The sequence below is a fragment of the Dendropsophus ebraccatus genome, chromosome 11 (genome assembly GCF_027789765.1).
Source record: "Dendropsophus ebraccatus isolate aDenEbr1 chromosome 11, aDenEbr1.pat, whole genome shotgun sequence".
In the NCBI taxonomy this organism is placed as follows: Eukaryota; Metazoa; Chordata; class Amphibia; order Anura; family Hylidae; genus Dendropsophus; species Dendropsophus ebraccatus.
This window is the reverse complement of record NC_091464.1, coordinates 42,059,511-42,131,599: the sequence shown is the minus strand read 5'-3', so window position 1 is coordinate 42,131,599 and position 72,089 is coordinate 42,059,511. Positions and strand designations below refer to the sequence as shown.

The 72,089-nt window shown below is 44.8% G+C and overlaps 2 protein-coding genes across 2 annotated transcripts; both read right to left on the bottom strand.

Moving 5' to 3' along the window:
- Window positions 1-4,366: 4,366 nt before the first annotated feature.
- Window positions 4,367-4,903, bottom strand: LOC138767385 (octapeptide-repeat protein T2-like). The gene has a single exon (XM_069944886.1). It carries the CDS (start codon window positions 4,901-4,903, stop codon window positions 4,367-4,369), a length of 537 nt encoding a protein of 178 aa, XP_069800987.1.
- Window positions 4,904-38,716: 33,813 nt separating this feature from the next.
- LOC138767542 (myeloperoxidase-like) lies at window positions 38,717-66,702 on the bottom strand. The gene is made up of 13 exons (XM_069945109.1): window positions 66,617-66,702; window positions 63,085-63,178; window positions 55,858-56,033; window positions 55,077-55,197; window positions 53,470-53,599; window positions 52,555-52,761; window positions 50,673-50,988; window positions 48,182-48,342; window positions 45,837-46,089; window positions 45,563-45,733; window positions 45,228-45,465; window positions 44,034-44,227; window positions 38,717-39,254 (listed from the first exon to the last, which is right to left on the bottom strand). The coding sequence occupies exons 1-13, from the start codon at window positions 66,690-66,692 to the stop codon at window positions 39,250-39,252; spliced, it is 2,142 nt and encodes a 713-aa protein (XP_069801210.1). The 5' UTR covers window positions 66,693-66,702; the 3' UTR covers window positions 38,717-39,249.
- Window positions 66,703-72,089: the final 5,387 nt, after the last annotated feature.

Here is a 72,089-nt window from a genome sequence, read left to right as displayed (position 1 = left end):
TGAAGTTCATAAGGGACTCGTCCACTGCCAGCTGCTTGTCAGGGGTGTATACACTGAGGAAGGTTTGTTGGAGGAGGGATAATAGGGGTCTTAATTTGTAGAGACGGTCAAAATTTGGGTCATTTCTTGGGGGGCACTGTGCGTTGTCATTAAAGTGCATGAAACGCATCAGGGTCTCGTAGCGGGTGCGGGACATGATTGCTGCGAATACAGGGGTGCTTTGGACAGCCCGGCCACTCCAGTAGCTGCGTATGGAGGGCTTTTTCACTATACCCATTAGAAGTGTCAGGGCCAGAAAATGTTTAATTTCAATGACACTTGTGGGCCTCCAGGATGTTGCATAGGTGCAGGTGGGCTTTTGGGTGATGTATTGCCGAGCGTATAAATTTGTCTGCTCGACAATAAGTCCTAGGACCTCATCACCCACAAATAAATAAGAAAAATCAACAGGGTTGTAATTGCCGACATCCCTGTTGATCCCAGGAGTGGCAGTGAATGGGGGGATTTGGGGAGAGAAGGAAGTGGCAGGATCCCAAAAACTCACAGGGACGCCACTTGCTCTAGGGACACCCCTTTCCCTAGGGACACGACTGAGGCCAGGCTGCGACACCTCCACTGCAGCTGCGCCCGCCATACGGGGTCTAGCAGGGACAGATTCCTCTGAACTGCTACCACTGGCGTCAGAATCTGGAAAAAAGTCTGGATCTGACGCAGTGTCAGTCTCACTCCCAGAGCATAGCATGGCGTACGCCTGCTCTGCACTGTATGATCTGGAGCTGGACATTTTACTTTTACCAGCAACAGAAAAAAAAAAACTATTAAATAAAATATATATGTGAAGTGGGGGTTCTTCACACACAGGGAGGGATCTGACAGTGACGGCGGACAGGAGTGACTGACAGGGGCTATTAGACACTAACAACGGACGGTGACGGACAGGAGTGACTGACAGGGGCGATCAGACACTGACAACGGACAGGAATGACTGACAGGAGATATCAGACACTAACAACGGACGGTGATGGACAGGAGTGACTGACAGGGGCTATCAGACACTGACAACAGACGGCGACGGACAGGAGTGACTGACAGGGGCTATCAGACACCGACAACAGACTGCAACGGACAGGAGTGACTGACAGGGGCTATCAGACACCGACAACGGACGGCGACGGACAGGAGTGACTGACAGGGGCTATCAGACACTGACAACAGACAGAGGTGACTAACACGGGTGATCAGACTGGAACAACGGACAGGGGTCACGGACACGGGCGATCAGACAGGAAAAACGGACAGGGGTCACGGACACGGGCTATCTGACAGGGGCGGCGGACAGGGGCGACGTAGAATGTGTTCTGTGCTTGTGTGAGACTTTTACACAGCACAGGTCTTGTAGTATCTCTCTCTTCTCTCCTAGATCAACTACAGGGAGAGAAGGGAGAGACACAGCACAAGACCTGTGCTGTGTTTACTAAACACAGTGCAAATGATGACTGTGATAGGTATATGCAAAGGTAATGCAAAGTTCAGTTCGGCACGCCGGATGTATGCCGGTGGTGCCCGTAGATAGGAACAAGTCCCACAAAATGAAAATCAATATTCTCGGCACTCACCAATATGCTGAATAAGTCGTGTTTGATAAAGTTGACAGTTGATAAAGGCATTACGCCGAAACGCGTCCTGTACCGAATTTGTGTAATGAAGATACAATAAACACGACTTATTCAGCATATTGGTGAGTGCCGCGAATATTGATTAACATTTGCTGAGGGACCAATCAGATTGGTCCCTCCCCTGTTGCTAAGTGACAGGAGCTGACAGGCAGCTCTGTCACATAGCAAACAGCGCATGCGTGCGCCATTTTGTCTTTCTTTGCACCCCGAGGAGGGGAGGGGGGCCTCCCCCCTGGAGATCGCCGGCGGCCTTTGCTTCAGGACAGGTGAGGGGACCTGTCCCACAGCATTTTTATCGCCACTGACCAAAAATAGCCGGTCAGTGGCGATAAAAATGCTGTATGGCACAGCCGCCATTCATTTCAATGCGATCGCCGTTATTCTGTGAATAACGGCGATCGCATTGCCGGGGACCTCTCACCGCGGCCCCCCCATGCCTTCTCCCAGCTCTCAGCTACCTCCGGCAGCTGAGAGCAGGGAGATTTTAACCCCCGCAGTGCCGTAGCTTTATTCAGATGCGCCACCTTTAAAAGGCGTACGCATCGGAATAAAGCCCATAAGTGACCGCCATGAATATGCATGCAGAGGTCACTAAGGGGTTAAACCCTTAGCCACCCATGACGTACCTGGTACGTCATGGTGCCGTGGGAAGTGTTAAGAGAGGGGTCCCGCCAGGACCCCGTTCTGAACTGCGCCGCTCCTGGCTGATATCTGCAGCATTGATATTTGCACGTTCCTGGTGTCTAGTGGGTCGGATCTCCCCCCACGATGCGATCGCGGGGGGGAGATCCGTCCTTCTGCCCGTGCCGGGACTCAGCGTCGCAATGATACTGATCCCGGCTCGGCAATACATTGCACTGGCCTGCAGCAGGCCAGTGCAACGTATCACCGATCTGATGGATCTTTGCTGTGTATATACACAGCATTGATCTCTATGAGAGATCAGTGCTGTGTATATACAAGTCCCCTAGGGGGACTTCTAGTTAATGTAAAAAAAAAAGGTAAAATTGTTTTTTTATTATTAAAAAATCCCCTTCCCTAATAAAAAGTCAAATCACCCCCCTTTTCCCATTTTATAAATATAAATAAATAAACGAATAAATAAACATGTTTGTTATCACGTGCGTAATCGCCCAAACTATTAATCACATTCCTAATCTCGCACGGTAAACGGCGTCAGCGCAAAAAAAAAATCCAAAGTGCAAAATTGCGGTTTTTTGGTTGCATCAAATCCAGAAAAAATTTAATAAAAAGCAATCAAAAAGTCACATATGCGCAATCAAGGTACCGATAGAAAGAACACATCATGGCGCAAATAATGACACCTTAATCAGCCCCATAGACCAAAGGATAAAAGCGTTATAAGCCTGGGAATAGAGCGATTTTAATGAACATATATTTGTTAACAATGGTTTGAATTTTTTACAGGCCATCACATAAAAGAAAGGTTATACATGTTATATATCGTTGTAATCGTAACGACTTGAGGAACATATATAACAAACAACTCAGTTTTACCCCAGGGTGAATGACGTAAACACAACTCCCTGAAATGAAAACAAATTCCTTTTTTTTTTCAATTTGACAGCGCAAATAATTTTTTTGCAAAGTACAATTGGTGTCGCAAAAATTAAGGGCTCATGTGGGTCTCTAGGTGAAAAAATGCAAGTGCTATGGCCTTTTAAACATAAAGTGGAAAAAGCAAAAGCGCAAAAACGAAAATTGGCTTTGACCTTAAGGGGTTAAACCTCATAAACCAACCCCTACTCGCCACAAACTCCTCACTTTCTTCTCCATTTCTCTTTTCAGCGCCTCAAACAATCGCTGAGCCTTCTCCTGAATGATCATAAGGCTCACAGGGATACGACGTTGGTTTTGGTCTTCCAACCACAGCACCAGCAATCTATCCATCTCAATGATAAGCCCACTGCCCTGCTTTCTTATCACTGTGGCTTTCATAGGAGCAGATCCTTTCACATGTTCAAGGATATGATCTTTATTCTTGATAATCGTAGCGACAGTCGAACGACTAAGTCCTAAGACCAACCAATGTCTGTCGCTGTTTTCCTCTTATCATATCTCTTTATGATATCTAATTTCACCTCCATGGTGATGGCCTTCCTTTTCTTTGATGCACTGGCATCAGAAGAGTCTGGCTTAGGTTTGGGAGCCATAATGAAGGGCGTTATGGCGTGCAGGAGACTCCTCAGTCTAGAGACTCAGTGTGGAACCGTGTCACTCAGAGTACAGTACTGTACTGTATTCTTCCGCCACTGCACGTATTCGAGTTACGTAACCGCGTCGTAACCGCAAAACAGCGTAACTCGAGACCGTCGTAACCCGAGGACCATATATATAATGTATTTTGCTTTCAGTTGGCCAACCAATACACTCGTGTGGCAAGAAAGTACCTCTCCATATCTGGCACTCCCTATCCTCCTTTCTTCATTGGGACACAGTTTTTACAGTTTGATATGGACCCTTTTTTGTCCCCATATTAAAGTAATCAATGCTGCTCTTATTCTTTTAAAGTACCTTCTATCCACCCAAACTGGTAGAGCATTAAATAAATAAAGCAACTTCGGCAAGAGAAATGTCTTAAAGTTTTCTCGTCTGGGTCTCTGAGGATTTGAGGACTTCCTGAAAGTGGGGTTGTGGTGAATTGCTACCGCTTTTAAGTTGTGCCATCTTCAGCCGGAACTGTTTCTCTGTTTGCCATTCTGCAGCCTCTCTCTCTCTCTCTGCTTGCCACTCTGCAGCCTCTCTCTCTCTCTGCTTGGCATTCTGCGGCCTCTTTCTCTACCTGGCATTCTGCAGCCTCTCTCTCTCTGCTTGGCATTCTGCAGCCTCCTTCTCTGCCTGGCATTCTGCAGCCTCTCGCCCTCTCTCTGCCTGGCATTCTGCAGCCTCTTTCTCTGCCTGGCATTCTGCAGCCTCTCTCTCTCTGCTTGGCATTCTGCAGCCTCCTTCTCTGCCTGGCATTCTGCAGCCTCTCGCCCTCTCTCTGCCTGGCATTCTGCAGCCTCTTTCTCTGCCTGGCATTCTGCAGCCTCTCGCCCTCTCTCTGCCTGGCATTCTGCAGCCTCTCGCCCTCTCTCTGCTTGGCATTCTGCAGCCTCTCGCCCTCTCTCTGCCTGGCATTCTGCAGCCTCTAAATACCACAGGATCAGTTGCAGGCACATGTTAGGGTCACAGGCATCCAACTGCTGTAAAGCCATTTCATCCATGCTCCCATTGGAACTGCTGCTGTGACTTTCTTCAGGGGAGACTATCACAGGGCCATGTTCTCTTGTCCTGCTCCATAAGGTCAAAGATCAGCTCTTCCTTTTTTTTATCAGCAGGATCGATCCCTTTTTGCTCACAGAGGTTGATGAAAGCCTCCTTGTTCTGTTTCTGTTGCCATATCACAAAGTACCATTTGCCAAATAAAAGATAGGAAAGAAAAACAGGGAAAGGGAAGACTGATTGCAGCAGTTAGTCCTTGCGGAACTGGTGTACTCCTTGCAAGGATACTGCCAGCCCTTTAGTGCAGAGAGTAATTTCTTAAACCAAGCACTTATGCTCTAATAAAAGTAAAAATATCCCACCGCTGCCACCAAATTGTCACGTGTACACCTACCAGCACGTGACCGGCTTACCACTGCAAGGGGTTAATCTATTTCCACTCACTCAATCTTGCACTCACTCAGGTGGCAAATTGAGCATAAATCACACTCCAACACAATCCATGCACTAATACTTTCAGTAGTTGTTTGCCTTCCCATTGGGTGAAAGAAAATCATGGGTCACAGCTCCGTCAGCCTGACCCACTTTACAAGGTTTTTCTGTTGCAGCCAAATTTTATAGAGTAAAAACTCAGTTCAGAATTTAGAGTTTCTGTTAGGACTCGAGCCGTGCGTTCGGGTCCTGGCATCGCCGATGTGTGCAGCCAAAGGGTTCATAACAACCGCTCAGTCCGGTTCCTGGGGGGGGCGCGGTGACGGCTCCTAATGTTTTTTACCTACTCTGCTCTGCTATTCCATGTTGTAGCAGAGGCCAGGGTTTCACTCCCCTGACTGATCAACATAGGTGTTGTGTGCGCTCACTGATTGTTGACTGACAGCTGACTCACCAGTAAGGCTAGGTTCACACTGCGTTTTCAGCATCCGTTTAACGCATTCGTTTTTTGCAAAACAACGCATGAAAAACGGATTGCAAAAAACGGATTCATTTGTGTGCATCCGTTTTTCCATTGACTTCCATTATAAAAAAAAACGGATCCGTTTTTTTGGCGCACCAAAACGGACCAAAAAACGTTGCTGACCCTATTTTTCTGGACGTTAAAAAAAAACGGATGCTGAAAACGCAGTGTGAACCGAGCCTAAGCTGTCAGTATCTGTATAGGACCTGTCAGGACCAATCAAGCCTGAGGCTGCGACTACAGGCTCCATAAGTACCAGCATTTGTATCATGTTCTTGCCTGCGATAGTATCTAGCTACTAGTTTACTTGACCTAGCGTTTTCCTGCATTTATTCTCTGGTTACCTGACTGCAGCTATTAACCCTTTGACTTCCCCTCTGGACACGATTTTGTACTTTGCTGCTTATTAGGGTAATTAGTTGCTTATTAGGGTAATTAGGGTAATTAGTTGTCCCTGACTGGCTGATTAGGTGATAATGGGGGTGTTGTGGTTGGATGGACAGACTCTCATCAACGTGTAGTGGGTAGAATACACATAACAGTCTACAATTATTGACATATACAAAACACACTTTCATAACAGTTACCATAAAGGCAGACCATGCATCTGCTATGGGGCCTGTGCATTTTTCAAATTATACATTTTAAGAAATGCTTATACATTAAATATTTAAAGTATAACTGTCATTTCAAATGTTTTTGCAGAAATCAATAGTACAAATGATTTTTAGAAACTCTGTAATAGGTTTTATTGGGAAAAAAGCCTCTTTCTGTACTCAAAAAGCTATTTCCCAGCCTGCCCCCCTCACTTCTTATCTGTTCATTATCAGGCAAAGCTTTCTTCATTATAGAGGAGCAACGTGAAGAAGGGTTTTCTGAGTCCATTATAACCTATAAAGGGGGGTAAGTAAGGGGGATGGGTGAGCAGGAAGAACAGGCAAGCAACTGTGTAGTTTGGAGACTGTCTAGGCACATAAAACAATGGATTCACAGGTCTGACTGCTCAGTGATGTTCTGGGAAGTTGGTGAGATAAGATAACAGGATGATGTGCTGTGTAGGGCTGCCTTTTCTCCACTTCGTGCTCACTCATCCCCCTCTGCCCCTACCCCCTCCATAGACTACAATGGACAAAGTAAAGCTGCTTCTTCTAAAGTGAGGGGTGGAGGCGGCAAAACAACTTTTTGAGTACAGAAGAAAACTTTTCTGCTTAAAGAAAGATGTTGCAGAGTTTCTTAAAATCACTTGTACTATTGATACTTGATAATTGATTTCTGAAAAAATACAATTAAATGACAGTTACACATGTATTTACTTTATGTACTTTAACTGTATTTCAGTGACACCACCCCTTCAAGGTCAGTATGATTACAACAATACCAAAACGGCCCTCTTCTGAGTCCTGTAATTTTTTTCTATTTTTCTGCCTAGAGAGCTTTACGGGGGATAATTGTTTGTGCCATCATCTGCCATTTAATTTTTTTTAATTTTTTTTTAGTATTGTATGAACAACTCTGCACGTGGCAATGCTATGTGTATATACATATATAATATTTTTTATTTTTTGTTTACATTTTTTTTATTTGAAAAATTGGAATAGGAGGGTGATAAGAATTTTCATTTTTTTGGTTTAGTCTTCAGTAATTTTTATCTATAGGTAAAATCAATGTGTAACTGCTTGATTGCTGGTATGAATCATTGTAAGGCTATGTTCACACTACGTAAAAGTACGGCCGTTGTTGCCATCGGCAACAATGGACGTACTTTGTGAGGTGTTAACATAGCCTTGTCTTCTGTGGGATCCCGTTTGGAGCGCATACACATCGTATATGCTCCGGCCGGGATCCTCTACGGGGCCGCAAATAACTGCCATGTCAGTTTTCTGCGGCCGCAATTCAGTGAGTTGCGACTGTAGGAAACCCTGTCGGTTCACACAATGAAGCCAGCGGCTCCGGCAGAACCTTGCTGCAAAAAGATCATCCGGCCGGTTCTGAAGTACCGGCCGGGATGATCCGTGCAAAGAGAAGTTGTGTCATAGATGTGCGGCCAATTTTTTTCTTTTTTCTGTTGAATGTGGGGGGTGTGGCTACCTCCTGTTGGCTTGCACTCCACCCATGTCCCAAGGGTGCTATAAAAAGAGATCATTTGGCTCCTATCTGCCCAGTTGTAGGCTTATTCAGCCCAGGAGAGGCCATTGCTAGTGTGAAAATGCTAGAGTAGGGACCATGCCTCTGAGGACGCCTTAACCTGGCGACATGGTACACTCTGTTTGATCAAATAGTTTGCTAAGATCCTCACTTTTTAATATCTACAGAGCAGGTGTATACCATGTGTACGCTGGGAGGAGTATATACGGTAAGCCCCTGCACCTGTCGGTTGCTGTTGCACTTTCTGTTTTTTTGTTATTAATGCTAATGTGTCAAACACCGCAGGTCACCCTTAGAGTTCTTGTGGCGTCTAGATTTAGGCAAGTGGTTTTAATGGTATGACTTTACTGGTACTTACAAGGAAGCCACAACTGGCTTTTTGAAAGTGAATACATTTGCATAAATGGTTTCCTGGCTTCAAGAAAATAACAAAAGGCTGTTATAATAACACAATGCTGAATCAACTAATTGTGTCCTGCAGCTACATACTTCCCCCAAACAGTGCTTGTTATTTCACATATTGCACATGGTTCATGGTCAGTTGCCAGCTGGTAAGGTTATGTCAGTATTCCATGCCATACTTACAGGGCTCTACAGGTATCAGTTATACTAAGGAGCAAGTATGTTCTTAATAAACTATAAAACATCTACACACAGTTTTTTTTATAATAAGGACATGGATTCATATCCAACTGGGGCAAAACTAAATATATTTGTAGACTTTTGTAGTACATTGATCAGTATGAGCGATCGACTGATTTCCCATATAAGTCCTCTAGGGAAACTAAAAGAATAGTAAAAAAAAAAATATATATATATATATATATATATATATATATATATTAAAAATATTAAAAATCAAATCTCCAATATTAAAAATCAAATCACGCTCCTTCCTTTTTTTAAATAATAGATCCAGATGAGTAAACAAAACTTTCTGAACTGAAATTCATTATGAACTTTGCAAAGAAAAAAAAAAATTCATACAAATCTGGTCCTAAATGGCGGACGCATATTGTACATTACATGGCATCAAATACCTGGGTGAAAGGGGCTACGGATAACACCTTGGAGCCGGGCAATCGGCCGCAAGGCAACCCCTTCCCCACGATATCAAGCTTCTTTTTCACTATATATATATTGGAGTAAGTCAGCTCCTGTACCATAAACTGAACACATACATTTACACTAGCTAAACAGAAATAGGTACAGTCAGGGAAAGGTAGGGTTAGAAAGGGTTATATTATGTTTGGGTATCAGGAGCACATAGAGGATATTGTGAGGGTAGTGGTGTAAGCTGTGTAGCTGTCAAATCAGTCCTGTCATGTCACTTTGTGTGTCAGTACACACTGTCCACGCTCTCCTGGGTAAAGTTAACCCTGTGAAGTACCTGCCAGGTTACATCACGTGGTCTGTCCTAAAACGTGTCTGGCAACACAGTAAGTGTCATTGTCAATTACATTTATTCTGCTGCCAGACAGGGTTTTACAACAGGCCACATGAGTCAATTGACACAGCATCTGTATTAAAGTTTTCCTATAAACACCTGTGAACAAAAGAGTTCAGGCACTGCATGGCTATAGTCACACTATATGAGAAATAGAAAAAAAGGCTTTTGCTATTTAAAAACACGTCTGTTATTGCTGCATTTTAATTGACCCCAATGCAATGCAATGAAGTCAATGGAAAGATGGATGTCCAATGCACACAAAGATTAAAGGGGTGCTCCAGCGTGGGGGCACTTTTTTGGGGGGACCGGGGAGGAGGTGGCTGAAATAAAAGACGTCCACTTACCTCCCCGGTTCCAGCGGCAGGTCCCGAATCACGGCGCTCCGGTGCCCGGCCGCTTCCTGGTTTCTGACGCCGCCCAAGACGCTACGTCTCAGGGCCGCTCAGGCACTCAGTGAAGGAGGCGAAATCCGAGCAGACTTCAAACCGATCCCGCCTCCTTCACTGAGTGGCTGAGCGTCCCTGAGACGTAGCGTCTCAGGCGACATCAGACACCAGGAAGCGGCCGGGAACCGGGCACCGTGATGCGGGACCCACCGCAGGAACCGGGGAGGTAAGTGGACGTCTTTTATTTCAGCCACCTCCTCCCCGATCCCCCCAAAAAAGTGCCCCCACTCTGGATAACCCCTTTAAAGATTGACGTCTGCGGAATTTCAAAATAATAATCATGACAATTATTTCTGGACGTCTTTTGCAAACAGTTACGTTATTTTTTTTGTAGTTCACACACAGTTTTTCTTTTTTCACCACCCTTTAAAATTTGTACTATTAAGTTCAATGGACTTTTTGATAAAGACACACCTGAAGGGCAATCAATCCACCTAAACTAGAATAATACACAAACAGCCAGCAAAATTATGTACATCATTTTTTCCTTTTTTAAAAACATAGAGGAAAAAACCTTGTGGGAACATAGCCTAAATGTGTATAGTGTGCTTAGAATAAGAAGTCACTTTTTGTAGATCTCTAGTACATACCAAGTAGGCGTCCATTAGAGTATCTGCATAAAATAGTCACCAAATATGATCTTTATAAAAGACATCAGGAGAAATCACTGTAGTATTTTTTTTTAAATAAAACATAATAGGATGTTTTACAGGCACATACAATACACTTAGATTAGTTACTGTTAAAATATTTAAATGTTGCACCACAGCGGAACTCAGGCTTAACTTTTCTTGGTCCCAAAACCAGGCACATTTCTTTAATGTTACATGTGGCCAACATGGCACAGCTACAAAGCTTAAGCAAATTGGGCCTACAAAACATAAGAACATCTGAAAGGGTTTAAACAATTAAGGCTGTAGAAGTGTCCCTAGTTAGCAACATCAAAATATCAGGTCAAAGATATAAGCTCGACCTCTGGCACCTGTGATATCTGAGTGTCCTCTCACTCCTGATGGCACAGACAGTTGGGAGCCTGTAGTTGTAGAAGTGGCAGCCAATAAGGTATAAGATGGCCTTCTGGTCTCAGGGCAATGACTGCTACTACAGGAGAAAGTAAAATGGTGACTGATGATTTGGGGAATGCCACTACAGAAGGGGAGAAGATGTCCAATGACTAGGGGACTGGCCCTAAAGTAGAAGGTGAGATGGTGTGTCCCAACTTGGTGACTGGCACTACAGGTTAAGACGAGGTGGTGTCTGCCGACTTGTGTACTGCCTCTAAAGCAGAAGGTGAGATGGTGCCTGCCAACTTGGGGACTGCCACTTAAAGAGAGGGTGAAATGGTATCTGATGACTTAGGGATTTCCTTGAAAGTAGAAGGAACTGGCAAGGTGGATTCGGCCAATGTAGTGATGGCTCCTGCTCCTGACAACTGTCTCAGGCGCAGACCCTCAGGAGTGTCCTCCCACACTTCATGTTTCTCTACTGACAGATGAGGTTTTGTAGGTAAAATACTCAGCCAGGTGATTGCAGCAGTCCACAATCCACAAGGAAGAAGATTATGTAATCTGTCCAGGAGGTACTCTCTCTCTCAGAGTGCTGACCCCATTTTGGAGATTCTTTACAAAGCCTTATGCTTTGACTTTATTAAATACCTTGATGATGGCTTGTCTCTGTTCAGGACACTGTTCTCCTGGGTTCTGTCATTCCAGACATCTTTGCATTGCCAATTTCTGCTCTTTCTTTGCCCTAAACCAGCTACTATAGCTCTGAGGTGGACTTGAGGGAGTAGGTACTGCCACAGGAGGGGGTGTCAGATCTCTTGGACACTCTTTTGGCTCCAAGAAAGGCTCTCTTCCAAACTCTCAGCCCAGTACAGCAACTGGGCCTGTAAATGAACTTCAACCACTAAGCTTACTTGGAGGGGCCTCAGGAAAGCTTCACGGCCTCACTGGAACTACAAGACTCCAGTTGCCTCCCAGTATTATTGTGGTGGATCGTGTGGAACTGCCTCCTAATCCCAGCCAGATTTGACAGCATCCTTGTAACTGGGCGGTGGGGACAAATTAGTGACTTACCATGACTCTATATGTTCCTCCTTATTCCACCACTTAAAATGCTTCAAAGCACAAGTAGAAACACTCCATGTGACCTCCTCACCTATAAAAAACAAAACTACATTAAAAAGCACTTTTTTGCTGCAACAAAAATAAAAGTGTGTTTTATATGCGTTTTTCACTGCATAAAGGCCCCCAAAGTACCATTTATGTAGCTGCAATCGGTCAACTGTTTTAGTTGGTTCGTGTACAGTTTGCTTTAGACAAACTGAACTTAACGGCAAAGTTCAGCAAACCAGCTGAAAGAAATTTTTGAAAAGTTCACTCATCTCTAATAATAAAATACGGTTCAGGGAAGAAAAGAGTGCTGCATCTCACACCTATGGCTGATACTAGTACCTCTCGGCTGTATAAAAAACATCAGAATTCTGTATGTGAATTGATCAAGCCACACTTCCCCATGTACCGCGTGCAGGTATCTGATACAGATGGGTCCCTACACTAAGTCCACACTGTGCCAGTCAGCGACCACCACCCCTGCAGGCGTGCACAGTCAAGGAAGGGAGGCCAAGGAACGGCCCTGCAACCCCGATGCCACAGGGCCAGACCCAAAAATGCCACACCAAAACCCAGCCAGCACCACAGCTTCCTCCGCCGTTGTGCTGGCTGGGTTTTGGTGTGGCATTTTTGGGTCTGGTCCTGTGGCATGGGGGTTGCAGGGCCGTTCCATGGCCTCCCTTCCCTGACTGTGCACGCCTGTGGGGGTGGTGGTCGCTGACTGGCACAGTGTGGACTTAGTGTAGGGACCCATGTGTATCCGATACCTGCACGCGGTACATGGGGCAGTGTGGCTTGATTAATTCACATACAGAATTCTGATGTGCTAAAACCTGAGTGCTCATGGTTTTAATCCCTCCTGTCTGTCCCATTCTATCTTTGATAGCTATGGTGAGTGCAATACCTTATCCAGACTTGTGCTGTTTGGGGGCAGCTTCCTCCGCCGGTGGTGCTGGCTGGGTTTTGGTGTGGCATTTTTGGGTCTGGTCCTGTGGCATGGGGGTTGCAGGGCCGTTCCATGGCCTCCCTTCCCTGACTGTGCACGCCTGCGGGGGTGGTGGTCGCTGACTGGCACAGTGTGGACTTAGTGTAGGGACCCATGTGTATCCGATACCTGCACGCGGTACATGGGGCAGTGTGGCTTGATTAATTCACATACAGAATTCTGATGTTTTTTATGCAGCTGAGAGGTACTAGTATCAGCCATAGGGGTGAAGTGCAGCACTCTTTTTCTTCCCTGAACCGTCTAATAATAAAATATAAAAAATAATAATAAACAAACATATCTGATATTGCTGTGTAAATTTTTATTGAAAATGTTATTGATATAACCTCTTACCTCCGCACCCACTTTTGTTGTTAAGGACCAAATCTGACCGGTCTTGTTTTATGAGCTAATAACTTTGTAGCACTTAAATGTATCCTCGTGATTCTAAGTTGGTTTCCTTGTGACAAAACATAATTTATTTTGGTCAATACATTCACCCTTTTTTTGAGAAAAAATATAAAATGTCATAAAGAAATAAAAAATTTGGATTTCTCTAGCGTCAAAATTCTCTGCGGAAAACAAAGATAGTCATGCAACAGAAATTAGATAATAATTAACATTTGGCATTGTTTGGTAAAGGTCAATTATCATTTTAGGACATTATAGAGCTTAAAGTAACACTGTCAGATCCTTTTAGCATTATGACTTCTTTACACAGGCGTAAAGGGTAAATATTGCAGTTTTCATACCTTATTTTATATCATACGTCATGGTGCTTGTTCCAGTAAAATGTGATCTTTTATCATCTGTGGATTGTGGCACCTGGGCGGGGCTTCACGGGTGCCGTGCTACTTAGCCCCGCCCACATAGCCACCATAGCCCTGCCGCCTTTGTAACTTCATTGGCACATAGGCCCCGCCCCTCAGCGGTCATTGGACCGTTGGCCACTAGGTTGGCCCACACCAATGGCCGCTGAGGGATGGGGCCTATAAGCTGATGACATCACGGAGGGGTCGGGGCTACAGTGGTGATGTGGGCCAGGTACCACAATCCGCAGATGATAAAAGATCAATTTTTACTGGAACAAGCACCATGACCTATGATATAAAATAAGGTAAACTTAATAAAAACTGCTAAATTTACCCTTTACACCTGTGTAGAGAAGTCATTATGCTAAAAGGGGGTGACAGTGTCTCTTTAACGGCTTAGCAGCAAATTTTTCAAATTTCACGTACAGTAAAGCAACAATTGGGTATTTATTTATTTATTTATTTATTTGTCATAGTAACAATGAATTTACTTCCAATAGGCCAGGTTGACTTAGTCTTATATCTATTATGTATTATACACTTCTTTGGGTTGGATGTCTGTCTCATGCCCCATACTGCACTATTTTAGCCATTAATAGATATCGGCCGTGGGATTAAATATCTACTATTTGAGACCGTGTTAATTTGTTATTTATTTGGCCAATGTCAACCACCATCTTTTTTTTCCCTATGCTTTATCATTTTCTTATTTTTATCTGTACTGCTCCATATTAGAAATCCTTTGGGGAGCTTAATAGGATAGTCTTCAGGATGGGGTCGTCTTTATCAGAATGAGTTCTTCAAGAAATAAGAGGATTGGGTCTGGGAGGATTTTGATTTGGGGGCTTTTTCTTTGGGATAGGGCAACCATAGTCTACTTGCCTATATTAGTCACATTGGTGGTTATGTTTATATATTAACAAAAGTTATATTGTTCCTATTATTTAATCAAATTTTTTCTTTCAATAATTTTCCTTTTGTCTTCTCCATGAATGTCATAATCTCTCCTATTCATAGATAAAACAATTCACAAAAGGTGAACATTTCCTCATAAATAAACATCATGTTAACTTTGGGTCATCCTTAGTGTGGTGTTCACCCCCAGTGTGGAGGAGTGGCCGGTCACTTGCCAAATTGTTAGGTGTGACAGCAGTTCTATGGTGGTTGGCTGAGATATAGCCTAGCTCAATGGTATTGTGTTGTGATGCCAGTACCGCTTGTGCACACAGTTATGGTGGCACACCTGCTTTTATTTTAATGGGCTGGCTATACCTTGTTTCCTTGTGGACAGTGACCTGCCGGGTTATTGCGGGGTCCCTTGGGTACTTATCAAGGTGGTACAAAGTGGAGTAATGACCCAACTGGACTATTGGTACCCACAGAAAGGGGAGATGACCCAAGGAAGGTGTGTGTGTTTTGTCGGTGCTTGACAAAGAATCACAGAGTCTTTTTAACATAAATATGGGTTGCGTGAGAAAAAGTAGAAGGAAGGATCCGGAGAGTAGAGAGGAGGATGTCGAGAGAGTCCCAACCCAAGTAATACTGTGCTCTTCGGAGGTAGAAATAAAAGAATACTTGAGAGTAGAGAGAATACTTGTTCCTGTGTTTTGACTCTGTGGTCTTTGCACCACCTATTGCCCACCAATGTCGAGTGACCCATCCTAGAGGATGACACAAGCACCAGACCATGTTAACTGGGATGAGTGGAATGCTGAGGGTTCCCTGCTTACACCCAGGCTGCGAGATAGAGTTCATAGGCTTCTAGCAACTTTGCTCTATCCGGATCAGTTCCTTACTTATTTATGGATACTGTCCTGCACTGTATCTCTCCTTGTCCACGGCATGTGTTAAGATGATCCCTGACTTGTCCTCTCTATTGAGGTCTTAACACTGCATAGTGTTAAGTGAGGTTGCTTGAGAAGAAACTGGGTCTAGCTGCATGTGCGCTGGTCTAGGTCTAGACTGCATAACTTAGACTGGGGATCTGGCAGGAGCCAAGGCCCAAATGGACTGCTGTGGAGAGCTTTTTAGCTTTTGTCCTTCCTCCACTGAATCCAAAGGCAAAAGACCCCCAACTTCCTCTACCCATGTGACTTACTTCCTACAGCGCTGTGAGTGGGTGAGGAGTGCATGTGTAAGAAGTAAAGAGAGAAAGGATAGTTGAAGAGAAGAAAGAGCTGTCATTGGTGTGCAGATCCATGTGGTACACAAACAAATAATAACCTTTTGGGTACTACAGCCGTGCAATATCTAGGTATACATACTTATAGCAACAACATCTTGTTGCAAAACTCTAGTACTACTACATCACCACTTAATTTTAAAAGTACAGGCTTTTACGAAGGGTGTAACCAACAGCAACACCTGTGGTCAGACACCACATTAGATCTAAAAATATATATTAATTGTGCATATTAAATCCATTTGTCAATAATCCCTCATAGATTTATGGTCAGATAAATTCAAGAGGAGTTTTAGGGTATTTCAGGTACAAAATACAATATTGTTCTTGTCTATAGGGAAGAATGTTAGATGTGAGCAACATTTTAAAGAGGATGTACCACCAGGTACATCCTCTTGAATTTAACACACTGATAGAACGGCGGCGTCATGAAGAAGCCAGTGCCGCGGTCCGTTTTTCGAACCGCGGCCCGGTTCCCGTTTACGGCACCGTTCTATCCAGCGGTATCGGGCTGTACTGAAGCACTGGAGGTCTGCCGGCCCACCCTCATGTCAGATTCCATCATGGTTCCGGTCATCTTTGTAGGAAGAATAGCACTGCCTACAGGACTGTTTTTTTCTGTTGATGCATCCAGGAATGCGTACAAATAGATGCTCTGATCAGAGTGTGAACATACCTTCACAACAACCCTGTTTAGTACCAGAAATGTTGTCATTCAAAGACCTGGGTCTGTTTCTTTTTTTATTTTAAAGTTGGTCCAACGTGTGAAAAAAAATTGTCTTGATAATAAAACAATATTAAGAACCCCAAAATGTAACTTTTCTTTCAAACTCAACAAAAAAGGCACTGTATTGTCAAACCAAAAGAATTATCAGTAATTTCCATGTAGGAGAAATATACAGTGAACGCCTCTGCTCCCGGTAAGCGGTGGCTACGGGCAGTGAACTAAACCAGTACCAGTACACAATAGCTCAAGCAAGCAGTGACTGCCAGCCTACATTGGATGTTCTTGTTACCTTCTGCACATACTGTAGATGACCACTTTCACCTTACTCATGGGCTCCGATAGTTGCTTTATTGCTTTATACAGTACATTGGCATCCAAGGCCCATTGATGCATGTGGATAGTGAAAGATAGCACATCTTGTCTGATCCCACGTAAGAAATAGCATAGCAGAAATTGCTTAACAAAAATGCTGCATATTATAAAAAGTGTTGACTCCTGTTAACCTCTGAAAGCACCTAGAAAGAACATGTGAGGCTGTGACCTGGACTGTGGAGCAATGGAAGGAGGTGGCCAGGTTTCATGGATCATGTTTTCTTTTACATCATGCCAATGGTCAATGCAAGTGTATTACTTATCCAGAGAAGGGATCACACCAGAGAGCACGATAGGAAGAAGGCAAGCCAATGTAGACAGTGCAATACTTTGGGCTGAAAAATTAAGGCTATGTTCACAACAGCCGTGATGTTGTACAACAGCCGTGATTATTACAAGAATATTCCTTGCATTGCTGTCTATAGGATCCCTAGTGGCACTGCAAACAACTGACATGTTAGTTTTCTGCGGCCGCTATTCATTGAATAGCGGCCGCAGAAACCCATGTCAGTGCACACTCTGAAGCGAGTGGATCTGGCCACTCGATCCATAGCGTGCAGTGTAAAGTTCTGATGCGGGCGCTCACAGATGCACCCGCATGGGAACTCTGCGGCCCAAAAGATCATCCAGCCGCTACTGCAGTACCGGCCGGGATGATCTTTTCAGAGACTGGCCGTTCCACGACTCGGCCGGGTCACGGATTGTCTGGTCTCTTACGCTATGTGAACATAGCCTAAGGGTGCGTTCACACATACAGGATCTGCAGCAGATTTGAAGCTGCAGATTTTATTCTGTGTTCAGTCATTAAGTCACAATGATATCTGCTGCAGATCCCATACATACTGTAAGTCTTAGGTTCATGTGGACATTACTTTAAGACGGTAAGGTGGCCTTATATCGGGGCAGACCCTACACTGTACTATGGCTCTCCATGGCGTATAATAAGCCTATGCTCTGGGCATGCAAGATCAGTCTTATACCTGCAAAAATAATTGCACCACCTGGGTGGGATGGGTGGAGTACACGACCAAGTAGAGGCAGAAACTCCCCCCATCTGGAACACAGAAAAAAAGACAAGCTTGGTCAGCTCTCCTAGAACACCATTCACACTAGGCCGGAGCACGTTGCTATGGCTGAAATTGTAAACACAAAAACACAGAAAAATGCAACAGCTCACCGCAATGGCAAGACACAGACCCACTACAGACATGAAAATAGTCACCTGCCTAAACATTGTACAGACTATATACACTCCTTTACTTTGACTGTGATATCCAACGGCAGTGACCTCTTTCAGCAGGATGACATGCCCTGCCACATTGCGGAAATTCTTCAGGTATGGTTTGAGGAACATGACAAAGAGTTCAAGGTGTAACTTGGCTCTTAAATTCCCTAGACATCAATCCAGATACATCTCTGGGATGTGCTGAAGAAAACAAGTAGATCCATGGAGGCCGCACCTTACAATTTCCAGGACTTTAATGATCTGCTAATAATATCCTGGTGTTGGATACCACAGGTTACCAAAGCTGTTTGAGTGCCAGGAGCAGGGGCGTAACTACCACTATAGCAGCCATAGTGGCTGCTAGGGGGCCCGCCGCATCAGGGGGCCCCATGGCCTGCTCCTGCAATACACTGGGCCCCCTGAGCCGTCATCATTTGCAGCACCGGGTGGCCCTGCTGGTCTCCTGGGTTTTGCAAATGTCCCTTTAACTGCAAGCACTCCTGACCAGAGCTAGCAGTTATGTAGTTATGACTTCACTTGACCGTTTAGTGGTCAGTCGGGGGGGGGGGGGGGGGGGGAGGGCAATCAAAAGTTTGCTATGGGGCCCAGCCATTTCTAGTTACGCCCCTGGCCAGGAGAGTGACCTATACAAAATTAGGCAAGAGCTTTTTATGTTATGGTTCTTTATTGATACTTACCAGGAAGGCTAAACTGGATTTTCCAGAACTAACTAATTTGCATGACAGCTTCCTGCTACAACAACTTCCTCACACAGTGTTTGTCAATTCTGATATTGCACATGGTAGGTTGCCAGCTGGTAAGGTTACGTCATTTATATTGAGGAGTAACTATATTATATTGAGGAGTAAATATAATAAGTATATTTCTTACAAACAATGAAACATCTACACACATTTCTAAATCAATCTAAGTAGTGTTTTTGCTACCTCTACCTAAGGCAAGGATTCTTATCCGACCAGGGCAACACTCAAATCTCAAATCTGCAGCGGCTAACCACCCTTAAATATAAACAATTTGGCACAGATTTGTCTTGTGGATTCTTTGCAGATTTGGGCTATGTTCCCACACAGTATTTTTGCTCAGTATTGTGGGCAGTATTTGGCAACCAAAACAAGGAGTAGATTGAAAACACAGAAAGGCTATGTTCACACCCAAGCTAAAATACAGCTGTAATTTTAGCCCCTTAGTGACCGCCGATACGGCTTTTTACGGCGGTCACTAAGGGTCCTTATTCTGCTGCCATCAGCTTTTTACGTACCGACGATCGCCCTATTAACGTTATAGCGGCGGCCGTCGGTAAATGGGATTACCGGTGCCGCCTTTCATCTCCCCCCGCCGTGAATCTACGGCGGGGGGAGATGAAATAAGTGTCCCCCAGACCTCAGATCAGCCCCCCCTAGTAGGGCGATCACTAACCCCCCTCCCCCGGCGGCCATCATTTCCAAGATGGCCGCCGCCATCGCTGTGAACGGACTAATGTCTGTTCACAGCGATGGAAAAGTTTAAATGAATGAAAGTGATCGGGGACCCCCCTGTGGGGTCCCAGTACAAGCGATCAGCGGTATATACTATATACCGCTGATCGCTTATGCCACGTGCATCCCCGCACTTTTTGTCCCCTGTCACCATAAATGATTAGTGACAGGGGATAAAAACTGATGTGTCCTGTCCCCCAAGTTACCTGATCCTGGAGCTCCTTCCTCCTCGGCGTCCTGGCTGGTTATGAAGTGCGCATGCGCTCCACAACCAGCCAACTCTGAAAATTTAAAGTGACAGAGACCAATTTGGTCTCTGTCACTAAACTATGATTACTGTGAAAGAAAATATCACAGTAATCATAGTAATACAGTGAAAATGAATGTATAAAGTACAAAAAGTGACAAACATACAAAAAAATAAAACACACACTTTTAATTATAGTAATAATTGCAGTTTACTCCCAAATTACCCCTAACCCCCCCAGATTACCCGTAACCACTGCACATTGCCCATAACAACCGCATGTTGCCCGTAACCACCGCACATTGCCCGTAACCACCACACATTGCCCGTAACCACCGCACGTTTCCCGTAACCACCGCACATTGCCTGTAACCACCCCAAATTGCCAGTGACCCCCTCCAGATTGCCCGTAACCACCCCAAATTACATGTACCCACCCAAGATTACCTATAAGCACTTCAGTTTATCAGTAACAATCCCAGATTGTCTGTAACCCTTCCAGGTTGCACATAACCCCCCCCCAGGTTGCCCGTAATCACGCCAGATTACATGTAACCCCCCAGATTGCACGTAACCACTGCACGTTGCCTCTGACCACCACACGTCGCCACTGACCACCACACGACGCCTCTGACCACGCCACGTCGCCTCTGACCACCACACGTCGCCTCTGACCACGCCACGGCGCCTCTGACCACGCCACGGCACCTCTGACCACCCCAAATTGCCAATGACCCCCTCTGAATTGCGGTGCCCATGCCAGATTACAGGTAACCACCCCAGATTGCCAATAAGAACTTCAGTTTATCCGTAAAAACCCCGCGTTGCCCGTAACCACCCCAGATTGTCTGTAAGCACTGCAGGTTGCCCGTAACCACCCCACGTTGCCCGTATCCGCCCCAAATTGTCTGTAAGCACTGCAGGTTGCCCGTATCCACCCCAGATTGTCTGTAAGCACTGCAGGTTGCCCGTAACCAGCCCACGTTGCCCGTAACCACCCAACGTTGCCTGTAACCACCCCAGGTTGCCGTAACCACAGCAGGTTGCCCGTGACCACCGCACGTCGCCTCTGACCACGCCACCTCGCCTCTGACCACGCCACGTCGCCTCTGACCACGCCACGTCACCTCTGACCACCGCAGGTGGTTGCCGTAACCACAGCAGGTTGCCCGTGACCACTGCACGTCGCCTCTGACCACCACACGTCGCCTCTGACCACCGCACGTCGCCTCTGACCACCGCACGTCGCCTCTGACCACTGCAGGTTGCCTCTGACCACCGCAGGTTGCCTCTGACCACTGCACGTTGCCTCTGACCACCCCAAATTGCTAATGACCCCCTCCAGATTGCGGTAACCATGCCAGATTACAGGTACCCACCAGAGATTACCTATAAGCACTTCAGTTTATCCGTAACCACCCCACATTGCCCGTAACCACACCACGTTGCCCGTAACCACCCCAGATTGTCTGTAAGCACTGCAGGTTGCCCGTAACCACCACGCGTTGCCCGTAACCACCACACATTGCCCGTAACCACCCCACGTTGCCTGTAACCACCCCAGGTTGCCGTAACCACAGCAGGTTACCCGTGACCACCCCATGTTGTCCGTAACGACCCCAGATTACCCATAACAACCTCAGGTTGCCCATAACCACCCCAGACTGTCCGTAACCACCCCACATTACCTCTAATCTAATTTTTTTTATTTTATTTTAGTAACTGCGCTATTCTAATAACCATTACTAGCTGCGGTTTTGCTCCAGTAAATTGGCACTCCTTCCCTTCTGAGCCCTGCTGTGTGCCCACACAGTGGTTTATGCCCACATATGAGGTACCGTTTTACTAAGAAGAACCTGCGTTACAGATTTAGGGGTACGTTTTCTCTCCTGTTCCTCATCAAATTGAGAAATTTCAAACTAAACCAACATATTATTGGAAATATTCGAGTTTTTCATTTTTACTGGCCAATTTTGAATACTTTCCTCTAATACCTGTGGGGTAAAAAATGGTCACCACACCCCAAGATGAATTCTTTGAGGGGTGCACTTTCCAAAATGGGGTGACTTTTGGGGGGAATCTATTCTGCTGACACTACAGGGGCACTGCAAACGCACCTGTCGCTCAGAAACTTCTTCAGAAAAATCTGCACTGAAAATGCTAATTGGCACTCCTTTCCTTCTGAGCCCTGCTGTGTGCCCATACAGTGGTTTATGCCCATATATGGGGTACCGTTCTACTCAGGAGAACCTGCATTACATATATTGGGGTTACATTTCTCTCCTGTTCCTCGTAAAATTGAAAAATTTTTAACTAAAGGAACATATTTTTGGAAAAATTAGAGTTTTAAATTTTTACTGTCTACTTTTGAATACTTTCCTCTAATACCTGTGGGGTCAAAATGCTCACCACAACCCAAAATGAATTCTTTGAGGGGTGTACTTTCCTAAATGGAGTGACTTATTGGGAGATTTTACTCTGCTGGCACTACAGGGGCACTGCAAACGCACCTGGCGCTCGGAAACTTCTTCAGCAAAATCTGCATTGAAAAAGCTAATTGGCGCTCCTTCCCTTCTGAGCCCTCCTGTGTGCCCATACAGTGGTTTACGCCCACATATAAGGTACCATTGTACTCAGGAGAACCTGCGTTACGAATTTAGGGGTACTTTTTTCCTCTTTTTCCTCGTGAAATTGAGAAATTTCAAACTAAATGAACATATTGTTGGAAGAATTCGAGTTTTTCATTTTTACTGTCTTCTTTTGAATACTTTCCTGTAATACCTGTGGGGTCAAAATGGTCACCACACACCAAGATGAATTCTTTGAGGGGTGCACTTTCCAAAATGGAAATTGTGTACATGCCAAGCTATACTAGCCTAATGTACATTACCCCCTCCTCTTGCTTTTCCTCTTTTTCCTGCCTCTCACATACTGCCCTATGCTGCTACTTTCTGTGGAGCTATTAGCTGATTATGTGATACCATTGGAAATATCTAGATGCTTTTACAGATTTTATTTTTATTTCTCTACTATTTATCAATTTTTTTCTTTACCATATCATAACCCATACTAGAATAATAGCCGGTCAGCCAATACACTTAGATGTTTGATATACATGTATATGCGTATATGTGGAGCTACACATGCATAGCCACTCATGTTCAGCACACTTGGTTTTCCTGATACAGTTCTTGTTTTGCATCTATATTTGGCTTATATATTCATTATTGCTTCTTTCTTTATAGTATGGCTACATAGGCCTGAGGAAGGTCGGAAGCACGACCGAAACGTCGCCCGTAGCATTACTTTTCTACTTTAATTCATACTACTTGATCTGGTTGGATTGTGATATGATTTTCTTCTGAATAAAATTTCACCAGCATACAAGCCTCTGAGAGTGCAGTGCCTCTGTTTATATGTTTTATGGGATTGAGGAATCCCTCTGCACTAGCACCCAACGATACGACTTAGGGTGTGCGGACTGTTGTTGTTACACAATTATTACAATACCTACTTCATCCAGCACCCCGCATCTCTGACCAAAAAGAATGTCACAGATCTTCTCCTATAACACAGAAGATGCATCACAGATATTGGCAGCAGTGACGGCACCACGCCAATTTTTACAGATACCTATCACGGAACTCCGCTCAAGAGACTACAAACGGGAACTAAGGAAACAGACTTCATATGAGCTACACGTTGCCACCCTTTCTGAATACTACGAGGTAGAACGCATACCACGCGGCTTACGCAGTCGGCTGCGACCTACAATCTTTAAAGAGGATAAAGACTTTTGTAAACGGTTTGAAAATATTCTCAATAAATGTTCATTCGATATTATGCTTCTCACCATCGAGACCCTGAACCGTAAACTACAGGAATCCGCGGAAAAGATAAGTGCCATTGAAGCTCAATTATCTACCAATCTGCAGTCAGAGGAGTGGCGCATTCTGAAAGAAAAAACTGACAAAACCATTGGAGAATTTCGCACAGCGACCGAAGCTGTTAAGAGGAGCAAATTTCTACGAGATACTGAAGACTATTCCCAAGATCGTGTCTACAAGTGGCCGGAGCAATTCCAAACATATCCACGCCGCCACACGTCACGGGATTCCTCTACAAGCTCCGGTGAAGACAATCCATCTAGATCCAGGGGACAACGTTTTTTAGGCAAACGCAATCCCCAACCACAACCAGGAGGGACACGCCATCAAGACGGAAGACGCGACGGGGCGGCAAACACAGGAGCCGGACGGGGACGGGGAGGAGTACAAACACGGAATCAGGTCAGTGCAACCTAGTTGTTAACATCTCTTCTCATACCCTCTCCCCCCCCGAAATGTCCTTGCTAAATAAGGGACTCTCATTCTGCCCCACGAGATCACTAGACACATTTACTCTGGAAGAAGATCTGTTTAGATTCTACAGATCAATTAGACTTAAAGCCCATTTTGCGGCTCTTCCTAGCACTTCCATGAGACCAGTAAATACTACTATACCCATCTTTTCGATCTCCAACTTTGGTCTACGAAATAGAAGCCACTATTATCCTCCTAAGGACAATCATGCTGTAGAGACTTACATTTCTCTAGTGGAACGAGACATTTCTGCTTTTCTTAAGACTGTAGCACGAGGTGACTTACGTAACCATACTAACATTTCGCCTGAGGAAAGACGTGCTCTACTGGATTTACAGCAAGCTAAAGATCTTGTTATCAAACCAGCGGACAAAGGGGGTGCATTGGTGGTGATGGACAAAAGAGACTACATCGCCGAGATTGAAAGACAACTGTCAGACACCACCACCTATGCACCCCTTCCACGGGACCCGACACCGCAACTGTCCGCCAAGATTAAGAGTTTATTGGACAATTATGTGATGGAAGGTATTATTGATGACCAGACATGTACCTTTTTAACCAATTGTCATCCTATCATGCCGACATTTTATATTCTTCCCAAAATTCATAAGGGCCTAGATCACCCACCGGGGAGACCCATAGTGGCCTCAACGGACTCCATCCTAGCACCTCTTTCTATCCTCTTGGAGAAAATCCTTACTCCACTGGTCAAGACCACAAGATCCTTTTTGTTGGACACTACACAATTTCTCAATGTAATTCATCAGATCACACCTATACCACCAGAAGCTCTACTTGTTACTTGGGACGTATGTAGTTTATATACGTCGATACAACACACCAAAGGTTTGAGAGCCGTTAGCACCTTCCTTGACACTCATACATTTACAGTCCAACAAAAACGATTCTGCCTAGAGCTATTGGAACTCATACTTACTAACAACTTTTTCCTCTTTGGCGACAAGATGTATCTACAGACACAGGGTACGGCAATGGGGTCCAATGTGGCCCCTCCATATGCAAATATCTATATGGATTTTTTCGAGAACAACTTTATCTACACTAATCAGCTATTTATGGATTTCGCTCATACTTGGCATCGCTATATCGATGATATTTTCTGCATATGGAGGGGCCCTGTGGACTCCCTGCTGGAGTTCCATGCTTTTCTGAACTCGATATATCCAGAATTGCAATTTACCCTACATCATGATGTTCGGGAAATGAACTTTCTCGACACCTTGATACTTAAAAATACGGATGGAGAACTGTCGGTTGACCTATACACTAAGCCAACCGACAGAAATAGTCTGCTACATTATAGCAGCAACCATCCTCCCAACGTCAAAAAATCTCTACCATGCTCCCAATTCAGCCGGGTGAGACGCATAGTATCGAATCCTGCCCAACTGGACACAAGATTAGATGAGATGTCACAAAAATTTTCCCAACGGGGCTACCCACCCGAGATCTTGGACAAATCTAAAGAATCTGTTGTTGGATCACATGGACTGCAGAGTGGTAGCCGGATACCATTCATTCATAAATTTCATCCCTACAGTAACAAGATCACACACATAGTGAAAAAACATTGGTCCATCCTACACCAGTCCTTACCTCAAATTGAGGAATTTACTCATCCACCACTTTTATGTTTTAAGAGAGAGAGAAATCTCCGTGACCATCTTGTTAGGGCCGATATAGGCACTCTCAAACGTAAACCGACACAACGCTTCCTAGGTCCACCACAGGAAGGTACTTTCCCATGTTTGCATTGCTCACAATGCTCTTCAGTTACCAGAGGGAATACCTTCACTCATCCCCACTCCGGGAAAAAGTTTCCCATCCGGGACTTTTTTACATGTGATACCAACTTTGCAGTCTATCTGATTAAGTGTCCATGCGGTCTTGGATACGTTGGTGAAACCACGCAGCGTATCCGAGACCGCATTTCTAAACACAAATCTACCATCAGGTGTGGTAACCTCCTACTTCCTATCCCTAAGCATTTTTCCGACAAGGGCCATACCATAGCCCAACTTAGATTTCAAGTCATTGAGCACATTCCTCCCCCTAGACGAGGTGGCAATCGTGTAGCACTTTTAAAGAGACGTGAATCGTACTGGATCCACACACTCCAGACAATTGAACCCAAGGGTCTCAACAGAGAATATGACAGGAGTTTCAATTTTGAATCATATATTTGACTTCTTTATCTTTTCTTTTTTCATATTTTAGGCTTTGGCATGCAGCAAGGATTAACTGTTATCGGTAACTATGGGCCAGCTGACATTCCTTTATCCCTCCCACTTCTTATCTCCTCCCCCTTTCATATTTTATCTTTATTTTTTATTTTTACTTTCATTTCCATTTCTATCTCTTTTCTTTTTCTTTTTCACCTTTTTTTTCCTCATTGTCTCATTTCATTTCATTACTTTATGTTATTTATAGTCCTCATTTTATATATCTATAGCTATTAATACATCTAGCCACTACATTTGACTCTCATACTCTCTATATTATTTTTCTGCTGCTAATTACATGATACATGGGATATATCTCGTTACTGATGTACGTTCTCCCCTTCCTTTGTTACCTGGGACATCCCCCCGAGCCTAGACTCACTGCCTGCTCAGATGACACATAGGACCTGCCCCTTTATTTGCAAGCGTCATGGTTACTTAGGATACATCCCCACATCAGTGCGTCGCGGCGCTGCGTGTCAGCGTCGCCGGCTTGCCGTCGCGCCAGGACACGTGACTGTGTGCGCGTCACGCCGGAGGCGCGGCGCCGCTGTCGTGACGTCACTGCCCCTTTCTGACGCTCCTCGTCGCTTCACTGTGTGCGCGACGCGCCAGAGGCTCTGCGCCGCCGCCATGACGTCACTGCCCCTTACTCCATTTATACCGGCAGTTCACTTGCACCAGTCACCACCAGATCTTCTATACTACACACTTGTTCTCCAGGTAAGATACTGATCTCAACACTTCTCTTATCCATTTTACTTTTGCCGCTGCCTCTCTCTATATTCCTTTCCTACCGGCCTACTACAACACTATTTGGTAATTGTGTACATGCCAAGCTATACTAGCCTAATGTACATTACCCCCTCCTCTTGCTTTTCCTCTTTTTCCTGCCTCTCACATACTGCCCTATGCTGCTACTTTCTGTGAAGCTATTAACTGATTATGTGATACCATTGGAAATATCTAGATGCTTTTACAGATTTTATTTTTATTTCTCTACTATTTATCAATTTTTTTTTCTTTACCACTGTCATGAATGGAACTTTGGCGCAGTCCTCTGTGCGTAAGGTACGACCGAGACTGCGATTTTGGCCATAATATTCCATTTATTCTGTGTTTTGTTTGCCTTTGTTTTTACCCTGTCTGAACTGTGTCTTATTCCTTCTGGTCTGCTAATTGTTTTCCCTGCCCCACCCGTGTCTGTGCTTCTAAGTTTGCTCTGGTCATGTAACAGTTAACCTGCCTTTGCCTCAGTGATTGACAGCTGGTCCCTCCTATCATCTTCTGGACTTGGTTCCTGGTGTCCTATTTAAGAATTCAGCTTCTGCCTGTGCCTTGCCGGTTATTGAGCTTGTCTCTGCCTGGTTCTGTGTTTCTATTCTTGCTCTGTTGATTCTGACCCTGCTTTGCCCTTCTGACCATTCTTGTTTGCTGCCTGCCCCTGACCATATTGCCTGTTATTTGACTACTCTTTTGGATTGTGATTTTGTACTTTTGCTGCCCGTTTGTTGTGACCCGGACTGTCGACCATTCGTTATTGTGTTTTGTCTGTCTGTCTTGTCCTTGTGTCCCACCTAGCCAGCGCAGGGACTGCCGCCCAGTTGCTCGCCGCCATTTTAGGGCGGATTGTGGCAAATAGGTAGAGGAAAGTGGGCGGGGCTGAGCTTAGGGCTCACTGTTTGTCTTGTCCTGCTGTCCGGTTCCTAACAACCATATCATAACCCATACTAGAATAATAGCCGGTCAGCCAATACACTTAGATGTTTGATATACATGTATATGCGTATATGTGGAGCTACACATGCATAGCCACTCATGTTCAGCACACTTGGTTTTCCTGATACAGTTCTTGTTTTGCATCTATATTTGGCTTATATATTCATTATTGCTTCTTTCTTTATAGTATGGCTACATAGGCCTGAGGAAGGTCGGAAGCACGACCGAAACGTCGCCCGTAGCATTACTTTTCTACTTTAATTCATACTACTTGATCTGGTTGGATTGTGATATGATTTTCTTCTGAATAAAATTTCACCAGCATACAAGCCTCTGAGAGTGCAGTGCCTCTGTTTATATGTTTATATGTTTATATCTTTCCAAAATGGGGTGACTTATGGGGGTTTTTCTCTCTGCTGACACTACAGGGGCACTGCAAACGCACCTGGGGCTCAGAAACTTCTTCAGCAAAATCTGCATTGGAAAAGCTAATTGGCGCTCCCTTCCTTCTGAGCCCGGCTGTGTGCCCATATAGTGGGTTACGCCCACATATGGGGTACCGTTGTACTCAAAAGAACCTGCGTTACAAATTTTGTGGTGCTTTTTCTCTCATGTTCCTTTTGAAAATGAGAAACTTAAATCTAAACGTATATATTATTGGAAAATTTTAATTTTCCATTTTTTTACTGCCTAATTGTGAATACTTTCCTCCAACCCCTGTAGGGTTAAAATGCTCATTATACCCCTAGATTAATTCTTTAAGGTGTGTAGTTTCCAAAATGGGGTCACTTATGGGGGTTTTCAGGATACCAGACTTCTAAATCCATTTAAAAAAAGAACTGGTCCCTAAAAACTTTCACGAAAATGTGATAATTTGCTGATAAATTTCTAAGCCCCATAACACCCTAAAAAAGTAAAATATGTTTACCAAATTATGCCAGAATAAAGAAGACATATTGGTAATGTGACATGGTAACTAATTTATGTGCTACGACGTTCTTTTTTTAGAAGCAGAGAATTTCAAAGTTCATAAAATGCAAATTTTTTTAAATTTTCATGATATTTTGATGTTTTTCACAAAAAACACACAAAGTAGTGACTAAATTTTGCCACTAACATAAAGTGCCATATGTGACGAAAAAACAATCTCAGAATCGCTAGCATACGTTAAAGCATCACTGAGCTATAAGAGCATAAAATGAGACAGGTCAGATTTTAAAAAATTAGCCTGGTCATTAAGGCCCAAACTAGCTGCAGCACAAAGGGGTTAAGATTAATATACAGAGTTTTTTATATATATAAGAATACACTCTATTGGAGTCAAGGGGAAATTGGGCAGCAGTGTACACACCGTATGAAAAACAACTATATTGGTTATGGTAGTTCAAATAAAGAACATGGGGACTTACCCTAAGGGCATGTTCACATGGTTAGTAAAAACCACGTGTATAAGTCATGTGGAAAAACGTGGTGTATGAGACCATAGATAGATTGTTTGAGGTACCAGCACTGTGGGCACCAGTCATGTGCCCAGGCAAAGGACAAGCAGCAGCAGCCATGTGGCCAGATCCAGTCCTGGTAGTGGCAGACGCCATGTGCCTGGTACTAGTAGCAGCATCAGCATTAAAATAAATGTATAGTTTTTTTTTTTTGGTTTAGGCTAGAAGCACACACACTGGATCCACAACGGATTTCATGCCGGAAATTTGCCTGGTTGCAGGAAATTTTTTTTTTATTTTTTAAGAATAATTCTATTTTATTTTACTCCGACTTCTTTATATTATTATCCCTATATCTCTCTTAACCACCCATCACTTCCCCACAACCCCCCCCCCTTTTACAGTAACAACAACAATTGTAATAATTGTAATTTAAAAAAAAATTGTTAGTTTGCCGATTGTTAGTTTGCCACCAACATTGCAGAAGTGAGCTTCCGGCCTGGTGTGTGTCTTTGTCGGAAGCTCACCCCTGGCCCCTTAACAGCCCATGGGGGATTAGCTGGCCAGGGCATCAGCCACAGTGATGCTGATGCCACCCCCTGCCCCTTTCACCTTAGCTGCTCCCCCCTGCCACTTCCACCCTTAGCTGCTCCCTTCTGCCCCTGCCACCCCCAGCTGCTCCCTCCTGTCACCCTACCTGCTCCCCCTGCCCCTTCCTCCCCCAGCTGCTCCCTCCTTCCACCCTAGCTGCTCCCCCTGCCACCCCCAGCTGCTCCCCCCTGCCCCTGCCACCCCAAGCTGCTCTCCCCTGTCACCATAGCTGCTCCCCTGCCCCTGCCACCCCCAGCTGCTCTCCCCTGTCACCCTAGCTACTCCCTCATGCCCCTGCCGCACCCAGCTGCTTTCCCATGTCACCTTAGCTGCTCCCCCTGCCCCTGGCACCCCCAGCTGCTCCCCCTGCCCATGCCACCCCCAGCTGCTTCCCCCTGTCACCCTAGCTGCTCCCTCTGCCCCTGCCACCCCCAACTGCTCCCCCTGCCCATGCCACCCCCAGCTGCTCTCCCTGCCCTGCAATCCCCAGCTGCTCCCCCCTGCCACCCTAGCTGCTCCCCCTGCCCATGCCACTCTAGCTGCTCCCCCCTTCCCCTGTCACCCCTGCCACTCCCCCTACCTCTGCCACCCTAGCTGCTCCCCCCACTTCCTGTTACCGTAGCTGCTTCCCCCTGCCACCCCCAGCTGCTCCTCCCTGCCCCTGTCACCCTAGCTGCACCCTGAGCTGCTCCCCCTGTCCCTGTCACCCCAGCTGCTCCCCCTGCCACCCCCAGCTGCTCCCCCCCAGCTGCTCCCCTTGCCCCTGTCACCCTAGCTGCTCCCGCTGCCCATGTCACCCTAGCTGCTTCCCCTGTCCCCCTAGCTTCTCCCCCTGTCCCTGCAACCCCCAGCTACTCCCCTGCCACCCTCAGCTGCTTCCCTGTCCCTGTTATCCCAGCTGCTCCCCCTGCCATCCGTAGCTGCTCCCCTGCCCCTGTTACCCCAGATGCCCTCCTGCTCCAGTCACCCCCAGCTGCCCACCTGCAGATGAGTTGTGGTCGGAGAAATCTTCAAGATGGCCGTGCCAGATGGAGAAGAAAGTAAAAAGTGAGTGACTGCAATCGGAGAAGCCTTTACCTGTGAGCCATTAGTAACTGCACTGTAATAACTTCTGTTGTTAATATCGTTCTTGGTGTACTGGGTTTGGTTTCTAACAGTGTGACGGTATGGTGATAGTATGGTACCAGTGTGACAGTATGGTGATAATATGGTAACAGTGTGACGGTATGGTGAGAATATGGTAGGGGTAGATGTTTTTGTTCTGTCCCCTATTAGTGCTGTTCTGGGGTCACTTCCCTTCACTGAGCCCCCATAGAACTCTGTATAGGGATCTTCTGTAAAACATCCAGAGTATAATGCACCTAGGACCCAACTACAACAGCTGAAGGCACTACAACTCCCAGCATTTTCTGACAGTCTGTAACCCTCAGGATATGCTGGGAGTTGTAGTAAAGTGTAGACGGATGTATTCCTGGACCCTCAGGGCTGATGATTGTGACCCACAGATTGCAGCCACCAGGAGCCTCTTAACACAGTGATTTATTAAAGGGTTGTCCTCTAAGAGACTACAACTCCCAGCATACCCTGAGAGCTTTATAAATGTACAGTGTTCTGAGAGTTTTAGTTTGACTGAAAATGTTATTCACAAGGGATTTGTCACAGATACAGATGAATCCAGGAAAGGAGCGGGTCAGCATGTTGTGTCTCACTGGTTCTATATTGGTGGACCAGATAGATAGATAGATAGATAGATAGATAGATAGATAGATAGATAGATCAATAGATAGATAGATAGATAGATAGATAGATAGATAGATCAATAGATAGATAGATAGATAGATAGATAGATAGATAGATAGATAGATAGATAGATAGATAGATCAATAGATAGATAGAAAGATAGATCGATAGATAGATAGATACTGTAGATAGATAGATAATAAGATAGGAGAGTGATAATAATTCACTGCAGAGGACATTGCTCTGCCATTTTTCCTTAATTGGGGTGTGGCTAGCAGGGGGCCCACAATTTCTGAACTACCCGGGGCCAATGTTACCCTTAATCCACCCCTGATCCCTGGCAGGGACAAGGTTTTCGTCAGAGGACATTACTCCCTCTAAGGGTTCTAGCACTGCATAGTGATTGTAGTCTCCATCATAAAAGAAAACTCTCTTGCTCTGTGGCATCTTTCTTCTCGTCCACTGACTCAAAGGGAAGACCCTCCCACCAGAAACTAGCTCCTTTTTTTAGGAAAATCTTAGGTAGTGTGTGAATGGTGAGGCTGTGTGTGGATAAGCAAGAAGAGGTAATAGGGAAAAAAGTGAGGGAAACAAGCCTGCACCTGTAACAGGACAAAACATAACATGTTACATAAACACTTTAACCCATTAGTCCTTCAGCTGTGCATGGTACAGTACATAGAATAAATTCTACAGCGACACCTAGTGGAGAAAACACTTAAAACGTTCTCCTTCATCCCTTTGTGTGTGAACCTGAGAGAGTTACTTTGTCCAGGTGTATAAGAATTTAGTGGCACACCTGTGCTGGGATACTGCAGATGTATGTTGGCAAAAAGGCGTACACTTTTGTGTAGGCCACTTTGTGCAAAATCTGTTACTTTTTGCCGATGTACACCAGACATGGGATTGATAAATCTTCCACAATATTTACACACACATCTTGACAAAAACATATACACACACATTAGGCTAGGTTCACAATTCAGTTCAGGCAGCTCCCTCAGAAGTTTTAGTTTATTTTGTGGACAAAAAAAGGATCCAATAGGTAATCCTGTAATCCTGCTCTGTTCTTATACAGATTGTGCAGCTCCAACAGAAAGCCCTGATGGAAATGTGAGCATGTGTATAACAGTTTATATACGCACACACACACACATCATACAGTATACATATTTCATACATAATATATATATATATATATATATATATATATATATATATACACACACACATTACACAAAGATACTTACCTTTTGTGCAGGTAGCAGGGTGCAGTCAAAGGTGACAAATGTAGCAGGAAGGGGGCCTCATAGTCTCCTGCCCTCCCAGTCCGTCCCGACACCAGACACTGAGTAGTGACCACACCAGAAGCCACAGACTGTCAGCTAAGGAGAAGAGCCGTGGGGGATGAGGGGGGATGATCTTAAGGGAGAACATTTAAGGTGGACCAAGCAGCGAATGTTGCTGCAGTAAGTTATCTGTTATAGGCAGTCCCTAAAGCAATCTATCCTCCGTTTTTCTGGCAATATTATAACCGCAGGGAGCCCCTGCGGGGACGGGGGCCCTGGGCATTTGCACCCCCCTAATGCCGGCCCTGGTGAGACAGATAATAAGGATGACATCAGGGGTTGGTTGCTCCTCTAACAGCGATTCTTGCTAGTAAGTGGCTATAAGCTCATATATAATAGGTTACTTTGTAGGGTGGTTTGGTGAGTAGCCACACATTTGCTACCTTTATAAGGAAATAACTCATGGCAGATTGATAGTTATGCTCCCTGAGGACGCTGTGCATAGAAGCACAACATGTTGAAGGGGCTATACTTTTAACTTTTACCTGCTACTCCTAGTCATACACTATATAAAATTATAAACCATCAGTGACAATAACTGTTAGATCCCGAGAATTATATGTATTTTGCATGAGCATAAAGGCACAGGAATGTGTTTAAAAAAAAAGAATTGTTGTGCTAACCTTTTTATTTTAAATAATTGATTGGGCTGTATTTTCTGGGGTTTTTGTCCGTGGGACCACATTGGACCCCCGACCTCTGACTAAGAGGATTTGTGATTGTAATACTATGAACTTTATTTATTATTTAATATAGAGAAATTATTCATGTTTTTTTTCTTCATTATTTGAAAAAATATGTTTTACTACAAGAGTTTTTCTTAAAGGAATATTGAAAAAGCCATATATAGTTTCATTTTTTTTTTTTTTTTCAAATTGAGTATTATACTATCAATTAGAATGGGATAGTCCTGCATCGCCATCTGGTGGTCATACATTGCACTGTTGTACTTTTTTTTTTCTTTTCATCCTTTATGACATGTTGTTTATACTTTGTGATTTATTTTGCTGGTCATTCATTTACTCCAGATGTTAATGCTTATGGACATGTATTATTTAATTATAATATTAAATTATTATTATTATTATTATTATTATTATTATTATTATTATTATTATTATATTGAATTAATTTTGCTTTTAAAAGAAAATCCCAGGTCTTTTTTAAAAATATTGCTCAGTTTTTCTCCCATAGCTCAGGCTTCTGAGTGAGATCCGTCAGGATCTCTGCCTGACAGCTTGGTCTCTAGACCTCTTCTCTTCTTATCAATTTCCTATGCTGATTTATGACCAGATCCGGGGTCATTACTTCCATTTCTTTGTTGTCACTTAAGAGACTCCTTACCTATTATTACACTTCCAGTGAGGATTAAGAAAGGTGAGGGGTCACACCCTTTTCTTACATCTTTTCTTACATGAGAGTTTATGTATGACTGATGCCACTAAAGAGGAGTCTGTCAAATCTATGCCTAGATGTATACTGTGCAATGCAGTGCCAAAAGAACCTTAAAAGAGAATCCAGCGAAAACTTTTATTAAAGTATTGTAATGCCCCCCAAAAGTTATAAAAATCATCAATATACACTTATTACAGGAAATGCACATAACATGCTTTTTCCCTGCACTTACTACTACATCAAGGCCTCACTTCCTAGATAACATGGTAATGTCACAACCCGACTCCCAGAGCTGTGGGGGCTGTGGCTAACGGAGAGGATGATGGTAGGGGGACACTGAGGGGCACAGGAGGGACACTAAGCATCCCTCTGCCATCATCCTCTCCAGCAGCCACAGCCAGCACAGCTCTGGGAGTCGGGTCGTGACATCACCATTTTATCCAGGAAGTGAAGCTTTGATGCAGTAGTAAGTGCAGGGAAAAAAGCACTTTATGTGCATTTCCCGTAATAAGTGTATATTGGGGATTTGTATAACTTTTGGGGGGCAATACAATACTTTAATAAAAAATTTCGCTGGACTTCTCCTTTAACTGTTCCACATAAAAGATGCAATCATAAAAGATTCACAGGAAGCAAACAATAAAGGCCATCATGGTACTGCAGAAATTCTTTTTTTAGATTGTTATAAAATGTTTTATGAAAAATCTATATGACTAGTTTTACATAACTAATATCAGCCAGCTAAATTCCAGCAACAGTAAAGAAATAAAGTGTTACTGTAATTTTCATTAAAGTTTGAGATGCCCTCAGAATCTCTGCAATCACGAGATTCAGTCAAATCTTGTGACAACATGTATCACTTTCGATATAATATGACTAATTTGCTCTTTTAGAGTTTATGGAGTGAATAAGTCTGATGTCCCTGCCAGCCAAGGAATGGAGCTCACTGCCAGGTGTAGTTCCCAAAACCAATGTACTACTACTAGGTCTTAGTTTCTTTCAGTCAGCACTAGAGATGAGCAAACCTCAAGCATGCTCGAGTCCATCCGAACCCGAACACAAAGGCTATGTGGAAAACATGGATATAGTCATTGGCTGTATCCATGTTTTCCAGACAACCTTAGAGCTTTATCCAAATTCAGCAGCCCCAGCTAATCAAATGCCGATCATTCGGGATCGGATGGACTCAAACCCGAACCCGGTTCGCTCATCTCTAGTCAGCACTGAAGGTATTTTGTAAAAGGTATCCTATGCTCACTGACACTATCTCACCAGTGTTATTTGTAAAACCTAATTATTAGTTTTTGCCACAAGATGCCCCTACTGAGTATTTCCAATAATATTTTACACCACATTGAAGTCAATGGGGGTTGAGGTCGTTTTTATATTGTGTATGTTAAGGAATTGATTGCCAGCCACATCCCACTCCCACTGCCTATCAGGTATGCCCACCCATGGGATATCAAGTTGCCTCAGGTTCTTCCACACATATAATGCATCAGACAAGTTTAAGCCCTTATAAAGATGGTAATGCTTAGCTCTGGGTCTTATTCTCAGTATTTAGTTGGTTCCTAACTAGTCTAATAGAAAGAAACTATGGCCTGCTAAGCCTTAACAGGGGCAACTACCTCCTAAAAGGGACTAACCTGTCTTTATCTGGGGGGACTGTTATCTTCTACAAGTGTTCTCAGGAAGTCCTTTAGCTAACCAGGAATATCCCCGGTGGTTGGCAAAGAGCAAGTAAAGCCAAAGTACCCCACTGAACCTTTCTCAATCTCCTTGGGTAATCCTAAGGGGTTAGCTCCACACGTTTGTTCAAGCCCAGGGTCCATGTTCCTGAATCTGGCACTTTGTGATGTCTTCTGGCAAGAGGCGTTATTCTTTAATATTAAAATTGATGATGCCCTTTTTTTAACTTGGTAGTCTACACATGACAGATGTCACAAAGTCATAGCTATACGGCAGAGGTATTCTTTAGGGAGTCCCAAAATCTGATGGTGGTGTGAAAAGAGCATCATTGTTTTACACAGGACCTTGCTCCTGTATTGGCCCTAAGTCAAACTGATAAGGTAACATAGCAGGTCTACACATATTGAGGCATTACAATATACATGGAATCACTGATATACGCTGAAAAGCATCCAAGAATAGAGACATATTCCTTTGTGGCCTTTTATTTAGGTCCTATGGATGCTTGCTATTCTGTTCCATAAGTTCCACAGAACATTTTTATCAAAAGGAGAGGTCCAATTGGACATTCACCAGCTCCCTAGTGAGACTGTTTTGTGGGTGCAGAAATACTCCCACATTAAGCTCATATGAAATTGGCCTTGAAATAAGATTAGGGTTTCTAACATGCCCACACTCCCATTTTTTAAGGCCTGATGTTCATGCCATATAAGCTCTATACCAGGGGTACTCAACAACTTTTAGTTAGGGTCCACTTACCGGGGTCTATTGTCAGGTGAGGGTCCGAGCTGATCAGTAGGAAACGTGTTTTGTTAATTTTCACAAACGTTCAACTATTTACATACAGAATTGCTGCTTATTAGCAGGAAAACTGGCATTTTTTCTCTCTCACCAGCCCTTTGATATTAGGTACAAAGGAGGTGACTGCCCTAGTATTATATAGCCCACTGTTGCTCCCCCAGTAGTATATAGCCCCCCTGTGCGTTCTCCCCCAGTAGTATATAGCCCCCCTGTGCGTTCTCCCCCAGTATTATATAGCCCCCCTGTGCGTTCTCCCCCAGTATTATATAGCCCCCCTGTGAGCTCTCCCCTGTAGTATATAGCCCTCCTTTGAGCTCTCCCCTGTAGTATATAGCCCCCCTGTGAGCTCCCCCCAGTAGTATATAGCCCCCCTGTGAGCTCCCCCCAGGAGAATATAGCTCCCTGTGAGCTCCCCCCAGTAGTATATAGCCCCTTGAGCTTTCCCCTGTAGTATATAGCCCCCTGTGCTCTCCCCCTGTAGTATATAGCCCCCTGTGAGCTCCCCCAGTAGTATATAGCCCCCTGTGAGCTCCCCCCAGTAGTATATAGCCCCCTGTGAGCTTTCCCCTGTAGTATATAGCCCCCTGTGCTCTCCCCCCAGTAGTATATAGCCCCCCTGTGCACTCCCCCCAGTAGTATATAGCCCCCTGTGCACTCTCCCGCTCCCATATAGCCCCCCCTGTGCGCTCTCCCCTTATAGATGGCCCCCAGACAAAAAAAAAACACAACTCACCTAGGACCTCGCTCCCTGTCGCGCCTGTCTTCTCTTCTCCTACCGGCTCGGCCCTCGGCTGATACGCGCTCTCTGGGGATGTCCGGGGGATTCCCTAGCAGAGCGCGCATCAGTGACCTCAGTGTGCGCCGCTGTCCTGTACTTCTGGGAAGTACTGGCTGGCGGCATACACTGGGGTCACTGATGCGCGCTCTGCTGGGAAATCCCGGGACATCCCCAGAGAGCGCGTATCAGCCGGGGGCTGGGCCGACACTGCCCCCAGCCCCACAGGTGTGCTAAAATTTAAGGACAGTACAACTGTGGGGCGGGAGGCAGTGCAGTGAGGGAGCGGGACATGGAGGCCCGAGTTCGGACCACGGTCCGCCAGTTGAGGACCCCTGCTCTATACCATGGGTCTCCAAACTGCAGCCCTCCAGCTGTTGCAAAACTACGTTTCCCATCATGCCTGGACAGCCAAATCCAAAGCTTTAGCTGCCCAGGCATGATGGGAGTTGTAGTTTCGCAACAGCTGGAGGGCCGCAGTTTGGAGACCCATGCTCTATACTGTATGATAGAGTATTGCAGAATCACCCTCCCCTAAAATACAGCACACAGACTTGTATGTACAACAGTATTTATTAGCTTGATCCTAACAAAGTACAAATCATGTTAATGTTGAAGTCAGCATCAGTATAGTATAAAACATTTAGATATGGTATTGCATATTTAACTTAATGAGACCTATAAGTTTAACTATGTAAATTAGAGATGGGAATATCCCTTTAAGGTTAAGTTCCCACAAGAGGATTTAACAGCCATTGTTCCAGACAGAGGTAAAAAAGTTGGCTGTCTTTCATTCACGACACACGTAGATAATGATCATGAATTGGCGGCCTTCCTAATAGACTGTCATAATTTTAACATTAAGGGAACACAGCCTAAAGCTGTCCTCTGATTGGTTGCTCTGAGCAGTAGAGACACTATTTCTTTTAGACAGCACCATAAATATGTGTCTTTAATTTGTGAAGAATTTAAAGTGAGTAGAAAGATTTATGTAACAGCCTCTCAACAGCCATATGTACAATTACAGGTAACATGAACGGCAGGAAGTTCTCCAGTCACTCATCTTCATCTGTAGAGCACTCTATGTTTAAACTGTAGTTAAAAGAAAAAGAAGGAATACATTGAAATACATTGAAAAGCACAATAATAAGACCATACAGGGGTGTATTCACGTTTGTTTTTTTTTATTTACAGGTGTTAAAAAAAATGTGTTTTTAAAAACTGCTGAGCGGGTCTCAGCAGACTGTCTGACATGCCTGATGAAATGTCAAATTTTTTTCTAATGAAAAACCGTCCTTGTTGCATATAACAACCAGTCACAGCGCAGCTCTCATTTCTTAAAACTCTAGAAAATAATGAGAGCTGTGCCATGATTGGTCCCATAAGAAACCAGTCCTCAACAAGCTCTGTCATTTGGTTCTTAGAAGGCACAGTAGTTTGGTCAGTATTTTTAAACAAAACCAAAAGTGAGTTGAATAAAACACAGTAAGGCTATGTTCACACTTTGTAAAAAAAAAAAAAAAAAAAAAAAGAGAGAAGGCATCATGTCGGGTCTCATTTCCCATAGTAACCCCGTCCCCCTATGTCCGGTTTACCTGTCCCAACTCTTATCTCTTGCTCTTTACACCAGTGTGCGTCTCTCCACCTGCCTACCATCTCCTTAAAGGGGTTATCCAGTGCTACAAAAACATGGCCACTTTTCGCCCTACTGTTGTCTCCAGTTCAGGTGCAGTTTGCAATTAAGCTCCATTTACAGTACTTCAATGGAATTGAGCTTCAAAACCCCACCCAAACTGGAGACAACATTAGGGGGAAAGTGGCCATGTTTTTGTAGCGCTGGATAACCCCTTTAAAGGGGAAGTCCGGGCCAAATAATTTTAAGATATGTTATTGCCCAACAAAAGTTATGAAAAATACTAATAGACACTTATTATGGAAAACTGACACATAAAATGCTGCAGCAGTTGTCGGCAGTTGATGTGACGTGACGTCACCAACTTTACAGAGACCTAAACACGCCATGCTGTAGTAAGTGCAGGGAAAATGCACTATAGGAGCATTTCCCATAATAAGTGTATATTAGTAATTTTCATAACTTTTGTTGGGCAATAACATATCTTAATATTATTTTGCCCGGACTTTCCCTTTAAAAAATTCATCCCTTTCCTGTAAACCTTGCTGAATCTTTAGTGCTAGTTGCCTATTGAGAAAGCGTTCCTTGCTGATTTCCATTCTTGTGTACCAGTTTGCTCACGTTATTTGACTCCATATTGCCTGCCAGCCCTGACCCTCTTGCCTGTCCCCGACTATGTGCCAGTCTTGTTCTCCTGTACCGTGCTACACCTCAGCCACCTCCACATACTAAGCATGCCAGGGGCAACAACTTGGGGGTCACCTGCCGCAGCAAGCTCATCCTGCTTTGCGGCTCCCTGGTGCGGCTTACACCCAGGGGCGCCGCAATCATGAGGCGACCTGAATCGTCTGCCTCAGGCGGCGCCACCAGCTATCATCATGGGGGCGGCATTCAGTGGCAGATTATAATATGAGCGGTTCGGGCGGCCGCCCACATTATAATCCGCCACTGACTGTACCCAGGGCCGCTTTAACCAGAGGGCACATGGTGCACGTGCACCGGGCCCCCTGGTTAAAGGGGCCCCCCCGAGCAGGCCGGCCGTTGCTATGTGCGACCAGTGCGGTCGCACAGGGCTCCGGCCACCAGCCTGTCAGGGGGGAGCGCCATGGATGGGTAATCTACTTACCCCTCCATGGCGCCCCCTGCAGGGCCCCCCCGTCCGCCGCTGCCCCCGTCCGCTGCTGCTGCGGCGCTTCAGCGCTGCAGCAGCAGCGACACTGACAGAGAGAGAGCCATTGGCTCCCTCCCTGTCAGTCACTCACTCTTGTGGCCGCACTTCCTGCGGTCACAAGAGGCCGCGCTATCCCTCTAGCGCCCGACGTCACTGGAGCGTCGGCGCGAGGGTAAGGGGAGTGCAGCCTCTTGTGACCGGAGGAAGTGCGGCCACAGGAGGGAAGAGAAGAGGAACGCGTGGACCCAGGTGAGTAACAGTGTTTGTTTTTTTCAATGTTATATGGGAGGGGGAGCTATATACTACGGGGGGGGGGGGCACAGGGGGCTATATACTATTGGGGAGCACAGGGGGCTATATACTATGGGGGAGAACAGGGGGCTATATACTATGGGGGAGAACGGGGGCTATATACTATTGGGGAGCACAGGGGAGCTATATACTATGGGGGAGCACAGGGGGCTATATACTATTGGGGAGCACAGGGGAGCTATATACTATGGGGGAGAACAGGGGGCTATATACTATGGGGGAGAACGGGGGCTATATACTATGGGGGAGAACGGGGGCTATATACTATTGGGGAGCACAGGGGGGCTATATACTATGGGGGAGAACGGGGGCTATATACTATTGGGGAGCACAGGGGGCTATATACTATGGGGGAGCACAGGGGAGCTATATACTATGGGGGAGCACAGGGGAGCTATATACTATGGGGGAGCACAGGGGAGCTATATACTATGGGGAGCACAGGGGGCTATATACTATGGGGGAGAACAGGGGGCTATATACTATGGGGGAGAACGGGGGCTATATACTATTGGGGAGCACAGGGGGGCTATATACTATGGGGGAGAACGGGGGCTATATACTATTGGGGAGCACAGGGGGGCTATATACTATGGGGGAGAACGGGGGCTATATACTATTGGGGAGCACAGGGGGCTATATACTATGGGGGAGAACGGGGGCTATATACTATTGTGGAGCACAGGGGGCTATATACTATGGTGGAGCACAGGGGGCTATATACTATGGGGGAGCACAGGGGGCTATATACTATGGGGGAGCACAGGGGAGCTATATACTATGGGGGAGCACAGGGGGCTATACACTATGGGGGAGCACAGGGGAGCTATATACTATTGGGGAGCACAGGGGAGCTATATACTATTGGGAAGCACAGGGGGCTATATACTATGGGGAGCACAGGGGGCTATATACTACTGGGGAGCACAGGGGGCTATATACTATGGGGGAGCACAGGGGGCTATATACTATGGGGGAGCACAGGGGGTTATATACTATTGGGGAGCACAGGTTAGCTATATACTATTGGGGAGCACAGGGGCTATATACTATTGGGGAGCACAGGGGAGCTATATACTATTGGGGAGCACAGGGGTCTATATACTATGGGGGAGAGCACAGGGGGCTATATATTATGGAGAGCACAGGGGGGCTATATACTATTGAGGGGGAGCACAGGAGGGCTATATACTATTGGGGGAGAGCACAGGGGGGCTATATACTATTGTGGGAGAGCACAGGGGGGCTATATACTATTGGGGGAGAGCACAGGGGGCTATATACTATTGTGGGAGAGCACAGGGGGGCTATATACTATTGTGGGAGAGCACAGGGGGGCTATATACTATTGTGGGAGAGCATAGGGGGGCTATATACTATTGGGGGAGAGCACAGGGGGGCTATATACTATTGTGGGTGAGCACAGGGGGCTATATACTACTGGGGAGAGTGCACAGGGGGGCTATATACTAATGGGGGAGCGCACAGGAGGGCTGTATATAACTGGAGGAGCACATGAGGGTCTATATACTACAGGGACACCTTAAAACTATGGAGGCACAGAGGGGTGTAACTATGTAGGAGTACAGAGGGGTGTAACTACTGTATAGGGGTACAAGGGACCTAACTACTGTATGTGTTGGAGCCTAAAATATTTGTCTGGCAGATTCTGGAGAGAAGATTCACAGCCAGGAGAAGACTTCAAGGTGGCCCACGCTGGATGGAGAGAAAAAGAAAAGGTGACAGACTCTGATCGGAGAAGACGCCTCCGGTGAGTCACTGGATGTAACTTCACTCTGTTATAGGCTTGTACTGATAGGGGTCATGGTGTGGCGGTATTATGTAATCGTATCAATGGTGATATCTTTCTGTTTTGTTTAGTGCAGTTTTTATGTAATATGTAATCACTGAATGGTGGAAATAGTGTTATAAGGTAACTACTGTATGTATTGGGGCTCTTGATACAGTGTGGGGGCAAATTCAGTACATTATACAATGTGCAGAAAGGTAAGGGGGGGCCCACTCTTAAGGGAGGGGGGAGAGGGGGACCATCTATAAGGGAGGGGGGAGAGGGGGCAGTAGTGGATTATAATGTGGGCGGATTGACGGGGGGGGGGGGGGGGGGCGTCATTCTATAGTTCGCCTCGGGCAGCAGAGAGGCTAGAATCACCCCTGCTTACACCATCTCTTGTGGAGGGTCAGCGGATCCACTACTCTTAGCCGTTACATAGGGAAGGAGAATGGCAACACACAGAATACTTAGAATGAAGGTATATTCACATACCAAAGATTCCTTAAGGGTAGCTTCACACGTACCGGATCCGCAGCGGATTTCGCGCCGCTACGTGTATGGGACTCGGCCCCTTTAACACACAGCCCCCCCCCCCCCCCCCCCCCCCCCCCCCCCCGCCGGCCGCCCGCCTGCAGTTCGGATTCGCTTCGTGTATGGGACCTATTCAACTTCTCAGTACAGGATCCGCAGCGGATTTTGCTGCAAACTCCGGTACGTGTGAAGCTACCCTGATAGTTTCATGCAGAAACTTTTACAAATATCACCTGTATGTAAGAAAAAAAATCTCTGAAATTTCTCCAACAGATGTATCCTGTGTGAATACACACGGACAAAGACACTGTGAACACAAAGTCAAAAGACCCCAGGGTTGTTTTTTTTATGCGGGAGAATTTCCCAAAACTGATATCAGAATAGAGGCAAGTTCTCCTCCTAATGGCACAGTCTGCACAGATGTGGACTTACCTTTCCAAGGTTGCAGGTCCATTGCTGCCATATTAGTACAGTTACCAAAATCTTGTGGGTAGAAGTTTCTTAGAAAAACATCTTGTGGAACTTCTTTTATGTTGGTGTTAGCACATATGATATGCGACAGAGTCACGCTCTCTATTGATCTTCTTTGGGATGAAGTGAATACTGACGGATTTTCATAGTAAAACCTAAAAACAAGGTATAGCAGTCATATATTTTTAATTCAACTCCTTCAAACATCCTTTATTTGCCATTTTGTTCTAAAGCACATCCAAAATACATGCAACCCAGTTGGGCAACAGCCACAGGGTGTATTCCTACATACTATGCCCACTGCGGATTTTACACTGTGGATCTGCTGTACAGTGTTTCTGCACCAAAACAAATCATTGCATGTAAAGTAAATTACAGATCTGCAGATTAGCGTCAAAAAATTGGCAGCCGTGTGCATATACTTATGGGTCATATTCTAAGGCCAGTTTTCTGTTATGAACAGATATATCAGATCAGCTACAATTAAGAAGAGTCCATCTTGGAAGTAGTAGCGGAAGCGGTCAGCAACCCGAAAACACCGCAGGAGGACCCCAGGGAAATGTAGTGAGGTAGGAAAAGGTGGCTTATTATGTTGTATATAAGGGCAGCAATATATAAAAATTTTAAAGGGCTAAAGTACCACTTTAAGTAATTTTCTTACAACTTTGGAAGTATACATGGGGTTTCATCTATTTGTGCTCAAGCTTTAACTGTCTGTCTGATATCTTGTCTGTCTGGCTGATATGATGTTTCCTCAATATTTCCACTTAACTTTCCTTCCTTATAATGCCTTCCTTTTTGAAAAGCAGGGCGATCAGGTGTTTAAGTGGATTATGGTGGGCCCATTTGCGCCAAGGCCCAGGCTGCGGGGGCGTAAATGGTCGCTAAGAGGTTAATATTCACAATAGTCACATTTCTAATAATCCTACATGATGTGACACCAGGGAACAAGTTGTTCATATGGGTTCCTGTGATATATCCAGTACTAAATTTATCATCAACTATTGAGCATTTGGGTATTCACTTGTGGGTTACTATCCAAAGCCTAACCTAATACCCAAAAGGGTTTGTTACCAATAATATGGTATTGCATAGGATTTTTAATAATTAGAAATATTCATATGTTCTATTACTGTACTGAAAAGTGGTACGTACCGATCTCCATCTCTACTTCTACGGAGCTGATCTCCAATTAAACAAGAAAACAGCTCTCCAGTTCTTCCTCTGAAAACTAAAGGCTCAGAGACGCCTCCAACCCAGACATCAATATTTTCAGGTGTCCCATACAATTTTATTAGACTTTCGGCAAGCTTTCTATTTTCTAGTACGACGGCCAATTCCTCTGAGTTTCGTGGTGCAGAAAGGCCACAGAATCTTCTCCATGCATTGTATCCTTGTGTGGGAAAGAAAATGAGCAGAACTCAAATATAGGGAAGAGTTTTTTACAGTAACAGCAGTAAAATACTGCCCAACTATGACGCTTCCTATACCTGGTAATCCATGTTCTCGACCTCTCTGTATATTAAGAGCAGCTAGATCCAGACCAATGTTATTGATTAGCTTAAAGAGACGATCCCTTAGTTCTTCGACCACCATCTGATTCTGGCGGTTTAGTTTGGCATTATTGTTTATCATACCACGAAGTAAAGGATCAATCCCACCTGCATGAAAGGTAAAATACACATTAGCAGAGTAAGTGAATGACTGGTACATGAACAATATTTACTATTCAACAAAATATTATTATGTGTATGGACAAGTTACCTTGTCTCACCAGCCTCCATGTAGTAAAGAACATCTTGTGGAGTGGGACTACCGGCTCAGGATTATAGGGGGTGTAACCTTTTGCCAATCTGTATATAAAAGGCTGTATTAGGGTGTGACCCATTCTGAAGGCAATAGTGAAGACATTTGACACTGATGGGTCTTCATCCTGATTGTAAGATTTATAACGTGGAAGAACTCTTGACATCTCATTGCCCAACAGCAGTGGCAGCCAATCTTTGTATGTTATTTTCTGTCAACCAAAAAAAAGATATACTGTAGTACTATAGTAGATATAATAGATAAGCTAAATAATAGGATAATTAGATATGCAGACTGCTACTTGATACAAGGCCAATCTAGCAGATTGGCACACATGTAACCTAAAGGCCCTATTCCACGGGCCGTCATCGCTCGCTTGTTCCTCATTCCCCGCTCACTGCCGCCGCAATTCAACACGGCAGCGGCAAGCGGGTGAGTGCGGGAGGGGCGGCGGGGAGCTGTGAGGGGGCTACCCGGGTGATCGCTGATCGTTCGGGCAGCCCATAGGATATAGCAGCGTCTGCTGCCGATGCTCCTATTCAACGGAGCAACGGCAGCAGATCGCTACTATATCAGTCGCTTGTTTTTCAACATGTTGAAAAACAAGCGACTGCAACGATCAGCCGACATGTACGATGTCGGCTGATCATTGCACTCTATTCCACGGGAAGATTATCGTCCGTAGCGGCCGATATCGGCTGAATACGGCCGATAATCGTTCTGTGGAATAGGGCCTTAACAGTTATTATTGCAGTCCAGTGATTAGTCATGCAGCCCTTCACAGTACACTCACCGGCCACTTTATTAGGTACACCATGCTAGTAACGGGTTGGACCCCCTTTTGCCTTCAGAACTGCCTCAATTCTTGGTGGCATAGATACAACAAGGTGCTGGAAGCATTCCTCAGAGATTTTGGTACATATTGACATCATGGCATCACACAGTTGCCGCAGATTTGTCGGCTGCACATCCATGATGCGAATCTCCCGTTCCACCACATCCCAAAGATGCTCTATTGGATTGAGATCTGGTGACTGTGGAGGCCATTGGAGTACAGTGAACTCATTGTCATGTTCAAGAAACCAGTCTGAGATGATTCTAGCTTTATGACATGGCGCATTATCCTGCTGAAAGTAGCCATCAGATGTTGGGTACATTGTGGTCATAAAGGGATGGACATGGTCAGCAACAATACTCAGGAAGGCTGTGGCGTTGCAACGATGCTCAATTGGTACCAAGGGGCCCAAAGAGTGCCAAGAAAATATTCCCCACATCATGACACCATCACCACCAGCCTGAACCGTTGATACAAGGCAGGATGGATCCATGCTTTCATGTTGTTGACGCCAAATTCTGACCCTACCATCCGAATGTCGCAGCAGAAATCGAGACTGATCAGACCAGGCAACGTTTTTCCAATCTTCTACTGTCCAATTTCGATGAGCTTGTGCAAATTGTAGCCTCAGTTTCCTGTTCTTAGCTGAAAGGAGTAGCACCCGGTGTGGTCTTCTGCTGCTGTAGCCCATCTGCCTCAAAGTTGGACGTACTGTGCGTTCAGAGATGCTCTTCTGCCTACCTTGGTTGTAACGGTTGGCTATTTGAGTCACTGTTGCCTTTCTATCAGCTCGAACCAGTCTGCCCATTCTCCTCTGACCTCTGGCATCAACAAGGCATTTCCGCCCACAGAACTGCCGCTCACTGGATGTTTTTTTTTTTTCGGACCATTCTCTGTAAACCCTAGAGATGGTTGTGCGTGAAAATCCCAGTAGGATCAGCAGTTTCTGAAATACTCAGACCAGCCCTTCTGGCATCAACAACCATGCCACGTTCAAAGGCACTCAAATCACCTTTCTTCCCCATACTGATGCTCGGTTTGAACTGCAGGAGATTGTCTTGACCATGTCTACATGCCTAAATGCACTGAGTTGCCGCCATGTGATTGGCTGATTGGAAATTAAGTGGTAACGTGCAGTTGGACAGGTGTACCTAATAAAGTGGCCGGTGAGTGTATAATTATTGTTGGGCACACAACCCTTGTGTACACAAGGAGATATGCGGATGACTAATGGTTATTCTAGGGCTGCACAATCCCAGTGATCAGTCTACAAGTGACCATTTCCTCTTTCCCCGGCTAATCGCTGGGTCTTTCACATGGAGCTGTTCACCTAATAATCTATAGAAATTATAGTCACACCTGGACATCCAAACTAGCATATGGGCCTCAGTGCTACAAGAGTGCCACAATGGCAGCATGATACAGTTAGTATTGTCTTTAGCAGCATTATATATACTGTATACTGTACCTGCAGGATGCTTCCTATTATCTTGCGGGTTTCTTGATATATTATCTCTCCTGTCCAGTTGGGATTTAGTTTATGCAGCTCTGTAGCAATACGGTTGTGTTCTCGGACGAAGAGTGTATGGAACACTGTTAACCCAGGTTGTTCACTAACTCGGGTATCACCTGCAACAAATTTAAGCAATTACTAAACAAAACTAAGATTGTATCCTTAAAGGGGCACTCAGGTGAAAGTCTTCTTCTTTCAAATCAACTGATTTCAGAAAATTATATAGATGTGTAATTTTCCTCTATTCAAAAATCTTCAGTCTTCCCCTACTTATCAGCTACTGTATGTTTTGCAGGAAGTGGTGTATTCTTTTTGGTCTCACACAGTGCTCTCTGCTGACTTAGACAGGAACTGTCCAGAGCAGGAGCAAATTTCCATAGAAAACCTCCCCTGCTCTGAACAGTTCTTGACATGGATAGAGGTGACAGCAGAGAGCACTGTGTCAGACTGAAAAGAAAACAGCATTTCCTGCAGGACATACAGCAGCTGATAAGTATGGGAAGACAAGATTTTTAAATAGAAGTAAATTTCAAATCTATATACCTTTCTGAAACAAGTTGATTTGAAAGAAAAGCATTTTCAGTGGACAAACCCTTTAAAAACTGAGATAACAACCAACAAGAACTCCACCCAAAAACTTTAAACCCATTTCTGAATATTATATATGTATAAAATATGTAACATGTGATCCTCATTTACCCAGTTTACCTAACTGAAATGGAAGACATCAATATTCAATCATTTAGACTTACTAATGTTACAAAGGTAGCAAGAACTTTATAGAGTATAGCTTCAACATGATACATAACCTTGGAGTCAACAGATAGAGGTTAGGAGGTTAAAAGGTTGTATGACCCCCACCCCCCAAATAATAATAATAATAATAATAATAATAATTTGTGTATGGGCTTAAGCTGGCATAGAAATACCCACCTTTCCCTGTCCCCCACTGTATCTGTCCAAATGGCCCTAACTGATCATTGCTTTAAACTCAACACACAGAAAGCACGTCTCAGCCTATCTCTAGCTGTTATAAGAATACAGCCCTATGCACAAAACATTTGTGTGACTGCACAACATTTAAAACTATTCATGTGTCAATATCCAAATTTACAAAGATAGTACAGCATAAAGGATAAGAAGAAGAATAATTAAGAAAACATCCTACATACTAAAGTGGAAACAACAACAAGCATTTACATGTTAGCAAAAGATTAGGACAAATAGTTACAGAATCAGATACAAAGTTTACACAGCAAGAAAACACTGAAGGCCCTACTACACGGAACACTTATCATGCAAATAATTTTTATATAATTTAAATTTAAGCGATGTTCCATGCTTAGGCTATGTTCACACTATGTATCAGAACTCCCCACTGCACACTATGGAGCGTGCGGCCGGAGCCGCTCACTCCACTGTGTGACCTGACAGGGTTTTCTGTGGCCGCTATTCAATGAATAGCGTCTGCGGAAAACTGATTTTCTACGGCGCCGCTAGGGATCCCGGCCAGAGCGTATACAATGTGTAAATGCTCCAGCCGGGATTCCATAGAAGTCAAGGTAACGTATATTTTCGTATTAAGCATGGCCGTTGTTGCAATCGGCAACTTTTATGAAAATGTACATTGTGTGAACATAGCATTATGCAGGCAAGGATCGAATGACTAACGAAAATTTGTTTGTGTGTCATTGATCGCATCTTTTGAGCTGATCATAAGCAGTGAGCAGTGTGCAGGGGGATGGGGGCTTAGCCCAGCCCCCAGTGCTCTTACTAGGCTTACAGAGCAGAGAATTTCACAACAAACAGCACAGGAATGGTGCCGAGGATGAAGGTAAGATACATACCTTCAGCCTCAGCGCCCGTGCACAATAGGGAGCTATCAGCAGGTTAGATTTGTCTTACCTGCTCCTATTTCTTCTTTTATGTAGTCTTCTGCTGGCACAGCAGTGTCAGATTCCACAATACTACACAACTGTATGGGAACCATATTGTAAACCTCTAAAGTTCAGCTCTGTGTCAATCTTGGGAATAGAGTGACGCAGTCCATACTGGGCTGTCAGGTTACCAAGACTACCATCTGATGCCCAGCGAGTTCTGTCCATAAGGCCTATTATTTAGAAAAAGGTTCATGCATTGAACTCGCGCAGCATCATACGGTTGTCTCAGCTGCTGTACCACCCAGCAATGGCTGCTTCACTTAACACTGAAAAGTCATGCAGGAGATGAACTTTGGTGGTGGTATACTTTAAATACCTTTGACAGAACTGCTCTGATAGAGAAGACAACTGGCCTACAAGAGGAAGTAAAGAAGCCATGCATTGGAAGCTGAAGCAGCTATCCTTAAACCTTAGTCTAAAGGTTTATAAACAATTCACTCCTTATTATAATGGTTATATATATGTTGAATACCATCAAGGCCATCATAAGACCTGGTAAACCTCACCTGCCAGAAAACAGGGCACTCCTAATGTCTGGTTTGTCCTGGAACACAGGTCGTTTGTATTTACAGCAAAAGGCAGGAAGGAAAAACCATTGTCCGTGAACTGTTGATTTACGGCCAACAGACCGAGTTGGTTTGTGTTGTTACGAAGCAATGTGGCCACTTTGATGTCACTACCATAGACCTGGCTTCCATCAACATATGAAGTCAGGGCATTAATTTGTTCACGAACTGGAGTTGCCAAATTACACATCGGGGCCGAACGAATCAATGGGATACACTCAGAGCCAATAACACGTCGATCATCATTTGAGGGAATCTAAAAGGCAAAAAATATGCAAAATCGTCAGATTCAAGACTCATTTAATAATGTGTATGTTGCTTTTATGCATAATAGTATATATATATATATATATATATATATATATATATATATATATATATATATATAAAATGCTGCTGTGTGTCTACAGTGTAGTCTATCCTTCCCTATCCCTTCAGCTGTAGCCACTCGGCAGCAGCAGCATCAACAAGTGTAGCAACTAGTGTAAGAGTGGTATTACACGAACCGATGGGGGCCCGATAATACCTGTAAACGAGCGCTGATCTGCTAGATCGGTGCTCGTTTACTGGGCCTATTACACAGCCCAATAATTGTTTAAGTGCTGCAGGGACATCGTTACCGACGATTATAGGTCAGATAGATGACAACGATCATCAGCTGATCGTTGTCTTTATTACACGGAACGATAATCGGCCGGATAGGGCCGATTTGGCTGATTATCGTTCCGTGTAATACCCTTTTGCTGTAATCCTGCTGCTGCTGTTGTTTATTTTCTTTGTGTTCTTGTCTATGTGTACCAGCTTTGGTCCCACTCCTCCAAAATGTAGAGAAAGTAAAATAACTGTGCACCATAGAGGGGACTTTTAGGGCTCAATAACAGCAGTAAGAGCACTAAAGTCACCTTGTCAACAGTCTGAAGGGTTAAAGGGGAACTTTAAAGGAACCTGCTGACATCACCGTGCAGCTCTGTACCTGACATTCATGCCACTATGCTTCTTGTCTCTGTTGGTCCTGCCGTTTTTGTTCACTTTGATTAAAATTAAATGTGCAAATTTGCTTGTTAGGAGCACTGGGGGCCTTCCTTGGCACCACAGAGCACCCCCTTGGCCCGCCTGCTGCCTCCTTCAGTGACACTTTCTCTATGCATATTCATGTATGCATAATCAGGCCAGTCTTTGGCCCACTTCCTGACCCGCCTGATTATGCATATGTGAATATGCATAGGGAGGGTGCTCCGTAGTGTTGAGAAACGCCTCCAAGCACATTTGCATATTTGAACTGAGCAAAAACGGCAGGGCCCACAGTGACGAGAAGCACAGAGACGCGATTATCAGGTACGGAGCTGCAGGGGGATAACAGCAGGTTTGTTTGCATTAACCTGCTCATTGTTCCCCTTTAATCTAACAAAACCATGCAGGTTTTAAAAAAAATAGTTCGAAACAGGTAAGCTTTTACAATTCTAAAGAAATGGACTTCATCTTAATTGCAGCATCTTGGCAATATTTAAGTCTGTACAACCATGTGTTAGTAAGCCAAATATAGGAGCTAGTAAAGAACGTCGAAGAAGCTCCCACTTTTGGCTGTGTCTTAGAAATGCTGGTCCAAAATACTGACCACATACAATATTTTGGCTTAGTATTTTTCAACCGAGATGATTTTGGTATCAGTTGCTAAATAAACAGATCCCTCACAATTGGATAGCGACAAATTTACGCATATTCCTTACTATATGGCCACTTTTACAATTTGGGTGAAAATCCGTTTTAATAAAATGGCAGAACGCTTATACATCGTAAGAAACAAACAAAAAAAATCTCATACCGTTAATGGAAAACAAGGATGTGCCTGCACGCAGCTGTGTTCACAATCAACTCCTTGAAAGAATGACGATCTTACGGGGGTCTCAGGAGAGAGGTCAGTATCATGATCCAGCCACTGACCCCACTGCATGAACATGAGGGATCTACTTGCATCCAAAGTCATTGACTCAGTGGGAAACTTCACTATTTCATTTGACACTGCACGAGCCTGTTGAAGAAAATGGCAGAAAATGGTAACTCATAGCATATCATGAAGATCTGTAACCTGTTATCTCACTCATACACTGTTCAAGTCCTTGGATGCATTTACCATTAAACATGTAGCTGAGAATCACACTAACTACCCATCAAAAAATGTATGCTGTTTGAAAGGGTTATCCAAGTGAGACAGGACAGCACCGCGGCCAGTGATTGGCTGAGAAGGTGGTCACTCCTTAGACTAGTTTATCTCAGAAATGGAGGTACTGCAGACAGCAGGGGAACACCAGCGACACCACAGGAGACCACTGGGGGAGCGCAGAGAGGTAAGTATAGGCTCTGTGTTGTTTTCTATATTACAGCAGCTATATATTAAAAGTTGTGTAACACCGGACAGTTCATACAACTATTTCCTCCTTAATGATGAATGAGTAGTAACACTTCTTATAAACAGCCATTGACATTAATGGGAAAAGTGTAATGCTTCATTTCTCCTTTGATGGTGCTGCAGGGAACTTGAACACTTTCAGCTTAATCTTCCCACACAGATGATCACTTAAGGTCCCGACACTGGAAGACCTTGTGACTACTGCTTAGATAATTTTACTATGAGTGAGTTTGGTTTATACATCAGTACCCAGGTAGACATGTAAAAATATACTGTGCTGTAATTATTTACTTATTTATTTATTTTTACCAAATTATTAATTATTGTTACCAAAGGTAGAGTGAATCCATTGATGGGGCGGCTTTGAGTCCAGCCTCGTGGCAGTGATATTCCATCCTCATATTCTGGGCTGAGAAGACGTTTGTAACCAGTGTTGGATGCACCAAGTATAGGGTTTTTCCTATAAAAGAAAAATCATAAAATGACAAAATAAAGTACTTATTCTAGTTCAAAACTTGTCTTAAAGACCAAGATTTTTCAGTCCTACATGATCCAACATTTTTAGAAATTTTGCACACTAGGCAATTTGAGGGCCCTTTCTGTCACATCTGCAGCAAACAACTCACGCCGCGCCGATGCTGCCCCATCTCCTGCTCTGTTCCGGGACTCCTCCTCCTCCAGCTACCTGTCAGCTCGACGGGCGCGTCCCTGTCTCCTAGGGAGTGCGCTTGCCGGCTCTGCTATAATTTAAAGGGTCAGTGTGCCTTTAATTGGCTGCTGCTCTGAAGCTCCCCTATAAATTGCAGCCCTGCCCCACCACAGGTGTTGGAGCCTCTGCATGCTTTCCATTAGTGTGTAGGGCCAGCTTTCCTGTATCCAGCCTGTGTATCCTGTCTGTATACTCCAGCCTGTGTATCCTGTCTGTATACTCCAGCCTGTGTATTCTGTCTGTATACTCCAGCCTGTGTATCCTGTCTGTATACTCCAGCCTGTGTATCCTGTCTGTATACACCTGCCTGTGTATTCTGCCAAGTGGTTCCAGCTATTCCTGGTTCCTGCCATCTGACTGATGTTTCTGGTCCAGCCAAGGCTTCTGCTGAGTTCGTCTGCCTGCCTACTAGTCTCCTGCTGCACCTCGCCACCACCACTAGCAAGCCAAGTCAGGGGTAGTGACCTGGGGGTTGCCTGCCTCAGCAAATCCATCCTGCCTTGCAGCTGGCTCTGGTGAAGACCAGCGGCCCCTTAGACTCCGCTCCCTGGTGTGGCTTACAACATCACTAGTGGTAGCACAGGGGAACCACAACTCCCAGCGTTACACTTTCTTTTTTGTTTCTTGGGCTGCAGCATTTTCTTCAACTACTTTAATTAGGGCTATCATGTGCAAAAAGTAAAAATCAAAAATATATATATATAGTTAATTTTTTTAAGTTTATTATTTTATTACTTAAAGGTAATCTATCAGCAGCATTTAAATCCTCAGCTAGTATAAGATTTAGGACAGAAAAATTAATTGTACTTTTGTTTACATTGTCCATCACATATATCATGTATAAAACACAGGTAAAAAAAGATTAGATAGATAGAGAACCTTTTTAACCTGTGTTTTATACATAATTGCCCATGAGGTCATAAAAAATACCACAAGGGACATTCACACTGGGACCTGAACACGGACCTGTGTCATAACATTAGTCACTGGCAGAGCTGATCTGAAGTCCCTGAGCAGGTACCCAAATGATCCTGTCTACATGCGCTTTAAACAAAACCTAATATTAGGTAAAAGACAACTGAGCAATTACCAACATGAAAAAGTTTGCGCTGAGAGTTGTTGTCCACTCTTTTGAAACCTTTGAAAAATGTGTATTAGCATTATGAGTGAATTTGGCAGCGTCTTCATATAAAGCAGATCATTACTGTTCTATTAATAGACTCCTTACCTATTATTACATTCTCCAGTGATGGTGCGGTAGGGTGACGGCTCACACACCTTTGGCAGGTACTGGTAGGCACATCCAGTCAGTTGGGAAATAATAACGTTTTGTTCCTCTGTTAGAACATCTATAAAATGTGCATTTTAACAATTACTTGAAATTTCTATAAATAAATAGCAACATTTCATATTTTCCTACTTAAAAAGTCTAGATAAAAAAAAATCTTACTTGGGTACAGGCACCAGTGCTGTTGCTATGGAGATAGGAATCGTAATCCCACCTCCCATTTAATGAATTTATTTAATTTTTTTACTGCACGGGGCATGTGCAATGGGAATGTGTATATGTGTGTATCTGTATATACAGATTGTGGACGTGAAGGGGTTAAAAATGTGCATATAGGTGCAAAGGGGGTGCAAATCCTGGATAATGCAAATTTTTGGGTAAATACTCAAAAAGGCTGATTTAAAAAAAAGGCGTAGAGACAGTAGTGCACTCGGAGAGACAGTAGTGCACTCGGAGAGACAGTAGTGCACTCGGAGAGACAGTAGTGCACTCGTAGAGACAGTAGTGCACTCGGAGTCAGGGTTTAGCCACCATATTGTAGGGGTGTAGCAAACAAACATAATTTCTTCCTGATTTAAAAAATAACATCTAAAAAATATTCACTGGTTGAATACTGGTTCATATAGAGAACGTGCTGTTTCCCCCCCCCCCCCCCATGTGGGAAAATTGTCTTTTATGCACCAGAGTCAGGGTGTGTCTGCTTCCCTTGAACTTTTAATACCTGAGACATTGAAGGCTTGAGGATGGATGATTTTCAATTTCTCAGTTATGAGCTGGAGAGTCACATCCAAGTAATCTGCTGATCGGATGACGTTTCTAGTTGTTCCCACAGGTTGCTTAAAGAATGCCATTGCATCACGAAATTGTGTAGTTTCCCTTTTAATTCGTGCTTTTAAACTAAAATTACATTGAAAACATATTGCAAAAATGTATGAGAAATAAGAATTCATATATATCACCTATACTTATTCTTTAGGTATGTGGGATTAAAGGGGTACTCCAGAGCAGGGCCGGCTCCAGCTTTTTGTGGGCCCTTGGGCGACAGAGCCTCGGCGGGCCCCTTTGAGGAGCAAATCATGGAGAGACAGGCGAGGAAAGATTTGCAGCAGAAGAAACATGCGGCTGCTGCATATCTTTCTCCTCCTGTATCTCCTGATCTCTGCAGTAGTCAGGACTCTGGAGGAGTCAGACACAGTGACAGGATTATATATATATATCATGCTGGTGCTGCTAGTTCTCTAGTATACAGCTCCTTCTGTGTGTGTGTGTGTGTGTGTGTATATATACATACACACACACAGAGCAGGAGCTGTATACTAGAGCAGTGTTTCTCAACCTGCGGTACGCGTACCCCAGGGGGTACGCGCCGCAGGCTGAGGGGGTACGCCGGGAGGTGGGGGAAAAAAATATTTTGGGTGCCGGGACACTGCTATCACCCAGCAATGTCCCGGCACCTGTCCCCGCCGCTGCTCTCACATCCTTCCCCCAGCAGCCTCACCAGCTTTCTGTACAGGACATGGTGAGGCTGCTGGGGGAAGGATGAAGTCCGAGGATACAAACCAGCAGCCTCTCAACTCACTGTCTCTGAGGCCCTGCTGGTCCGGCCGCCTGCGGGGACATCAGCCTGCCGCCGCCGCCGCATCTCCTCTCCGCCGGGTCACCTCAGGCAGCCTGTTCGGGATTCGTCCCCAGGCAGCCTGACGCTCTTCCCCCGCGGCTCCCGGATCGGGTTGCAGCGTCCAGCCGGGGGCCCCAGGAGGATATACGGCAGCCTGGGGACGAATCCCGAACAGGCTGCCTGAGGTGACCCGGCGGAGAGGAGATGCGGCGGTGGCAGGCTGATGTCCCCGCAGGCGGCCGGACCAGCAGGGCCTCAGAGACAGTGAGTTGCGAGGGGGTAGTGGTGCTACCCCGCCCGCGGCTCCTGCAGTAGATTGTGGACCAGGATATGGGGCGCCCCCCATGTCCACCTGCCGCCGCTTCTCCCCGGTCTCCCTACGGCTGACGCTGCTTCTCTCCGGTCAATCAGTGGTTTGTAGACCGGGAGATGGGGCCCCAATCGTCCTACGGTTGACGCTGCTGCCTGTGGAAGTGGGGTGCCCCATCTCCCGGTCCACAATCCACTGCAGCAGAAGCCCCCAGCGCACCACTACATCATCACCTCTCTCCCCCCTCCACCTCCTCTTTACCCCCATCATCACCTCTCTCCCCCCTCCACCTCCTCTCTCCCCCCATCATCACCTCTCTCCCCCCTCCACCTCCTCTCTCCCCCCATCATCACCTCTCTCCCCCCTCCACCTCCTCTCTCCCCCCATCATCACCTCTCTCCCCCCTCCACCTCCTCTCTACCCCCATCATCACCTCTCTCCCCCCTCCACCTCCTCTCTCCCCCCATCATCACCTCTCTCCCCCCTCCACCTCCTCTCTACCCCCATCATCACCTCTCTCCCCCCTCCACCTCCTCTCTACCCCCATCATCACCTCTCTACCCCCATAATCACCTCTCTCCCCCCTCCACCTCTTTTCCCTCCATAATCACCTCTCTCCCCCTCCACCTCCTTTCTACCCTCATCATCACCTCTCTCCCCCCTCCACCTTCTCTCTACCCCCATCATCACCTCTCTACCCCCATCATCACCTATGAACCCCCATCATCACCTCTCTACCCCCATAATCACCTCTCTCCCCCTCCACCTCCTCTCTACCCCCATCATCACCTCTCTCCCCCCTCCACCTCTTTTCCCTCCATAATCACCTCTCTCCCCCTCCACCTCCTTTCTACCCTCATCATCACCTCTCTCCCCCCTCCACCTTCTCTCTACCCCCATCATCACCTCTCTACCCCCATCATCACCTATGAACCCCCATCATCACCTCTCTACCCCCATAATCACCTCTCTCCCCCTCCACCTCCTCTCTACCCCCATCATCACCTCTCTCCCCCCTCCACCTCTTTTCCCTCCATAATCACCTCTCTTCCCCTCCACCTCCTTTCTACCCTCATCATCACCTCTCTCCCCCCTCCACCTTCTCTCTACCCCCATCATTACCTCTCTACCCCCATCATCACCTATGAACCCCCATCATCACCTCTGTACCCCCATAATCACCTCTCTCCCCCTCCACCTCCTCTCTACCCCCATCATCACCTCTCTACCCCCATCATCACCTCTCTACCCCCTCCACCTCCTCTGTACCCCCATCATCACCTCTCTACCCCCATCATCACCTCTCTACCCCCATCATCACCTCTCTACCCCATCATCACCTCTCTACCCCCATCATCACCTCTGTACCCCCATAATCACCTCTCTCCACCTCCTCTCTACCCCCATCATCACCTCTCTACCCCCATCATCACCTCTCTACCCCCTCCACCTCCTCTGTACCCCCATCATCACCTCTCTACCCCCATCATCACCTCTCTACCCCCATCATCACCTCTCTACCCCATCATCACCTCTCTACCCCCATCATCACCTCTGTACCCCCATAATCACCTCTCTCCCCCCTCCACCTCCTCTCTACCCTCATCATCACCTCTGTACCCCCTCCACCTCCTCTCTACCCCCATCATCACCTCTCTACCCCCATCATCACCTCTCTACCCCATCTTAACCTCTGTACCCCCATCATCACCTCTCTCCCCCCTCCACCTCCTCTGTACCCCCATCATCACCTCTTACCCCCCCTCCACCTCCTCTCTACCCCCATCATCACCTCTCTACCCCCATCATCACCTCTGTCCCCCCTCCACTTCCTCTCTACCCCCATTATTACCTCTGTACCCCCATCATCACCTCTCTACCCCCATCATCACCTCCCTACCCCCATCATCTCCTCTGTACCCCCATCATCTCCTCTGTACCCCCATCATCTCCTCTGTACCCCCTCCACCTCCTCCCTACCCCCACCACCTCCTCTCACCCCTCATCACCCATCACCTTCTCTCACCCCCATCACCGCTCTCCTCCTCTGTCCTCTCTCCCCTGTCTTCCTCTCCCCCCTTCACCTCCTCTCTCTTCCTCTCCCTTCTTCACCTCCTCTCTCCCCTGTCTTCCTCTCCCCCATCACCTCCTCTCTCCCCCGTCTTCCTCTCCCCCATCACCTCCTCTCTCCCCTGTCTTCCTCTCCCCATCACCTCCTCTCTCCCCTGTCTTCCTCTTCCCCATCACCTCCTCTCTCCCCTGTCTTCCTCTCCCCCATTCACCTCGTCTCTCTTCCTCTCTCCCCTTCACCTCCTCTCTCTTCCTCTCCCTTCTTCACCTCCTCTCTCTTCCTCTCCCTTCTTCGCCTCCTCTCTCTTCCTCTCCCATTTCACCTCCTCTCTCTTCCTCTCCCCCCTTCACCTTCTCTCTCTTCCACTCCCCCTTCACCTCCTCTATCCTCCTCTTTCCTTCTTTTCCCCCTCAGACCTTACTCTCCCCTTAATCTCCTTGTGGCTCAGAGGCTGGAGAAGAGAGGAAGACCCCTCCCCCCCATGGGCGGATAACGTGAGTATGAATTTTTTTTGTTTGTTGGGGCAGGAGGGGGAGGGTGTAGAATGGTGGGCATTACTATGGGGGCAGGGCAGGAGGCATTATTACTATATGGAGGGTCATGGAAGGGGATATTATTTTTAATGAGGGATCCTAAATACAGGGATAACCCACACACCTACTCACTTTACAGCGCATTACACCAAACAGCGGAATTATTACTGTATGGGAGCCTATAGGTAGGAAAAAGGGAGGGAAGTTAAAGGAAAACTGTGACGCCTAAGATGTTTGGCAGGTTCTCTGGCAAGAGGTAAATTGTAGCTGCAAGAAATCATCATGGTGGTCTGGGCCAGATGGAGAGGAAAAGGAAAAGTGATATATGGCTACATGGGGAGGTATCTGGCTATAGAAGGAGGTATATTAACTACATGGGGAGATGTCTGGCTGCAAGGGGGTAGGTATCTGGCTAGATGGGGGAGGTATCTGACTACATAGGGGGAGGTATCTGACTACATGGGGAGATATCTGACTACATGGGGGAGGTATCTGGCTACATGGGGGAGGTGTCTGACTACATGGGGAGATATCTGACTACATGGGGAGGTATCTGACTACGTAGGGGGAGGTATCTGACTACATGGGGGAGGTATCTGGCTACATGGGGGAGGTGTCTGACTACATGGGGAGATATCTGACTACATGGGGAGGTATCTGACTACATGGGGGGAGATATCTGGCTACATGGGGGAGAGATATCTGGCTACATGGGGGAGAGGTATCTGGCTACATGGGGGAGAGGTATCTGGCTACATGGGGGAGAGGTATCTGGCTACATGGGGGAGATATCTGGCTACATGGGGGAGGTATCTGACTACATTGCAGAGGTATCTGGCTACATAGGGAGGTATCTGACTACATGGGAGGAAGTATTTGGCTACATGGGGGAGGTATCTGACTACATGGGGAGGAGGTATCTGGCTACATGGGGGGATATCTTGCTACATATAAGGGGTATCTGGCTACATAGGGAAAATATCTGGCTACATAGAAGAAGGCCTCTTGACTACATGGGGGAGGTATCTGACTACATGGGGGAGATATCTGGCTACATAGAAGAAGGCCTCTTGACTACATGGGGGGAGGTATCTGGCTCCAGGGGGACATATCCACCTCTGTGGGATATATCCCACCTGCTTCTCTGGCACCCGGTTTACTGACGGCCTGCTCAGCCAATCAGTGCACAGTCCCACCGTAGCCACTGATTGGATGAGTGGGCTGTCAGTGAGCTGGGAGCCAGAGAAGCAGGTGGGAGTACAGGGAGGTAAGTATGATCTGTTAAGGGCCGGCAGCTAATTAGGTAAATAGGCAGCGGCTACATTCTCGCAGCAGATTGAAAATCCTCTGTGAGAATGCAGAGCCATAGGCCATAACAGTACAGAGTATCGCAGTGGATTTTGCTGTGAAACGTACATGTAAATCTACCCTGGGCAATGTTATTAATGGATGGCATCGTTGGGGGTACTCGGCTGGAGCATCTTGTCGCATGGGGGTACTTGGCCTGAAAAGGTTGAGAAACACTGTACTAGAGAACTAGCAGCACCAGCATTATATATATATATATATATATATATATATATATATATATATATATATATTTATAATATGAACATGGTGAGACCTCTAGTTCTCCTATATACAGGCCCTGCAGTGATATACAGTGTGTGTGTGTATATATATATATATATATATATATATATATATATATATATATATATATATATATACACACACACACACACACACACTGTATATCACTGCAGGGCCTGTATATAGGAGAACTAGAGGTCTCACCATGTTCATATGATAGATAGGAGATAGGGAAATAGATAGATAGATAGATAGATAGATAGATAGATAGATAGATAGATAGATAGGAGATAGGGAAATAGATAGATAGATAGATAGATAGATAGGAGATAGATAGATAGATAGAGATATCTAGTTGTTTTGTGTATAGAGGTCCTGCTGTAATATATATATATATATATATATCCTGCTGTAATAGATATAGATATATTACAGCAGGACCTCTATACACAAAACAAGTAGAAGAACCAGCACATACAGGACACTTAGTTTGCAGAGCCTACCTGCTGCCCTCTATCAGGTCATGTGTCCGATCACATGACCCGTGACATCATCAAAGGTCCTTCAGACTCAAAGGTCCTCTTTCCTACTCGGCTGTAGGGAAGATTTGTGATGGAAGACAGGTGCTCGGAGGCCCCAGTATGGATCGGCGGGCCCCTAACTGTCACATGCGGCCTCTAGGGGCCCAGTCCCCTTTGTTACTACACTTTTTTTTCTTTTTTACTAACAAAAAAAATGTAGTAACAAACGGGAGTGGGCCCCTAGAGGAGCTGGGGGCCCCGGCATTTGCCCTACTTAGCCGGGTGCTGACGCCGGCCCTGCTCCAGAGAATATAATTTTTACATCAATAGACTGGCACGGTGCAGGGGTGCTGGTGTGGCAGACCTTTTTTTTAACTCTGTTCCCGCACGCGTTTCCGGTCTATTCCCGGGCACTGGCCCGGCCTGAAGCATTGGAGGCAGGTCTGCCCACCCCCCAGGGGTTTTGTCACACTGGGGGTGGGCGGACCTGCCTCCAGTGCTCCAGACTGGGCTGGTGCCTGGAAATAGACCGGCGATGTGCGCAGGAACTGGGCCACGGTTCAAAAAAAAGAACTGCAGCACCAACACCCCTGCACCAGTCTATTGAATTAAAAATCTTAAAGCAATGTACCTGATTTTTTTTACTTTTTTTTTTTTTTTTTTTTATTGTGTTTCAGCAGAAAGAGGATACACTCTGTTGCCACCAATGGCTGTGTGGGGAACTACAGGGCTGTTAAAGCCTTGGTCTAAGCAGAGGGAGCATGTCGCACCATGTACAAATGCTAAATAAAAAAAAAAGTTTACATTTTCTTTTTTACTTTAATAAAGTTGTATTGAAATATTATATAATTTTATTAAAAATATATAAATATATATAAGAAATTATATTTTTTTCACCCGGAATACCCTTTTAAGGTTATGTTCACACCAGGTATTTGTTTTTTTTAATGGGGGAAATTTACCAGTAAACAAAGGTAAACAAGAAAATGATGCAGACACTTAGTACTTTTCAACAGGATACATAAATGTCCGTCTTAACTAAAGTCCCGCCCCTTTCACTCACATGACTCTCAATTAATCTAGTGTAAGAAAGGCTACCATGCAACACTATACCAGCCCCAGGTATAGCCATGAATTATAGTAAATTCAGTGCATGCAAAGTCATTTTAAACTGATGTCACTGTTAGATAGCTGATAGAGCTAGGAGACACATGGTAGCAGTTGACAGTAGTTTAGAACATGAACTGCAGCTGAAGCATTCACTTTAATACTAGTAATAATTTTTATCTCTGTTAATCTTACTTAGTCCTGGTCTGTAAGTATGCTGTGTCCACCAGCTTCTTGGCTTTTTTTGCAGAATCCAGAATAACCTTGTTCAGCAAAATATTGCCTTCATCTAAATAAGCAAATAAATAAAAAAGGTATAAAGCAAAGCAATAAACAATACAATATACAGTGTGGCAGTCAAAAGAGGTATTTTTTACATAATTTAATTTAATTAGTAACAGGACCAGTATAAAATGGTAGGCAGAAATGAGGGAAACAGATGTAGGGAGGTGCAACATTGGACAGATTTGTGGACGAGTGTAAGAATTTTGTACTGTATGATGGTTGATTCTTTGCAAAGAAGCATATACTATTAGGGATGAGCGAACTGGCTGAGGTTCGGGTTCGTATGAACCTGAACTATCCGCTTCTGATTCCCGCTGTCTGCCCGCTCCGTGGAGATGGTGGATACAGCCGGAGGACCACCTGGAAAACTGGGATACAGCCATAGCCATAGACTGTATCCCAGTTTTCCTAGCAGTCCTATGGCTGTATCCACCCTCTCCACGGAGCGGGCAGACAACGGGAATCAGAAGCCGAGAGTTCAGGTTCATACGAACCCGAACCTCAGCCGGTTCGCTCATCCCTATATACTATATCATGCTTTTGACATTTTCATCAGATTTCCACTTTGCAGCCTCAATCTGTAAGTTTTAGTTGTCCCCAAGTTAGTGGGTGGAGAATAGCCTTTATGATGTCTCTGTACACTGCACACATACAAAAGTGTGGATCTGCTCCCCATCGTCCCTACATCACACCCTCAGAAGCTGCAGCAGCATGAAGGACATTATATAGAAGCACTGAGCAGTGTAAGCTGTAAATCAAGCCCTGTGTTGAAGTATACACACTTAGCAGATACTCCATATATATTCTCTTTCACTAAGAGTTATCATCAACAGTGATCGTCTTAAAAATGAAAATATGGGACAGTCTGCAAAATGAAATAAAAAATTAGCTTGAGGTCAACAGGATGGACAAATACACCATTAGGGTGGGACTATAGCAGCCTCTAATGTACAGTATTTAGAATTCATTATTATTCAGAATTACTGTTGGACAGTGTCTTTTCCCTTTGTGGTGTCCATCCATTTATTTATTATATTTCAATTTTATATTTGCCTATGAGTAATCTGGAAATCCCAATAGCTGTGTGTGCTCTGAGCGTGCCAAAACAATAACTATGTATTGGAGGACTGCCGGGGCATGCCTGTCTCCATGTCTGTCATGTATGTGGATCGTTTTGGTTTCCTGCTTTGGCAGAGAAAGTACAAATGACATTAGGGCTGGGTTCACACATGTATTTTGGTGAACTGGAGCTGGTGTAGAGGAGTTACCTTGCTCGACCCCAGCTGCTATGTGCCTTTTTAGGGGGTAACAGCACTGTAAAAGGGTAGGTAACAGAACTGAAAAATTGTCAGGAACTTACCTAACCGCGCTCCAGCAATGTCTTCCCCGGTTGAAGCGCAGCACTGCCGTCCCAGCCGGGCCTGCGTGGTGTCACGGGTAACCAGTGGCCTGCGGCCGCTCAGCTGAGTGGTGTTAGGCTCAGGTTGAGTGGCAGACGCTGCTGACACCCAGTCTGCAGCCCTACATGTGTTTGGTATCAGGACTATTGGTCCGGGCTCCTGGTCCTGTATTTAAAGAACCAGCGGTCATTTCCTGATCGCTGGCAATTAAGGTTCATACGCTGATCCCAGCTCCTCCTGTCTACTCCTGCAATCCCTGTTCCTAATTCCTCTGCTTGCTCGACTTGTTACCTTACCGCCTGCCTGACCTTTGACTATCCGTGATCTCCGATTTTGTACTGCGTTGCCCGTTTGGTTCTTACTTGGCTTGTTGACTCCCCTTTATTGTGTTTGTCTGTCTGTCTTGTTCTGTGTTTAACGTACTCAGTATAGGGAACGTCTTTGTGGTTGTCCGTGGCTGCATAGGGCCGATTGAGGCAAGTAGGTAGGGACAGCGAGTGGGTTCAGGCTTAGGGCCTATTGTCTCATCTTGTCCCTACCTCCCCGTCCTGACAGAAATATTATTACACTTTTGATTATTTGTAGAGATGAGTGAATCTAAACATAGCAAATCACTTAGTTAGATCTGCAAGCAGCTTAATTGCCTTTCAAATCTCTTCTGCTCCCTGCCGCTCCTCCTCAGGTGCCGGAATCCAGTCCTGGGAAGCTTCTCCCAGTTTCCCAGGACTGGATCCCGACACCTGGGGTGGAGCAGCAGGGAGCAGAACAGAGTTGAAAGGCAGATAAGCCACTTGCTGATCAAACTAAGTGCTTTGCTTTGTTTAGACAGCGATTTGCTCATCTCTAATTATTTGGTTAAAAAAAAAGTCTGTTTAAGGTGACCTAGTCTCAATGTACCGATATATGAATGGACAGTAATGATATCTTTATAGTGATCCTTTTATATGTAGGTCTGTAAGATTTTACCATTATCATAGACAGGCATTCTTTACTGTAAGAGCAGTGAGACTATGAAACTCTTTGCCACATAATGTTATCATGGTTGATTAATTGAACATGTGCAGGAGGGGCCTGAATGCCTTTCTTGGAAAATATAATATTAGAAGATATGGTTTATAGATTTCTGGAGGTGGGACATAGATACAGAGATTTCCTCTGGTTACCATATATAAAGTTGGGAAGGAATTCTTCCCCTGATATGGGACAATTGGAAATTACCTCATAAGTGTTTTTTCTTTTGCCTAGATCAACACAGAAGGGTTATGGGTTGAACCTGATAGACCCTATGACTTTACCCAACTTTACCTATGACTTTACCCAAAATAAAAAAAACCGCTTAGGCAAGATGGCAGCTGCCATAATAATGTACACAAAAGAAATCTAAAAAAAAATACAATTAGAAAATAGCAAAGGATTACAAAAAGAACATATTTCAGTATCTGGCTCTAATCAGTATAAAAAATCTAGGCAACACATTCCCTTTAAACAGTGCAACAGCTCCACTACAGTGGAGTACAGATACAATACCAAGCACAACCCATGGACTGTTGTACTATTTCTGGAAATAAACAAGCCTTTTCTTATCCTGTTAAAACCCCTCACCTAGAACGTGAGTTGTATTATGAGTGTATAGCCCCCCCGTGAGCACATTCTGTAGCAGAAAATCTTGGGGGTGCTTGCATCGTATGATCAGCTCTCCTGTCAAACACATGTCACGCAAAGGGCTGGGACTTTCTGTATTTGATGTCTTTTTTTGGAACAGAGAAAGGACCAAATATCATGATGATAGACCACAATTTGGTGGTATGTTGATTTAAACATAGAAAACTTATATTGCAAAACTGATACACAATCCCCTTTGAATTTAATAATAAACAAATAATTTTTACAACATGTATGCTTTAACTTTATAGAACCCTGCTAGCAAAGGCATAATTCACTAAATAAAGAGAATGATTGATATTTTTCAATGTGCATTGCTTTTCATTTGTTTTCTCTATACTTTATAGAAATATTTTCAATAAATAGAATAGGTATATTACCTTGGGTGGGAGTAGTATTTGTCTGTGCTAATATGCTTAGTAGCAGAAACACAACAGAGATATGTAGAAAAGTCATTGTGAGACACCTGGAAAGACAGAAAAAGTATGAGTAGGTCACGAGTAATTCATTGATCAGCCACTGTAGCAGATACCGAGCATCACTTACCTCTTTAGTTCTGATTTAAAAAAAACACACCATAGACAAGGTAATTTATAGGCAGGGGATAAGTGATTAGATAGATATACCACCCTGGGGGCAGGACTTTGTCTATAACATTGTGCAAGCCAAATGGACTTTGAGATCTGGCCGTACTTGATTAATATTATGTGAAGGCATAGATTGCTATATCTACATCAGCTTAGAAAACAAAGACAGTAGAATAAAACCCCAATCCCATGCATACCTTGATGGACAAAACGCCAGAAACTACATTAGGTGCCACTTCATAGGTGTGAGTTCACAAATACATTCTGAGCTGTGCCAGGCACACATCAATCAGTGCCATTGTAATGTATAAAGGCTATGTTCGCATGTCAAAAATGGAGAAAAGGCAGACAATTTTGATATTTAAAAAATGTCTGTTATTGACGCAATTTAACTGACTGCAATGGCAGTGCATTGAAGTCAATGGAAAGATGGACGTCCAATGCACACAATGTATTGAGTAACGGAGGTTGTAAGACATTTCTACTTTACACCAGTTTGATAAATCTCCCCCTATGTATTTTTTTTTTAAATAAAGTTATGTTACTAAGTAATATAACTTTATTAAAGCAATGTATTAGAAAAAAAACTGTTTTTGCTTAGTATCCGGAGTACCACTTTAAGGGGTACACATTCAATAGCTGTGAAGTGAATAAATACAAAATATCGCAACAGAAAATATGGTAATATATTCTATTAATCTTTACTGTGTCATTTAAAGGACAACTCTGTCCTTTACTGTGTCATTTAAAGGACAACAAAATGTATTTTTTAAAATGGTATTACATAAGGAAAGTTAGACAAATTCCTAATATACACTAATTATGGGAAATGTCCATATAGTGCTATTTTTCTCAATTAAGTAGATCAGACAGGCTTCAATTTCTCTAAAAAACCGTGATGTCACTAATCCGGTGTAATTCATATGAAGTGTCACTTTGCAGCAAGGGGTTAACTAGTGTTATACACTAAGGAGGCAGTGTGTGATGCTATGGTGTGTGTGTGTGTGTGTGTGCCATCTAACATAATAAAAATAAACAATTCATTAACCAATTCTAATTACATTAAAATAGGATCCATTATCTGCCCAACCTTGAAGGGTTTATCCAGTGCTACAAAACATGGCCACTTTTAGAGACAACACGACTCTCCATCCCCTCCCTGCCCCCCTGGCGCAAGTGGCGTAAAATGGGCTAAAGCGAAAGTTTTATTAGCAAAACAGGCTTTTGCGAATAAATTTATTCGCATCTGCCTGTCTTATGATGAAAAAAAAAACACTCCAAGTTGATAAATCCCGCCCTATGTGTGCATTTCCCATAATTAATTTTATTGAGAATTTGTATAATTTTTGTGGGGCAATAACATGCATAAATATACAGTATGTATTGGCCGGACTTCTCCTTTAAATTTTTTTTAACTAACCAGTTTTCTATACACAGTACTGTTCATTTTTCGTGACTGATCAAATGAAATCATCACAGGTTATCTTTGGTATTGAATCATAGTCTTCATTTTTCACTGTAAGTGAGGTACTGATACTGAGACTCCTACTGTTGCTAGAACCCGCACAGAGTCACATGAAGGTGACTGCTTCTTCTCCCCACTGTCTTACAATCACTGAACATTACAAGGCAGGTGGAAGGATTACTGATGCACTGGCTTTGCAAAGTGCTATGTGAGCAGGAGGAAAACAAACACTGGCACTACAAGGAAGGGGTTACACTAAGCGCTGAGCTGCTGCTGTATACTAAAGGGAGGGGTAGGGGGAGATGGGATACAGGGGGCAGCACTGTGTACATACAGCAGCAGCACACAAGGAGCTGGTGGCCCAGTCATCTACAATGCCCAATACTTTTCATATAATTCTTAGAAAATTTGGGCATATCATGATTGTCTAGGAGCCTGAAATACCCACCTTCTTGGTCATTAGGTGTATAAAAAAACATTACATGTAGGGTTGTTTAAAGAGTTGTCTGGGAGTTTGAACATTAGTGCAAGTGCAAGAAATGTGATAAAATAATAATCATTACACAACTGTTAAATCCCCCACCTATCCAGCGCCAAGGCACTTGTGATCCCACTAGTCTGTTTACTTTGGTGCATCAATGACATCACTTACATCCACATGACCACTGTGGCCCCAGCAGTAGAGATGAGCGAACCGGCCAAGGTTCGGGTTCGTATGAACCTGAACTCTCGGCTTCTCATTTAAGCTGTCTGCCCGCTCCGTGGAGAGGGTGGATACAGCCTGAGGACCGCCTGGAAAACTGGGATACAGCCTATGGCTATGGAGCGGAGCGGGCAGACAGCGGGAATCAGAAGCCGAGAGTTCAGGTTCATTCGAACCCGAACCTCGGCCGTTTCGCTCATCTCTACCCAGCAGTCATGTGCCTTGCATGCAAGCATGACTGTAGAATCCACCATTTGGCTGCAGCAGTCATGTGGCTGCATGTGACATCATCTCGTAAACAAAGACTGGTAGGGATCACCAGTGCATTGGTGCTGGAGTGGATGACTCCTCAGAGGACCAATGGTTGTTTTTTATATTATCACATTTCCTGCTGTTAAGCTCGGGATAACTCATTTCCTATGATTACAATAATAAAGACATTTAATGTACAATATACAGTGTGACAAAGGCCGTGCTATAATCAAAGAGTGTAAAGCTCTATAAACACTGAGCCTTTATATCATGCCAAAAAAGAAATTCAATATTAGTTGAGATATTATATCTGGGATTTTTATAAAGAGTATTTCCCGGTGCTTTGCTCGTATATAACCTTATCAATGCTAAGTCTCGTATACAGGCTTTTTTGTGTAATAGTCCTAGCAATAACTAGATTTAAACTATTAATTGAGGTCATATGATCTGTCCTTGTAGGTCACTGATCCATTTTTCGTGTATACAGCTCTCATTCATGAAAACCATCATGTTCTGGCCTCAATAGTTAAGAAATAGAAATTAGCAAGCCTAGCCTCCAACCCAAATTTGCTGTAAAATTTCAAAAAAGTTTGGTTCACTACCAAACCTTTTGCAAAGTTCAGACAGGTTCGGAAAGAGCTAGCGGAGATCGAACCAGGTTTAGTTGGGTACTTTGGCTTTAGTTGCAGCTTAACCACCATCCTGGGGATAGCCTGGTCAGCAGAGGGACATCATGACAAATACCTGTAGAAGATTGTCACCCCAGACAGGTTGTGGACCTAAATAGCAGTTGCCCATGAAGGGTTTAGCAGGCCATGGTTACTTGCTCGTAGCTTGTGATGAAATCAGTCTTTGGCTGAGGGCCAAGCCTGAGGAAACTCTCTCTTATCAAGAACACACCAACTGACTAACTGAGACCAAATCTGACACAAAACTGAACACTACCCACTACTTAACTGGGCTTATCATCAATTAATGGGGTGAGAAGGGAAGTAACTTGATGTCCCACTGGTAAGAACACTCTAGAACAGGCTAGTAACAAGCTGATGGAATGGGATGTGACTGGCATTGAGTAATGGCGCAGCTGTGTCAGGGAGCATAGGGAACCTTCTACAAAATATCTTCACTGACATACAGTAAGCCATGACCTAGTAGTGGCATGTGGGTTCCGGGACACTACAACAAGACCTTTGAGGGTGTCCTAAGGAATCTGACACCATGTCTCAATGAATTTCTACTTGGCAGAAAGAAGACCTGCACAATTTTAAGAACATGGTTTTAATTGTATGGCTGATATGTGTCATTTGTTTACTGGTGATTACCGGGCAGCCAAAACAGCCTAAAATATTTGCATAGGCAATCACTTAGCCAATGGCTGATAGAAAAAAAAAAAGGATAGCTTCCTGCTACTGTAACTTCCTCATACACTAAATCCATACCAGATACTGTATCAGTAGGTCATGGTCAATAGCCTATTGTTAAAGTGTCACTGTCATTTGACATGTCAAAAGTTTTGATCAGTCCGGGTCTGAGTGTTCAGACCTGTACCCAGGGGCGTAGCTAATGTCTCCTGGGCCCTGGTGCGAGAGGCCAACTTGGCCCCCCCCCCCCTCCTTTCACGACCAAGTGATGCTATTGTGTGTGTGTGTATATATATATATATATATATATATATATATATACAGTGGTGCCTTGGATTATGAGCATAATTCGTTCCAGGACCGTGCTTGTAATCCAAATCCACTCTTAAACCAAATTTTCCTATAAGAAATCATGTAAATGCAGACAATTGGTTCCACACCCCAAATATATTTATTATTCTGTACTGTACAGTAATGGAGAGGATGGGAAACACAAGGGCTGATAGAGACTGCAGGGAGCATGAAGGAATGAGCAGGACAGATGTGGGCACATACATGCAGCACTCTCTGTCCGGGGAGAGGGGGGTTACAGCTATGGGGAGATTACCTCCACAGTCCTGTCCCCTGATGTAAGCCCCAGCCTGAAGGGGATCTGCTATGATTTGGAAGGTGTTTAGAGTACAGTGCTGTAGACCCCGCTATGCAGGCCATGCCCCTTCTCCACTCGCACTCCCACCCAATACAGGAAGTTCTTAAACCAAAGCAATGCTCTTAAACCAAGTCACAATTTTGAAAAACTGTGAGCTCTTAAACCAAAACGCTCTTAAACGAAGTTACTCTTAAACCAAGGTACCACTGTATATATATATATATATATATATATATATATATATACACACACACACACACACACCAAGACAGATATTACCTATTACCGCCATACTGTTACCGACCAAATCCTGTATACTGAGACCAATATTACCAGTAATACCAGTATATAGGGAGGAAACATAACCGCCACACCACAACCACTACCATCACCACCATATTGTTACTGACCAAATCCAGTACACTAAATCACCTCATCCAGTCATATAGAGGTGGCCCCAGCTCTACACAGGTTCTATACACCATATACATTACAGTGCAGTTATATCAGGTGACTCACAGGAGACGTCTTCTCTGATCGGAGTTCTTCCCTTTTCATCTTCTTCTCCATCCGTCCTGGGCCGTTATGAGAACTTCTCCGAGCCACGAATCCACAGAATCTGCCAGACAGACATATTAGGCTCCACACTCTGACACCATCTCCATCTCTCTACACATCTGTACTGTCCCCTTTACACCCTCATTTAGTGGGTAGCCCTGACTCTATGTGACCTCCTAATAATATATGCCTCCCTCTGTGTATTCCCTCTCCCCCTATGTTGCCCCCCCAAATAGATGGCCCCCTCTCTCCTCACCCTCCCTTATGGATGGTCCCCT

Excerpts from the sequence above, each read along its gene's own strand:
- LOC138767542 (XM_069945109.1), bottom strand. The coding sequence starts at position 66,692 with ATGACTTTTCTACATATCTCTGTTGTGTTTCTGCTACTAAGCATATTA. Across the intron at positions 55,198-55,857 it reads TCAAGCCTTCAATGTCTCAG|ATGTTCTAACAGAGGAACAA; the intron begins GTATTAAAAGTT and ends CACATTTTATAG. Across the intron at positions 44,228-45,227 it reads AGAAGTAGAGATGGAGATCG|GTTTTACTATGAAAATCCGT; the intron begins GTACGTACCACT and ends CCTTGTTTTTAG.
- LOC138767385 (XM_069944886.1), bottom strand. The coding sequence starts at position 4,903 with ATGGATGAAATGGCTTTACAGCAGTTGGATGCCTGTGACCCTAACATG.